The sequence below is a fragment of the Xiphophorus maculatus genome, chromosome 6, assembly GCF_002775205.1.
Source record: "Xiphophorus maculatus strain JP 163 A chromosome 6, X_maculatus-5.0-male, whole genome shotgun sequence".
Taxonomy (NCBI): Eukaryota; Metazoa; Chordata; class Actinopteri; order Cyprinodontiformes; family Poeciliidae; genus Xiphophorus; species Xiphophorus maculatus.
Window position 1 is genome coordinate 5,017,594 of NC_036448.1, and position 70,062 is coordinate 5,087,655.

Genomic DNA, 70,062 nt, shown 5'->3' on the forward strand with positions numbered 1-70,062 from the left:
CCCAAAAGGGAATTTGAGTAAATGTCCACAAACAGTCATGTGACAAATTAAAGCACATTTATTGGTTCCTCATAATTTCCCCCTCCTTACGTAAATTCCTATGGCGCAACGTAATGCAGTGGTGTCCAAACGTTTTGCAAAATTGCGAGGGGCCAGAACATATAAAGAACATTTTTATTGTGAGTTACTGCTCAGTAAAAGATAAAACATGCAATATTTTTAACTTAAGTAGAAAATAACAAATTACTGTAAGTCTGAAAAAGGGGTTTGCTAGTCTTCTCCTAGCAACAAGAACATTCTGTAAAATTGGTCAATAAAAATCACAAATTTCATTTCCAATTAAAAAAAAAATTGTCAATGAATTTTTTTTCACAAAAAAACAGGGGCACCCTTCTGAACGCCCCCGGCTAAATCTCTTTCTGCAATGTCAAGTTTAATCACAAAGCGCGCAACGACTCTTTGAAAGAAAAGACAGACGACTTCGTAAGTTGACAAAACTCTTTTCAGTTTATTGTCTCTCAGCAAGATAAAGGCCAGGATCTCACATTGCTTAGCTTTTTCCTCGAGGAGTTTCCTCTGTCCTCCAGTGGAGTAATCATTTCTCAAGAGGATCCGTCATCAACCTCCTCCCCACCAATCAGCACGAGAAACACATCTCTATACAAAGTTGTCCTTTACCTTGGAAAAAAACCCCAAACAATAAAAATGTGCCGAGTTTAACATGGATTCCTTTCCTCTTAAGCTATGTAGGCTGCGTGTTAAGAAAACAAAACAAAAAAAAGGAACATTCATAGCTAGAGCAACGCCACAATTCAAGTAATGGAGGCAGGATACTTCCGGACCTCTGGCAGTTCACACAGACATCGGAGGCCGCGCAATCCTGAAAAAAAATAAACAACATCTTTTAAATTTAAAAAAAAAAAACACCGGTGGTCAGGGGGGTAGAGTGCTTTTTTTTTTTTTTTGGTGGCAAATGTCAACCTCTCGCCAACTAGCGACACTGTTAACCACCTCCGTCATTCTCGTCACACGTTGCAACAATAGAAATACTGTTGGATTGCACTTTCTTCAAGCTTTCATCTTGTGGCGCGTTTATAGAAAAAATATATATAGAATACAAAAAGCTTATACTTCTTTGAGTAACAGAATATAACATACAGTACTTCAGATTATGTTTCGATCAGCACGTCAGCAGGTGTACATACGTCGCCCTACCCTGGCCAAAATGCAGTTACCACACTAAAACAGGGATGTCGTTTTTGCTCACTATTAAGTGCTTTGGTCAATGGGTAATAACATTGAGGATGCCTTTACAATGGTTTTCTACAGTATGTTAATGCTACATAATTATCCATTGTATATGAATTGTTTCATATAAAAAAAGGGGGCAAGTAGTTAAGATGCACCATGACTTCTTTTTTTTTAACATATTCACATGTGGCATGTTATTTTAACCCACTTAACTGATACCGACCTCGTGTCTTTTTTTTTTTTTTTTTTCCCCCCCACTCACAAATGCACTTTATAGTCGCAGCCCCAATACATCTGACATATTGGTTAAATCTGAAGAGCTGAATCGATTTCCAACGTCGGAAATGGACATCTCCAGCAACTGGAAGGGCACAGCGCAGCCCGACGCCAGTGGACAAACTTTCGCTCGCGGACGTCACCCCACCACCCCACAGCCCGAAAGAAAGGGTGGCCCCGGGGAGGGCCTTTGAACAAACGACGCTGAAACGCTGAAGTAGAAAATCAGTTTGAAACAGTCAAGTTGACATTCAAGTTCCGGTCCCACTTCAAATCTGCAAGATCCCACTCGCGAAAGCTGTCGGAATCACCGGTAGTGCAAATCTTCTGCACGATGCACCGTTTTAACGCAGTCCTTCTCACAGGGTACGCGACGGAAAGTCCCTTGCCGCTCGATCACATCTCCGGGGCTGCGGGCGGGAGTCCCGGCGGCACGTGTTTTGGAGTCTGTAACAGTTTGTGCTCGTCGGAGTGCTGGGAAGCGGGGTCCGCCGCCTTGGCGTGCACGGGGTGCAGCAGCCGGACGTCCAGGGCGTCGTTGTGCTGCGCTAGGGAGTGGAGGTGGTAGTGCAGGACGAGGTCTTTGAGCGAGCAGTGGGCGTCGTAGGGCTCGGCGAAGCCGTAGCCGTGGGAAGTGCTGTATATCATGCAGTGCTTCACCTCTTCGCTCACGCTGCGGAAAAAAAGAAAGCATCACTGAGCATCACTACAACATGGCTGATTTCTACAGGTGAGATTATATGGCGCATACAAAGTACTTTGGGTCTAGTTTCTAGTGCAGACATATCATTACACTTTGAAAAAAGAATAAGATAAAACTAACCTACACATAACTTTTCAACAAGATTGTGTTACGTAAATAATTCTGTAATATTGACAAAAAGGTACAAGTTCCATAGGCAGATTATTTCACCTTCACAAAGGAAAAAAACGTCTTGGTGAAATAATCTGCCCGTGTAGCTAGTACTTTTTCAACATTAAGAAATTATTAGTTTAAAACAAGCTCCTATATTTTTTTTACTGAAAAGTTAAATGCAAGTTACTTTTATTATTTCAAGTGTACTAAGATATTTTTACTGGAAACTACACCAAAAATGTTGTGTTTTTGCAGTGGTATGTGTTTGAGGTGGAGCTTATGAATAAAAGACCTCTGAAAAATGCTATTTTCTCTGTGTTCACAACTCAAATTAACAGCTTTCTTAATCTCAAACTAAGTTTTCCATTAAGTGTCAGACCAGGTATTTTGAACTGCGCATCACAAAAGAAAACCTGACACAGGCCTTTCGATTAGCGACGATAGCTTAGTAGCAGCTGCGAACTTTAGGGTTGTTAGCTGCTAGCTGCTAGCCAGTTCTTACAAATCATTTAAATTTTGTCAGAGTTTTCAACAGAATACCCAGAATGCCTGACTGACAGTCAACGGTGGAGGTTTCATCAACGCCTTTTGTAGCCAAGTGTCAAAACCAGCTAGCACGCTGCTAGCCAACTCTGTCGATACAAAAACGCAGCTAAACCACGACTTTCTTACTTCAAAAGAAGTTTCAACTGAATGAACAGGGTGCCAATCTTAAAGCAGACATCTGTTTACCTGAGTTCATTTACAGTTTAGACTTAGACTTTACCAGACGAAGGTTCATGCTAACAGCACCTGCTAACAACAACTGGATAATGCCTTACTAGACAGACTACATTTTCACAAGAACTACTAAGGGGTCGTAGCATTGTGATATCTCATGACATTAAATCTCATTCCACCCATAGTGAGGATCATATCAAAAGTAGCCTCAGCTACTGAATACTCACACAACAGAGCAGGCGTAGCATCCCTGCTTGCTGCTCTCTCGGATCAGGAACGTTCCGGAAACTTTGCCTTGAAGCATCTCCTCCGCCTGCGTTCGACTCAGTTCCCCAACGAACCAACTCGCCTCGTCTTGATGTGGTAGGTTCTTCTCATCTCCCTTCAATACGTATGTGCTGGAAGACCAAGAGGCGTACTATATATATATATGTTTAAAAGTGAAGCACAACGTTTCCTTTCTGGCTGTAAGAGCCTTTGTTAAAACTTACTCATCAAGGCTGTCGTTGTGTATCCCAAGCCAATCATTTATGCGTTTCTGCCGTACTCCTTTGTGATTAAGCCAGCTGGAAGAAGATAGGATATTTTTTTTTCCAATTCAATCTACAATGTCAGCAAAACTCAAACTGGTTTGTCTTAAGGGCTTTCATGGGTCACCAGGAATAAAGTACTCACTTGAGATACAAGTCTCGGATGTTGCGAAGCTGGATGAGGTCCGGCCGCAAGTTGTTGATCTTCCTGTCCGTCTCTCTGTAGTCCTCTACCTGCGTCCTCAAGTCGTCCTCCAGGTGCAGCTTGCTGTCGTAGATCTCTCCAAGTCGGCACTTCAGCTTTTCATAATTGATCAGAAAGCTACGAAGGGAGGAAGGAATCAAATGTCAGAGATCCGACTAAGATGAACATGAGGGAGCGGCATTTAAATTTTGGATTTTTTTTTTTTGAAAGCCGCATCATGTTTTAAGTACCTCTCCAAATCATTGTCGGCTCCCTCCGATAGACTGTTCCTCTCGAACTCCTCTCCGTATCGCTCCTGCTCGCGACACTGCTCCTCGAAGATCAGCATTGCCTCGTTGAAGGCCTCTATTGCCGTGCGCTTCATCTGGATCTCCTGAAAGGTAGGAAGAAGGATTTATGAGATTTAAAAAAATACAAACATCAAAAACCCATTTCTAATGTACCGCAGAGTATTAGAGCCACGTTAGGAACATTTTTAAAAATAATAATTACCAGAATAAAGTCAAAATGATACGAGAACAAAGTCGAAACACAATGAGAATAAAACATTTGTAGAATTTTAAAGTGGTAATTTTATGACTTCATTTTCACAACACTATAACTTTATTCTTGTGTGACTTTTCTCTTGTAATACTGACTTTGTTCTTGTAATATGACTTTATTCTGGTAGTTTTATGACTTTGCTCTCGAATTATTTCAACTTGGTTCCTGTATGACTTTTTTCCGTTAACATTGGCTTTATTCTCTACATATTATTTTAATCAAATTTTATCTTGACTTGAATCTCGTATGGCTTTATTCTTGAAATACGACTTAATTCATCTTTGTTCTTGCACGACTTTACTTGACTATGCTCACAATACTGACTTTATTCTCATAATATCATGACTTTATCCTTGTAATGTTATTCTTAAATTCTCCGTTTGCTCTTTGCATGGCCCTAACACTCTGTGGTCCTGACAAAAGATCCCGACTTATAAAAACCAGCCTGTTACCTGCGAGGTCTTGGTGAAGGCTTCATAAAGACGGTCGAACTCTTTTGACTTCTCTTGGTACTGATTGTGGACCTCTTTGAGCTTTCTCCCCGCAACGTCAACGCTGTCTTCTTTCACCTGAAGTCCAAAACAGCAGTCGATCAAAAGACGTACGACTTACACTCACCTAAGTTTTTTTCAAACGTCCGCATGGTAGGACGTATTAACGGTGGCAGACCTCGCTGACCTGTTGGAAACGGGACACGGGATGCATGAGCATCAGGTCCAGCATGGCGTTGTACTCCACCAGCGAGTGGTGCTGGTAGTACCAGATGAGCTCCACCACCGACGTGAACGTGAAGGGGTCCGAGAAGCCGTACTTCCCGTCACGGTGGTAGATCTTGATTAGCTTGTTGTGTCCGTCTTTCCTGCAACGGTGGAAAAAAATAAATGAATAAAAATTTGGAAGGCAGAGAGTTCGACTGGAGAGTCACGGTCAGATTGGACAGATGTCTCTCCATCCTTTTCTCCCCTTTTCTTTAACGTACCGTAAAGTCAAAGTGAAATCTCCCTGCAGCTTCGTGGACGCGTCCCGCACCAGGAAGGAGCCGTCAGGTGTGTCGCGAAGCTTCTCGTTCACCTCGTCCCTGTGGATAAATCGGTAGACGTGGGTCTTACTTTCCAACAAACCAGATTCAATAAATCTGGATAAATGAAAAAAAAAAAAAATATATATATATATATATATATATATATATATAGAAATTTTTCATCTTGAAAAAGTTGCGTTACCTTGTTATATCTCCCCAGTACCATTCGGCGTCCTGAAGCGAACACACAGGTGGAGAAAGGCAGTTGTTGTTGTTCATCGTTGGCTTTGTGGACCGGGGAGGAAGAGCTACACACACACACAGAAAAAAAGGTTACATTTTATATGTATGGTGAAAGGAATTACCATCGGATTAACTCCTCCCGTTCACACCAGCACACACACCCGCTTCTTTAAAACACCCTCATATGATGAAACTGGCTAGGATCTGAGGACAAGCCCAGGCATGTTTCCAACAGATGTCAGGAGGCCAAATCATTAGGAAGACTCTGAGTGGGGGTCATTATCTCCTCAGAAGTGGTGGTGATAAACCGTGAATTTTTAATTGCACCAAACGTCGGAACAGTAATTACTACTAGACTAAAATTGCTTCTTTTTTTTTTTTTTCTTGGAAGCTGACTTCAACTGTCCCGACAGGTGTAGAAAACCTCTCGATTATAATTCAGACCACCCCGCCTATCTGTTAAGTTTACAGAGTATACATTTTTAAGGTATATAAAAGGGAGAGGGGAGGGGGGGGGATCTAAGAGTAAGCATTTCTTTAAAATAAACACATTACGTGTATAAAAGTAGGGCGCACCGCATCAAGAGGAGTTGAAGGGCGGTATATTTCACGGCCGGACAAAAGTGCCTTTCATGAGGCGGTCGGGGGGCAGTCGCGCAGCATCCGCTCACCTCTTTTTCTGACCTTAAAATAAGCAAAAGGCAGGTGCAGGAGGCACAAATGCGGTGAGACTCTAAAAGTCTGAAAAATGTTCATCTGCGCAACCACCTCGTCCGTCTTAGTCTCTTTGCCAAGCCCATGCCAGAACGCTAAGTCCCCCGACTGCCAAAATCAACATCCCCGCTAACGGATCAGAGAGGGCAATGCAATGTTTCATAATTAAGTATTAAGTATGACCCAAACTAAGCTTTTTCTTTTTTTTTCTTCCCCTGGTAGTTTTCCTCAAGTCCTGACCCACGCCCCTTCCTCCACACACACACATATACACAGGCGCCTTTACAGACATAATCAGTATATATATTATGTCAAAAAAGATGAACTGCAAAACGTAATGATTGGGTTAATGTTGGATAGCATGTACATAAAATTCAAGAATTATTATTATTTTTTTTTATCCACAAGTTTTGCAAATCTACCTGTTCCAACTTCGACTTTGCAGCGAATTTGAACTGCCGTGACTTATAACGTTGAATTCACTTGTGTGCATTTCACTGAATAGGAATGCACAAATAAAACATACAAAAAAATTAAATTAAATTAAACAACATCTTTATCATCTATTTTTTGTGGTTGTTGAGGTCTTCTGCCCTCCACCCCCTGGCTACACGCCGCCCTGGGTGGTGAGACATGTCGCCCACATCAAAAGCCGCCTCATTAGCTTGCGGCTAAAAATGATGCGAACCTTTTGACAATTACAACAAACGTGGACTTGTAATGTTTGTGATGGCCTGCAATATTTCTCTTTTAATCACAGCCATCGTCACTGTCATAAAAGTGTAATGGCGCATTAGTAGTCATATGGTTAAAAATAATAAAATAATAATAATAAAACAAAGCGGACCTGTTCGTCACGAGACCCATCAGTCTGCGCTTCTCGCCTGCAGCCTACTTTCAGGGGAGCAGGCGGACGAATTAAGCACGGCTGGCTGCGGAGGAGGACAAAGCACTCCTTTCATGGAGTCGCTCATTAACGCACCCTGAGTCCGCTTCTTTTCCTCACATTTATTTATCCCCCCCCCCCCCATTTCTTTTGTTTTCTTTTTCTGACTAATGCCGAAGCAAAACCGTCCGCAGCCTCGTGAATCAGCTCCGTCACCGCGAGCCCGGCGAGCGCGCGCCGAAACAAAAGAAAAGGAGAGCTCTGCGCGCGATCCTCCGAAGAGGGTATTACGTAATTGCCAAGTGAATTGCGCTATGCGTGCCCGGGCAACGCCGCTGGGGGAGCGCAGCGGCACCCGGGAGACGGTCATTAAACCCGCCTGCATGTGCAGCATTTAATCATCTCTATTACAGATATGACAGGAGACGATGCCTCGCGAAAAGGAGAAGGACGGGAAGAGAGGGACGGCTTTTTTTTTTTCTTTCTTTTTTTATTTTTTTTTTAGGGAAGCCGCAGCGGAGCCAAGACAATGGCTGCCTGTAGTTTAACCCTGACTTACCTGGTGGTGCTTGATCCATTTCGATATAGAATAAACCTTCGGGAGGATAAACCATTCCTGTTTTACGGCAGTAGTCCCAGTTGCACTTGTTTTCTTTACGCTTGCTTTCAAAAAATATTTACAAAAAAAGACAACAACTTTTTTTTTTTGCGATGAAAGATCTAATTTAGGCTGCTGCTCCGGTGCAGACGCAGCGTCCCGCATAGATCGAGACGAATAGAAACCTCCTTCGATTCCAAGTTGGAAAACATCCCAGATTCCAGATGTGTTGTGTCAGCATAGCCTGTCAAGAAGCTAAAAGATTCTCTCTCTTTCTTTCTTTAGAAGAGATTGTCTGGCTTTCAGTCCTCCTCGCTGAGTGGCGCAGCTCCTCTTTGGTTCATCTCGGAAGTGCAGCGGCTTTAAAGGGCTGCTCAGACATCATCTTGGCGCAGACCAACCCGACGAAGGGAGGCGGTAAGAAAGGCGGCGTTTCAGTACCGACCTCTGCCGCTTAAATCACACCTACACCGCATTAAATGACACGCTCATCAAACAGAAACGCCAGACAACAATCCCGATGTCTCCTAGTGCGACGCAGCTGCGTATGTTCGGACTTTTTTAAATACGGGTGCCCCCTAAATCATAATGGTACCGCCCAGACCGTTTCATTCAGCTCCCTTCAGCCTGGCTGAAACAGCTGGAAAAAAAAAAAAAATCCTTGCAGGGCATGAATGGAAAAGGCAAAACTGCTTGAAAATCGTCAAACGAAGACAGTTTCTGTCCCAGACAACCAGGACATGCGGTGTTTCACAGCTCACGAAGCAGATTGCAATTAAAAATGTATCACAGTTGTAACTACCACTGGTGTTGGGGCCAACGGGGCACCATAAGGCAGACAAAAAAGTTGTCAATTGCTTCCTTACCACAGGCCTACCACTTGTTTGCATATCTAGCCGATAGGATTGGGTGCTATTGAAAGGTGAATAAATAAAGATGGTGTTATCAAAATGTCTAAAACATTTGTTGAAACAAAGGATTTGGCTAATGCTAGTTTCTTATGTGAAACAGTAAATTTTAAACGTAGCTAGCTATAGCTTGCTACACCGCAAACTACTGACATTAACATTGTTATCTATAACAACTGTCCCAGCTTGCAGGTAAAAATGAATTATGCAAAAAATATAGTCTTCTCATAATGTCTAAGATTTTTTTGGTAAGAGCAGTTTGTTAGGTGACAGTGTGAATGTAGCTACGTTTAACATTCACGTAGCTAGCGTCAGATGATTTCTAGCTAGCTAGCTATAGCTTGCGATGCGCCACACACACTGACATCAACGTTGTTATAATGCATAATTTTATCAGCTATTATTGATTCATTCTGTAGAAGAGACTCAGTGAACTCTGATTTAATCATTGTATGTAGTTTATTATGGCATTATGTGTAGGAATGATGAGACTTGGGGTCTGGTTCTTGACTCTACCCAACGTCTGTCCCCTGCAGCATAAGCCAGGTGTCAAAGAAACAACCTGGCAGGTTTTCTTTTTTTTAGTGTTAGCCTTCGGTTGTTTGGTTTCCACGCAGCACTGGGCCTTTTGTCTGTGAAGCAACAGACCTCTCGTGTTGGCAACGGAGTATTATATTCTTGTTGAGCTTGTCGAACACGTTCTGCAGCAAAAATGGCATCTTGGCTGTCACCGCTCCTAATTACTGCTATAAGCTGTGGCACGCTATGAGGTCATCCGGTTGAAGAAGTCATAGCAGGTGTGTTAACAATGACAAAAAAAAAATAAAAATAAACATAATAACCGCTGTCAATGTTGGGGACTGAAGGAACCGATTATTTTGTGATGAGACATTTTGGACTTTCTTGCTTCATGTGCTAAAAATGGTCCATTACTGTCCTGTTGGTGCCGGATGAATACGTGCATTGTGCGGCTCTGCCCGCGACACAGAATGACACTGTGCTGTAAAATTAAACAGCCGAGGCCTCTTCCTCCAGCTGACATTAGAGGCTGCACAGAGAGAGAGTGGAACTGGGCCTGTTTGGTCAGAGGGTCTGTCTCGGTGGGTGTCCGGGCTTTTACAGCCAAATGTCTTCTGACCCCAGTCCAGAGACTTGTTGGAGACGGTTGCGTGGAGGCCGTCCTTCCCTCTTTTTAGCCCCATCAGAGTCCGGCCAGCTCATAGCCTAAATGGCATCACCGCGGTTATGTCTTTAACCTGAATACAGGGATTTCTATGCCATTGGAGGAGAAGTTGGGTACTTGTTGATTACGCTCCTGAAGTTTTTTTTTGTGTGTGTGTGTGTGTTTTTTTGTCATACTGTTTCACAAAAAAGAAGAAGTTTGTTCTCAAAAACGTGATTATGAGATGGAAAAGTAAGCAATGAAACTTCTCTTCTTGAGTGGTTGAGCTGAATAAATTCAAAGTAACATTAAATCTCAAGCCGCCAGGGAGTTTTTCCAGGGTTTTGGACGGAGACACGGCTTCCTTGCTGTGGTCATGTGGTCAACCGGAGAAGCAGCTGATAGCTGCCACCATTCCAGTCTGTGGAGTTTTTATGGATCTGATTCCCAGACAAAGGCCCTGTCCGCACAGAAACAAGATTAGCTGTATCCGCAAGGGAGAAATTTCAAAAGGAGGGTTTCATGTTTTATGCATCTTCTTCTTTTTTTTTTTCTTTTTTTTTAAACAATAATGTTGTGGTTCCATTTGTTTCCGTAACCCACCTGCGTCTTACTCTCACAAAAAGCATGTGAGAATAAGACGCAAAAACTACCGGTTTTGTTCGGTAGTTCTTGCGTGGTTCTGTGGCACCGCTACAGCACCACCGACTGGCCCGGCGTGCTTACTGCAGCGTTCTCTGTGATGCCACGTCCTGTTGGGTGGATGCACATATTTTCTTAATGAAAATGCATAGTTTTCATTTTCATGTTAAAAATCCCCAACGTTTTCTAAATGCAGTGTGCATGCCTGGCCTGCAGAAGGCGGTGAGACTTTGCAAATTTTCTGATCCAGAGTCGTATTTGCGTAACTAAGTAGTCATTTAAGGTGTTCTCCGATGGCATAAATGTTCCGCAACGACCAGATTTTGCTTTCACATGCCAAATAACCTGACACGGTGAAGAAGCTCAGACAGAACACAGATGTCCTCCATTGTTGTTGTTGTTGTTGTTGTTGTTGTTGCTGCTCTGGGCGGAAACTGAGCCTGACATCATTTCCAAATGTTTTTGGTTTGCATTTGCACGGACTCGCGTTGCGTTTCTTTCCGGGTCTTCTTGTTAAACCTTTGCGTCTTCGTCTGGCCAAAACGCAGTTGCGGTGTAAACGGGAAGCCAATATGGAAAAAAAACCCCAAACATTTAGCATTTTGTCGTCCTGGCGTTTCCGTGTCAACAGGACCTACGTCGGATGCTGCTTTGGCACTCCCTTCAAAGTTTTTAATTTAAAGAAAAATGTGTGTATTTTGCAGTTTAATACAAATGTTATTTGTCTTTAATTTGTATACATTGCAAAAACACAATCCTCTTAGGTATTTTTGGTAGTTCGAGTGCAAATATCTTAGTACACTTGAAATAAGACAAAACTAGTAAGTTTTCAGTAAATGTGTTTATTTTAAGTCAGTGATTCCTTAATATTGATGACAAACAACTAGCTATAAGTGTCAGGATCTGTGTTTTTCTGTGTTTATTTAGAGTTTTCTGTGTCCTTAGTCTCTTCATTGTCCTGTCCTCCCCTTGATTGTTCCCAGGTGTGTCTCGTTCTGTCATTACCCTCCCATGTATTTAACTCCACCTGTGTTCCTTGTTCCTCGTCGAATGTGTGCTCTGTCTTCCGAGTTTCTGTTTTTGTTAGCGGTTGCTACCGGCGTCGAGCCCTGGCTTCAGCTCGGCCGTGCGGCCCATTCCTAGAGCGTGTTTGCCCATCATTAAAGACATCATTTTCATCTTACCTGGGTCTACAGCGTCTGCCTCACCAACCCTCACCACACCACATGACAATAAGTGAAATAATGTGCAAGTGGAAAAAGACACATTTTTTCCCATAACTTAGGAAGTGGGGAAAAAGGCCTTATGGTTTAACATTTGCAAGACATAAGACATTTTGTTTTGCAAAATCTTACCAAAAATACTTGCATGTTTTTTTTAAATATATTTTTTGTACATACAAAGCTGTTTGAACTTATTGCAAACCATCTTTATATCCAATTCATTCTAGAGTAAATATTTCACTGCTATATAAATGCTGAGACATACCTTTCAAAAGCAGAGAAATGTGTTGTTTAATCCAAGGCAGCGAGAACAAGAACAACATTCTTCCTTGCCAAGACATTTAATGCTTCACGAGAACTCAGTTGAAAAAGCTGCTAGGAAGTCTTTATAGCTCTCTCCTACTGCAGCACACTTTCATATTTCTCTGACACCACTCAAGACAAAACATAAATAAAAATAAAAGGTTTGGCCCAGAATATGCATATGAATAAGCTGCAAGAAAAAAAAAGATGTTATTTGATTGTTGCAACCCTGGGAGAGAGAAGACATTTTTAATTTTCTACAATAAATTTTGTCGACTGATATGTGGGAAGACTCAGTTGAAAAATATCTGCATTAAGTTGTCACCAAAACCAAATTAATTTTAAGTCCAAAGGCTATGACTAAACCTGTGCATTGTGTTCAGATTTATTCTAGTTTGAATACCAAACTGCGTCAAAAACTGTGATGTTTGGTAAGAGATACGACCGGGAGACGTCCATTTTTCAAACAACAGCCAGGTCAAACTTTACTGAACCGCTTCCGTTTGATAAAACTGGAAATGGCGAAATTATTCTGTAAAATAATGTTAACGTGAGTGGGGTGTGTCGAATTCCACCGTGAGGGAGGCTGGTGGCGCCTATCTCCATCAGGCAGGAGACTGCCATCACAGGGCAACAAAAGAATGCATGCACGCTCAAAATATTCAGTTTTAACCTAAATTTATTTGTATTTGTTCAGACATCCAGTTTCTGGGTGAATCTCTCCAACCAGCTTTTTGGTGGGCTAAACATGAACAGCTTGACCTCATTTATGGGGGGTTGAAAAAGGCCAAAACCTACTTCATATAATCCACATGTATTGAAAAAACAGATTCACGTAGGCGTGTACACAAATGTGAAATAACTTCTAACATTAGATGTTGGAGGAATAACTTTACAGCGGCAGCTCCGTGATTTTTTTCCGGTGTTTATGTGTGGCGTCGGGCGAATGTCCTCGCATGTGTCCGTCTCTGTTTATAGGTAATATATGATGTCCAAGTGTTGTTCTTGGGCCTTCCATGTCTTCATACTTGAGCTTGAAAGCATGTCACGGCATGTCACTTGGCTGAAACCCAACCCTGCCCCCCACCTACTGTCTTCTTCTTCACGGCCTCCCACTGCCTGCTACCCCCCGCCGTCAGCTGAGCTCAGAATGTGCCCCTTCAGCTTCTAGGCCTGAACTATGGCACACGTTGCCACCGTCGCCTGGAAACAGACCTGCAGTACAGCTCAGGATAGTGCGGTGAACATTTGCTGCTGGTGTGTTAGCTGCGTTTCCGTTACAAACGCGAGGAAAACTTTTGTCGATACTCCACCGACGTCAAAAATAGACAACAAAAAAAGCGCAATTGCGCAGTTTCCGTTAAATGACATTAAAATTACATGCGAATAGGCTTGTTCATGCAATGAATCATTAAAAATCATGTAAACAGTTACTGTTAGTGTTCGGCATCCATCAGCCATCGGAGGTCTCGTTGGCATCTTATTCAGTCGTTGGAGTGGCTACGTATGCGGCGTTTTGGGGAAATTGGAGTGTGTAATTTTACAGAAGAGATTCAACACGTTTGAATGGCACACAGCTTTTTATGAACTGTGTGATTCTGTGAGAGCTCTGTTAGAGCCAGCCGCACATTGGCCGTAAAAAACCAAACTATCCTCCCCCTACTACTTCTTGTTGTTTTCTTTGGCCTTTCTGCCAGTAGTAACATCCTGCTGTTGATCGCGAGACTCGTGTGGCGCGAAAAAAGCGTTTACGATGCAGTTCTGCGAAATACATCTATTTTTATACGGCCGAAAAACCACCACATCCTACCGCAAAAACCTTTGATCAAAAAACATTTTTCAAAATTGTTGTGTTTTCGTTAAGCAAATTCATTTTCCTACTTTCAAATTGCGCACATTTAAGATTAGTGGCAGCTGTTATTTATTTTTTGTCTTTCTGATGTTCCTTCTCATTATCTCTTTGAGTAGCTTGAGGACAGGGCTGACTTGTTTGTTAAATCTCAAGTCTCTGCACCCCCAATCCCGGCAGCCCTGATGGGATCATTGGAAGCTAATCGGAAGATTAACAGGATCGGCTGATACTGCAAGGATGCCTGCTGCCGGTTAGCTGATGTGACTCATCTTGATATCCTCAGCCGCTTTGTCACCAGATTGCGAGGACACCGTGTGCGAGTTTGAAAGCAGCAGGCAGATGTTTCTCACTGTTAAACGCAGAAGGAAACTCCTTTTGACACAAACTTTCACCCTGGAATCGGCGTGGAGCGACCGACAAAAGAGCCAGTAATTCTTGTGAATTAATTGCAGTTTGGACGTTTTGCTGGTCGCCAAGTTCAGGAGAGGAAGTTTAAAAACGGAAGCGCCGGGGAGACGTGATGCGTGTGGTGTTGAGGAGATTATTAGGTCAGTGTGGTTTAGTGTGTGGTATGTGAACTCTAGGGTGAAAATATGAAACAAGTGTTAATCCCCTTATTCAAGAGTGTTAAATGCGTACGTGATAAACCCCGGGCCGTCAATCTCTTCGCCAAAATAAGCCATAAAAACTGAATCAATTGCACAAGACAATGGCACGCTAAAGTAATGCTTGCTTTTTTTTTGTGGGTAATTATCATCAGATGTTCAAGTTTGATCCGATTGCCGTACGTTGGGAAAACCCTTTGCAGACACATCATAACAGCGACTTGTTTAGCTTACCAGTGTCTGTGTCACTGTCTTGCATTGTAGCCTTGAGCAAACTGCGCGTCCCTAAAGTCCTTTGTACCATAGTGTGCTGCCATTCATGGCCAATAAAGGGATACATAATGGTCCTGGCAGTGCGCTCGACATTCACCATGGTGAAACTGTGGGGTTTCCCTAATCGGCAGCCAGAACCAGCACACAAAGCATGCAGCGGTCCTGCCAGAGGCAACTCAACTGCGGGCAGAGCGCAGGGCGGCTTTGGTCTGGACCCCGGGACCCTGCCATTGTGGAAATGTAAGTAGGGACAGTGTCTGAACGGCTTGACTTGGAACAGAAAATCCTTGGAAAAACCAAAACTATGAGCTTCAAATAGCTGGGCCCTGGGAAACATAGCTTGTTCTTTTAAGGAGGTCAAAGAGAAGCCAGAAAAGAGGGGAGAGGGAAAAAAAAGAAGAAGTACAAACCAATGTTTGACGGAGGGAATGTCAAATTGGAGGCTACTGTTACTATAGGCATCAGCAAAACTGACATACCGTTTTATTTATTTATTTTTCCCCAAGAACTTTGGTGTCTGACTGCGTCTCGTTTGTATAAGCGTGGCCTGCTTCTCCTTCCCCCCTCGTCGTCTGAATTAGCACCCGGTGGTCATACCCACCACTCATCGTCTGCCACTCTATTTTGCCTGAGCTTAATCTCACTAACAGAGGTGACAACTGAGGTACTCGTGGCATGCCGCCGCGTAAAGTCTACCAGCTGAGTGTCCGAGGTATGCAGAGGACGATGATCCATTTGGTTTCATCAGCCTGTTTCTCCGGAGCCTCCCCGCCCCTGTGCAAGTTCCAAATAAAGGTTTGAGTATGTGCAGCGCAAGCAGAAGAGATCTGCAAGTTTCTTCTTCTGCTACGAGTATCACTGGTTTAAGATAAAAGCAGATTGCAGATCTTGTATAACACAGAGGAAATACAAATGTTTTGAAGTTGTGGATTTTTAAAAAATACATCCATTTGCGTAAATCTTTTAATAAGTGATGCAGACGGTGCTAGAATGACGAAGCCAAGGTGTATTCATTTCTCATTATTAGATTTGACACAAGCGGATAGTTTGTCTTTGCCGACGGCGTAAACTTAGATTTTCCGAGACACAATAGCTGCATTTTTCCTTTGCAAATGTGCGCAGCACTTTGTCGATATTCTGCTAATGTCGAAAAAACCCCACAATTTTGCAATAGCGATAAGAAACGCAATTAAAATCACACACAACTAAGATTGTTATTAAAAATCATCAACCTCCAAGCACTTCCGGTTGTCCTTTTCTTTGTCTTTGCTTCCAGTTGTTGATCACGTGACTAGTGTGATGCCAGAAAATGTGCATGTATGTGCAATTGATGCGTTGAGCAATGTCAAGTTCTCCATGATCTCCTGCGTCCGTTCTTGGCAACATCTCAAGAACACTGAGAAACCGATCATGAGCATTCAACAAAAGATGATGATCTCGGTGTCTTGAGAAAATGATTGTCTCCTTGTTATAAATGGGAGAAAAATCTAATTGTCTCGAGGAAACGGTCATTGTTATTTTTGTGATAACGTCATAGATATCTCGTTATATCGAGAAAAAGAAGTCATGCGAGTACAACCTCTCTCGGCTTTCGTACCGACTCACGTAAAACGGGGCAATGTAGTCGGATTTACATAAGACTACATACACTACATAAGAAAAAGTGTCTTTTTATGGGGCGTGTTTAAATATCTGGTTTTAGTTTAGAAAACAATTTGAATTCTCTGTGAACTTTTTAAAACAATGACCTTAGGTGTTCTGGACGGAGTCCGACCGCTCTGTCACAGAACGGCTAAGTCACGCAGCAGTCAGCCCCACCTGCATGCTGAACCAGGATGCGCCGCGGCGCTATAAACGGACAAGTCACGGGTGTCGGCGGGCCGAGGATCCATGGCTCGGAGCCTCACTGGAGTCGAGAGAGAAAACCCTCTCTTTCTCCATAACACACGCAAACAAACGCAGCCGCACAATCGCCGGCTTTCATCCAGAGTAAAACTGAAAAGCCGAGAACTCTCTCAAGCTCCTGGGTAGTTTCGCCCCCCCAACACCCAACTCCCCCTCCTATGAAAGGACACTACTCTACTCTGCTACACAGCCATCACATTAGCACTATAACTCTATTAGGCACAGCTCCAGGACACACCAAGCAACCCGTAGTCCACAAAGGCATCATTGTCAGTAGGGACGGCGGCCATTGTCGTCCATGATGCAGGATTTATCCCCCTCCTCCCATATTGGGGACCTTCAACTCTGACCTCAGCTGCCATCTCACATGCTCTGGGCCCAGGAGCTTGTGAGGCCTTCACAGTCTTAAAAAAAAGAAGAAAAAAAAAATCTCCTTCACAATGCCTCAAGCTTACTTAAGTGGTTTCTGTCAGCTGCGCCAGTGTTGGGGTTTTTCAAGTTAGCGTCAGCATGGGCAGGGAGAGTAGGGGGTGACAGCGAGAGGACGGAGTTGCGGTCGGACTGCTTGACCCATAGAAGAGGTCACTTGCATGGCATGAGAGGAAAGGAGCTGTCTAAATGGCTCCTTTCTCTCCCCTTGTCTCTCTTCGGGTCCAGGGCCGGGCCAGGAGAATCTGGATAGTTATTTATGAGTGTGTGGGAGAGCAAGTGGAGTTGCACTAAAAAAAAAAAACCACCACCTCTCTTTGTTGCAGGGCCCTGGGCTGAGGTTCAAATCACTGGCTCTGTCATGTATGCATGCAAATGCAAGCGCTCATGCACTTTTATGAACTCCGTTCCAGAACACGGGACAGGACGTTGTTGGGAGGCAGATCTGGGGAATAGCTATCAGCGGTTCAATCGAAGTCCTGGAGGCTTTTAAAACTTGAGAGAAACTAATATTGTTGCCAAGTTTTGTTTTTTCCCCCCACAGACAATGTTTAAATGACTTTTCTTTTTCATGTTAAGGTGGTCCGAATACAGTGCCTTGCTTGAATAGTCGGGCCCTTTGTAGTTTTTACAGCCTCAGGCCGGATTTTATGACGGACCAACACAAAGTAGCGCATAATAGCGAAGTCGAAGGACAAGTACACACAGTTTTCAGCGTTTTTACAAATAACGTGGAGGAGCTGTAGAGATTTATAGCTAATATGGGAGAACCTGTCTTTAGTTGTGGATTACACAAATGAAACCCAGTAGAGGTCCTGCTCTAAATGTGCCACAAACCATGTAGAGGACACAACATGAGGAAGGTGTCCATTACATTTTGTAGATGTGTTTTTAAGTTTTTCTTTATGATTCTATATGACTTTATTTCACTATTTTATGATCAACTGAAGACTTTGCCCTGAGCTTCACCTTCCATAGGTTTACAATACTAAGCAGAACTTACAACAGATGTCTTTAGATTAAAATATATTCATGTGTTTGAAGATTGAAAAAAAATGTGGGGGAAAAAATGCACATCTGGGAGTATTTTTTTTACTACCCTGTACTTTCCCCTTTTACATGAGTCATTTTATTGTGAAAATGTTGCTACTCTAACTTGAGTAAACCTTCTGGATTCTTTACCCACTGTGAGTAACTTGACTGAATGAAGAACAAGCTTGTTGTAGCCAAAATTTCTCCAGACACAGACACACACAGACCTGCGTTAAATTTGTTACATTTTTATAAATTTGTTACTGAAAGAAATTGATTTGGAAAAATGTTACTTTTGTCTGTTTTCATAATTATGTTTTTTATTTTAATTAGTTTCATTTTGGTCCTTAAAATACCAAAATTTCCACATAGCCTTGTATTTTGGTCCGGCTGATTATGTTTTTTGTTTTTTTTTTAAATAAAATGTAATGTACCTGAGTCGCCTTTTTACCAAATACTTTTTTACTCTTACTTGAGTTGGAAGGCTACTTTTACTTTTACTTGAATAACATATGTTGAAGTAGCGCTACTCTTACTCGAGTAAAAGACTTGCAATTCTATTTGTATGAAGGATTAAGATAAGATAAGAGAATTTATCCCATAGGAGAAATATATCTAGGAAGCAGGGACAAAACTGTCCCTGCTTGACTCAGGAGGGTTGAAAACACATGTACGGAGCTGAATTGGAGCAATGAATTTTGTAAAACAAGCAAAAAATCTATTGGAACTGAAACAAAAAGATTTGAAACTGAAGAAAAATAACACCCCCCTCAAAAAAAAAAAAAAAAGAAAACTACTTCTCAGATTCAATTGTTTAAAAAAAAAAAAAAAAAAAAAAAGTTCGTTTTTTTTTTTTCTTCTATTGAACAAACTTTATGGCCTCAATTTAGCTCCATACATACGCACACCGCATTTTTCAACTTTTTATTTGTGAAAACGTTGAGTCCCATGTGACAACTTCGTGTTTGTCTAGCACACAAAATCTCAGTGAAGTTGCGTCTACCTGACGACATTTGAAAAAGACATCAGGCAACAAGGATGATTAAAGACTTCCTTGCTTGTTCGGAAACCTCACTGAGATAGTTAGCGCTTACATCGCCGCTACAACTCAGCTGCACCCTGATACATGTTCCTCCCCAGTTAAGAAATTTCTCAAAGCACCAAGACGATTGGCTCGGGTCACATAATCCTCATGAGCTTGATGTCCCAGAGAATAAATTAGCTTGGCCTTCTCAGAACTGCAGAAAGTTACAGAGAACAGCGCTGCAGCGCCCTGCCAATGTAACACACACCACATTTTCTTTCTTTCTTTCTTTTTTTCCCTGACAAATTTAAATTAAGCTTGAATTTCATGCTGAAGTCAAATGGTCATGATGTCATGGTTTTGAGGACAGAATGACTCGGTTTGTCTGTTGACTGAGAAGGCCTATTCTTGCATGTTTGGGTGGGAGTGCAGCATATAATTGCAGAGCGGGTTAGCATGAGGGGAGGGAGGCAGGGGGAGAGAAGGGAGAGAGTTAGCACGCAACATGAGTTCTGGCCCACAGTTGCTAGTGTGGGTGCCAAGCTCGTCCAGAGGACTGCTCTCTATCTGTGTGTGTGTGTGTGTGTGTGTGTGTGTGTGTGTGTGAGGCTGGTTCTGCTGCGCCTTGAGGCCAGCCCTGTTCCAAGACACATCTTTCATTTGCACACGCTGAATAGCTTAGGGGGAGCCCAAGGCAGTTTGGACAGGGAATGATCTGGCTTACTGGACTTTTTTTTTTTTTGCTTGGGTACTAGCAGGGTTGGTTGAGAGTTCAGTTCCTTTTTTTTTTGGGCGGCGGAGGGGGGAGTAGGGTAGTCTCACTTTTTTGGAGAAAACCAGCATCGCATTGTTTTCGTTGTCAAGTAAGTTGTTAGGGAGCAACCGAACCGCTGTACACGTGTTCCAGCCATCCGAGGATTACACTGATCCAAAAATCTGACAGTAAGGGGAAGAGAATGGAAAGCTTTGTCGGCCTTTTCACATCCTCTTGGTGGGAGGTAGAAAGCCAGGACCTCTAGACGTAGGCTCGCTCTGGTGGGTGTTAATGGGTGGGAGAGAGAAGGGGGTGGGGGAGAGTGTGAGAGCTCTCAACTGCCAACCAGATGGACAAACCCCATCCTGTGTATTTAGGGAGATCATATGGGATAACCTCGCGAAGAACAGATTGACATTTTGCTGACAAAACAAACCGACTCTCCCTCCACCCCCCTTTGGCCAACCCTCCGGTTTCGGCACGCAAGAACACGCCACTGCCACCTCATTGCTCCGCATGCAAACTCCCAGGAACAACCACGTTGGCCACAGCAGGTCTTAGAGAAGTTATTTTAACATGTGCCGCACACTCAAGACAAGAGCCATAACAGTAAAGGGGATGACAGGACGGGGGAAGCTAGGATTACGCGACTACTGCACAAACAGCAGCAGCATCAGTGACCCGACACAGTAAATGACACAGCCTTGAGCCGCGAGGAGGAACAAATAAACCAATTTTCTGCGTCATGCGTCGGGATTTAATCCAGTCTTTCCAGGGTCATAGTTTGGGATGCGCCTCCCTTCAGGGTTAAAAATATATACCCTGTCATCTGTGGGCGGCTCTAGAGAGGGACCGGTGTCCCTGTAGAACTGGCCCTGGTCATCGCCCCTGTACTGAAGAGATGAGGTTATGTTAATGTCCTATGATGATGTGCACTGTTCATTTGGACTGGTTTCATATTTTTCATCATCACAATTTCACTTTAACAATGAATTAAAAGTTAAGGTGTCACATTTTTAGCTTTGGCTAATTAGACGTAGGATTACAGTTGCTGTGGCGTGTTTATAAAAAGTGCGGTATTGTGTAAAATCGACTTTTTTGAGGTTTACATAATGTTATGTTACTTTTTTCATCTAAACATATCTGGGTTGTTGCTTTGATTTGTTCATTCATGTTTGAGAAATCCTTTAATCTCCCGTGGCAACCATTCAGATGCGCAAAACATCTGGCTGGACTTAGCTCCGCCTTCGAGGCCCAGCTCCTCCTCAGACCTGCAGTTTCCAAGGTTTCACCTCACAGAGCCCTTCCCCACCTGTCCTCCACTCAGCTCCTTCAGACTAGCCAGCCGCAATTAGCAAAGACCTGGTGGATCTGCGCATCAGCTGAGCTCATCATACGAGCTACTTCTCAGGGAAACACTGGTAAAAACATGTTAAAGGGTTAATATGTTGTGATGACTTCCCGAAGGCAGAGTTTCAGAAAGAGAAATAGTTTCTTAAAGAGACAGAGGCACAATTTAAAAGTGTTAAATCACAAAGTCAAATTTCTTTTAAGTCATATGCACAACATTTTATAACTGACATAGTTTCTTGATTGTGCAATAAAATGGCACTGTACCTGTAAAACACTTAATACTGCCCCTTTAGGAACGCACAATATAAAGCTGCTTTAATCTACTTGTAATAGTCTAGACAGGTGATTAGGTAGTTTACCATGTTGACGAAAAAAAGAAAGAAAGATGCAGAAGTTCATCAGACTGCACAATGCGCATGCGGCCCCGCCCTGCTCCGCTCCTATCAATCACACATCCCAGAAGATTCCCATTTGACCCACCCTGCGGTTACAACAAGTGGCAAGACGGAGCTGGAAGACGTTAAGCGAAAGCTAAAAACGGGAGAAGTAACACTGCTTACGTGCTAAAATTATAGACTATAAACGAAAGCAGTAAAAACTTCATTAAAATAATATGTCAGGTTTACTTCGGGCTCGGCCTACAATTAAAGTTAATCAGTCGGGTTGGATCGAGTTTGGACGCCATGTCTGCAGGCTCAGGCTCGGTCGGGTTGCTCTTTGGCTCATATATTAAACAATGAATTATTGCTCTTGTTCTTTTGTTGTTGTTTGTTTGTTTGTCTGTTTCATTTTTTGTTTGGTGCACCCAAGAAAAAAAAAAACAACTTTCCCCACTGGTACCCTTGATCTAGAGCCGCCACTGCTATCCTCTGTTTGACTTTAATTGACTTGACCTGGGGATGGAGTTTGGGTACTGAAAGAAAAATAAAAATCCCATGCCACGACTTAATTACATTGTTGCAACCGTTTAAATGTCATCCTAATTCAATAAAGGAACACTGTGCTGATAAATCAAATGTAAGCAGATTGTGCTACGTGATGTTATTCATTCTCCTTTTGCTCGAGTTAGGATGGTTTACCGAAGATGGGATCACATTGGGACATGAAAGGAAAGAAAATTATGTAGCTAAATGAACAATAAGAAGAATGCAGTACTCTATTACATTTTTTTTGTATCTTTCCAGTGCGGGTCATATGTGTCCCAGGTGATTTATGGGTTATGATAAGAACCCCTCCACAAACCAAACTTTTTCACAATATAAATACAGCTCTTACGCACGCTGCCTGTTCCAAAAATACTGATTAAGATGTTGGTGTATCGTGTAAGTTAGATGAATGTGGTCCTCCCCCTTTAACAGTGGGTGCTGATTTTGTTCGTAATCTCGGCACACAAGATTCTGGTGGGCAGATGACCGGCCGGTAAAAGTGCTGACTTGCACAGGCTGACTTTGTCAGGGTGACACAAGCAAAGAATGTGTTTCTTGTGACTTGAGTTGTTTTTTTTTCTTCTCTCCCTCCTTTTTGCAAAATGAACCTCTAATTCGTTTCGTGCCGGCATGACTAAGATAAAAGACAGAATTGGCAAAGAAATCGGTTCATCTTTTATGACGTACACGGGAAGGTAGACCGAGATTTACGATCGTTTTAGTGTCATGATGTTAACTGTACGGAAAATCAAAAATACATAGTTGTGGAGGGATAATAAAATTGTAAACTGTATTTGCAATGCTGTATATGCTACATTGCAAAACATATTTGCTTATCTGCCTTCATACAGACGTGAACTTGAGTTATATCCCATTTCTTAATAGATAGAATCAATATCCTCAATCTTTGTGGATGTAACAACTTTAACTATCGACTTTCACAAAAGGGTGTAATTTTTTGAACTATGTTACCATTCTTCTAGAGTTAAATAATGAGGTCAGACACTGGTGTTGGACCTGAAGTCCTCCACTCGCATTTATCCCACATTTTGTTCTGTTGGGTTGAGGTCTGGACTCTGTTCAGGCCTGTCAAGTTCTTTCCCACCAAACTCTATCAGTCATGTTATGAGTCAGCGAGTTTGTCACATGTCCATAAAGACCTTGTACACAGCTATGTTTGAACCTCTTAGCTGTCATGATGACACACGGTATCCTAACGAACCCATTGACCTACATCTACGTGTTTTGAGAGCGACAGTTAAGGAGTTAAGAGGAAGGGACTGTCCCAAAACTGTTGCCACTAATTTGGGAACGTGAAATTGTCCCAAATGTCTAGGTTTGCTGAAACATTAGTTCTCCCTTTTATTGGAACCTTTTATTTGACTCAGTTAAGTCAGACCAGACTCAAATCCAGACTCCTCCATCTTCTGGCCTCTATATTCTGGCAGTGGCAAGCTTTACACCACTGCATCCAACACTTATATGGCATTTTATGATAGATGTATGGATGGACCGGAACACGTACGGCCATCGATGCCCATTCCATGAAGTTCTCTACACACTATTCTGGCAAAAAAACAGCCCATTGTTCTACACTACTGACTTCGTACAGAGTGTCTGGATTCTCGACTACTGAGAAACAATTGCTTGCTGGAGGCGTGGACTATGTTGAAGTCTTACATTTTTCACAATAGCTAACGTTTGCTCGTGACATATGCAATGCACCAGTTTGACGCCATCGAGCTTACTGTAAATTGCCTGCGGTGTAAACAGCCAACTCCCACTGCGAAGACAGAAGTGCAGATCTGAACAAGATGGTTGTTAATGTTAATTCGATATTTGGAAGCGTGTCCAACACGGACTGAACGGATTTGTTCACTTCCTCTGCGGCCATTTCTAAAGCTACAGGCAGACTGTGATTCTAAAACAGCTCAGAAAATCGACGTCAAAACTTCTTCTGTTTGCTAATTGGTCCGGTTGAACGTTAGCGGAGGGAATCCAAGTCAAAGAAAAAAAAAGCCCAGACTGTGCGAGACTAAAATTGAACAAAATTGCGTTGTAAGGCAGTGGCCAGGATACTACACACTGATCTTTAGCTAATCTGAAAGACACATAAAGTTCGGCGGCCTGTAGCTATTGAAAGACCTCGGTGCTCTATGCATCCGCTTTTTATATTTCACACTGCCTACCACTTCATGGCTGAGTTACTATCATTCCCAATCATTTCCACTTTGTGATAATACGACCTAGACTTGACTGTGGAGTATACAGCAAAGATCTCACTGACGAATGTCTTTGTGTTACCGGTTATGGAGACTGGCGATGAGGTACGCCACAGTTTTAATGCATCCAACCATTCCGACTGTTCAAAGTTGTTTTAATTAGCTGCTGGAGAAAGAGGTGGAGTGACAGGAGCCTTTTCTGGCTCTACGGAACATAGTAGGTCAGCGCTGTCCGTTTCCAACCTTTAGCTGACGAAGGAACCTTTAGCAGGTTGAAGAAAATGTTAAGAAAACATCAAATTTTGGATGCTTGGATTTTTTGTTCCTGGCACTAAAAGGACAGAATGTCCAACAAATAGTCACCAGAATGTCTTTTGACTTTGACTGTATCCCTGTAAAAAGTGGGGGGAAAAAAAAGTTTGCTTTATGAGCTGCACTTTTTTTTTTTTCAGTCCCAGCAGTCTTGTGATTGCTTTATGTTCACAGTTCATTTCTATATATGTTTCCATGCTCAGATCTTCAACTAACAGTGTTAGCATTCGTGCTTTAGCATAAAAACATGACATTTAAGAGTAATCTACTGTGAAACACGACGTCCGTGATGCAGTATGTTGCGGTGGTGCAAAAAGAAAATTGTCTGCTCTGCTCTTTTAAATTTGTGGCAAGATAGAATAAGAGGCAGGCTGCATAGAAGATTATAATTATCTAACTGGGTGAAACAATGGATCAAACTCACAGTTAAAAACAAACCGTGTGGGAAATAAAAAGGCTACAGCTGCAAGGGAAAATCCTTTTTAAGAGATATTTTTGGTCACTGGACAAAACATATTGTGTGTGACAATATGTCAGACATCTCAGTTTCACTCTGTTGGTTGCCCGCAATGAATAAGTCGGTCTGCATTTACTGTCTAAATTCCTATTCAGAACTCCAGTGACTCAATTAAAGTCATCTAGTGGTCAAATAAAATACTTAATTTTTAAAAATTGCTCTATAATAGCAGCCAACTGGCATCTTAAGTTAGCCTTATTTTTACGGTGCTACACTGTATGGCTTATTAATACAATATTAATGTTTGAATATGGTAATTGGTTTTCCAACACGAAACAAAATGGCAAAGAATTCATTAACTAGATGTTCAAAACTAGTAAAGACTAACCCCAAAAGGTTGAGTCACTTTTGAGTGTTGTGCTACTTGGTGTTATGCTTTTATTTGATATCACCAAAAAAATTGAAAAAAAAAAAACATAAAAAAATGGAAAGTTGAAGTTGTAACGCGAGAAAATGCGAAAAAGTTCAAAAGGGTATGAAAACTTTCACAATATGTTGTCTTCTTTGATCGTCACTAGAAACCTTTGAGGAATTTAACTGGATCTGGAGACCACCATGTTGGTGCAAAAACATCTGCTAACTAATGCATCTTTTTAGCATAACTGCATAGGTAGCTGGTCAAGTTACATTTCTAATGAAATTTGGTAGCATAGCAGGCAGCTCGAGTGTACTCTTTCAGTCGGCCAACTGTTTTCCAGATTCCTCTAAAATCCCATTTAGCGCAGATAAAAACGACCTCCATTAATGGAGCCGATCCTGTTTATTCATCTAGTGGAGTTAGAGCAAGCCGCTTGAAACTCTTAAGACCTCTTAAGCCCATATGACCACTTTGACAATTACACTCGTCACAGAGCGCCGGCTTTTATCAACAGTGCAAACGTCAAGAGGTAATCGGGTCACAAACAGGCCCGTACTCTGGGCGCCAGCCAGCGCATCCCGGTGGGATGTTGAGGAGAAAGCGGAAGCGACCGGGCGAACGCTGTGACGGGCGACGGAGCAAGCCGGGAGGCGAGCCCGGTTGCGACAAAAGGAATCCCTAACATCACGAGGCCTGTTTATGTTGCATGTCTGGGCCTTCTCCCTTTGATTACGCTCGTCGTGTGCAAATTTATGTTACCCGCAGAGATTCTTCCTTGTGCTATTTTGGCGGAGTCTGTAGCTCGCGGGCTGCGTCTTGCCTACTCTCTATCCAGCACGCGCGCCTCGCTCTTCCTTTCTGTGTCTTTCCCTCCCGACCGCCGTGGCCACATTGCCACTCTCAGTTTTCCATGGCCTCACATTCCTGTGTGCTCTGCAAACTAAAGTAAATGAACACAATCCGGAAATAGTGTTCCAGCCAGCGATGGTGGGAAGGAAAATCCCTTGGCTTGGTGCTTGCAGGAGGGTGGGAGAAACAGTGATAGAAGCCATTCATATTTCGCTCAAAGTGTATCCCTATTTTTTAGTTCTAAATCCTTGCACTGGATTTCTTCTGTAAAGCCTTATGTCTGAAAGAAAACCCTTTAAAACTTGATTAGCAAAAGGTTCCATGTTTAGAAAGTTTGTAACTACATGGCCTGGCATGTAGTTGTCATGCCAGGCCACTAGATGGCGCTGTGATGTTAGCATGTCATCGAAGCACATGGGCTTTTGACTTTAGTTTCCACCTCACTGTACATGGCAACACGTCTCCCCATGGAGGCTTTGCATATGTAGGATACTCTTTATCAGAAATTGTGCTAAACTGAACAGGTCGAGTAGGATGGTGTATTAGAAGAAAGGAGTACATTTCTGCCAAAAAATCTCTGACATTTTCTAGAAAAACAAGGAAATTTCTGAGTTCAAAAAGTCCAAAAATTGCAAAAAGAAAAGAACAACAACTCTGAAATACAAAAACAGGAAATTTGAGTTTCAGAAGTCAAAAAATTCCAAAAGTTTTTTGCTCAAAAATTTCTGAGATGAATCTCAAAATTTGAGTTAGTTTTTTTTTTTTTTTTTTGCAACTTTTCAACTATTCAAACTCCAAAACGTCTTAGTTTTTTGTCTTTAATTTTCTGAGATTGGTCTCAACATTTCTGTATAGGTTTTAAATTATTTTCTAAAAAAAATTCATCTCAAAATTTCTGACTTTTATGGTGTAAATGTACTCCTCCTTATTTTTTTCATGGTTAGCATTGGGGGTTTTTTGCGCCGCAGGGGGAGTTACAGATAAGTTACAGATAAGACCTGGTTCCAAAAGGTTTTGATGTGAGAGACTCTGGTCACTGGAGTCGTGTAAACAAGCGGCTGGATTGCGACGCAAGCGTTAAGGTTTAACTCAACAGTGGCTCCATGTAAACGGGGCCCTTAAGCTTAGAAACTGCACAAACAAAGCAGTCAATACTAGACGCTTAACAACTTGATGGCAGAGGTTAGCTTATCTTTAGCCTAAGCAGCCAAAGATCAGCACTGAACAGGGAAAATGTCTCATAGGAAGCCGGTGTTATGGAAAAATTAAACTCGAGGAGCTGGAGCGACACTGTCTGGACGGGGCCTGGAGCTTCGGCAGATAGAGGAGGGCGAAGACAGGAGGCTCACCGGCAGGTTAAAAGCGGGGTCAGCTCTATGTTATCAGGGCTTTAGCTGGATACCTCTCCACGGTCGCCAGTCACAATCAGGGTGCAGCGAGCGCAAGGAGAGGTCTGGCAGACAGACATCCTCAGGAAACGTTCATGTGCAACGGCCTCTCCGCCAAGGTGGTAAAAATGTTCCACCGTCATTCGTCAGAGGATGTGGCTGAGGGTAGGGGGAGTGGGGTCAACGGCGACATTACAGTTATGGGCAGAAACATTAAATTTACTTTGGCAGAAACGTCTCCGAAGGTCGACTTGCAGATTACTAAATGAGCTAATTCTGGTTGCCCGTTAAACAACCAGCTCGTTGTTTTTTTTTTTGTTGTTGTTCTTTGCAAGGGAAGGATAGTCTGCGTGAGTAAGACTCAGAGAACAGTGTGTAACATGATATGTGGAGCTGCGCAACCGCTAGATCAGTAAAATTGGAATCCAGAGTGACTGTAATTTGGGAGAGAGCTGGTTAACCACTCCTTATAATGGATGGTGTTTCTGTTTAGCCTAAGGCGTTGGAGCTGAGGTCATATGCAAACAAGGCAGGTCAGGTTCTCGATCTGGTTCACAGCAGAATACTCCAACACTGAAGTCTGCTCCTCAGACTATATATATATATATATATTGTTTTTATTATGATGTTTCTGTTTTGTGTTTTCCTGAATGCTAACAGCAAAACTAGATGCTGTGAGAAAGTCAGTTTTTGAAAAAAAAAAACAAGGCATGCACGAGTTTGGTTGAAAAGAAATGTCAGAAGAAGGTTACTAAACCCATTTGGCCAAAATAGTAATAATTTTCTTTTGACGGTCTTTTGACCAAGAAGGTCGAAAGACCATCCAAACCAGCCTGGCCCTACATGAAAAAGTAAATTCTTAATCTTGAATTAACTGTAATTCTCAACATTTTTGTTTTGGACGGCTGAGTTTGATTTTTCTGACAGACCCTGCAGGATCAAGAAATCACATAAACCTGTCTATCAGTGTGAAGTAGGGAATAAACCCTGAAAACACGATGTCTTCATCTGAAGGGATTCAAGAATGTCTCACAAACAAAGGTTTTGACATCTACCTGTCTGATCCTTTTCTGTTGTTCTGTACCCATGAGTTCAGAACAACTGAAGGCCTTTAGAAACATCTGAATTTACGTAGGACCTTCCCAGTGATACTGACATCTCAGAGCGCTTTAAGCTACACCCACATTCATGTCCCATTCACGCTCACCAATATGCAGATCAGTAAGCAACTTGGGATTGATTGCCTTGCCCACATGACGATGTGCCAGGGGCACGTTGATATGTGACATATGGAAGCTGGAATCATACCTACAATCTTCCGATTGTAAGAAAACTACTCTAACACTGAACCCCAGTCATCCCAAGACCTTGTTATCTCGGGAAAGACCTTCCTACAGAGATCAGTGTCTGGCCCTCCTACAGACAAACCACTGATGTGAGAATGAACCAGCTTCTCATTTCTTACAGTCTGAATATGACGCAAGTAACAAGAGACAAGTGACAAACGTCTCAGATCAAAATGCAAGTGAAACATTTTAGATTCTAAGATAGGTGGTTATTACTTTTCTAATATTGCATGAAAGTTTAGCAAGAAAATCATATTACAAGTAGGGAATCTGAAAAACCTAGGTGCGATGCTACTTCGCGTGCTGTTGGCTGGCATTAGCAAAACGAACAATACAGGAGCTCCATTCATTTTCCTTGACCCTGATTGACTGTACCCTTAAGAGCAGAGATAAGGAAGACTGTATTAGCTTCTGTGGTAATCCCAAGATGGCTTCATATTGATGCATATTAAAGGTATCATTGGTGTGTTAACTGTTAAATAGACAGAAGTGTATTTTTAGGGAAAGTCTCAGGTATTAACCCTGGAGTCCACTGTACCACGGAAGTTGAAGAACCAATCAAGTAATATTTAGGTTAAAATGTATGCTTTATAAACAAAGTATATTTGCCAATATATTCCATGTCTACAACATTTCATATGTGCAACATGCATACTGGATACTAAACTTGAGGTTGGTTGGTGACCTCTGACCTGGAAGTCCAAGTTTACCAGGCATTCTTGTATTTCCGACTGGGAAAGTTCTGAATGCAAACAAAATGCACCTTGATTAGACTTTCATGGACAAACAATTAAATCAATATATAACACTGTTTAAATATTACATGTGTAGTGATATAAAGCTGTATAACAAGATCAATATCGGAGGGTTAACAGCTTTTCTTCAAACAAGAAAACCAGTTTGTTTAATGTTAGCCGTTTTACAGGCCAAGTAGTTAGCTCAAGCTACTGCTAGCCATGTCCGACATGCTCAACTGGTCGTTCTAAAACTTGCTCTGGTCCTTTCTCCAACCCATATTCATATTCCTGATAAAATTATTATGCAAGCAAGAACATTTTTGGAGTATTCCAAAACGCATAGTAGCGTAGTAGGACTGTAACCATCTCTAAAAAGCAACAGTAAGCTAACATAGAAATCTAATAAATGTGGTCTACGGGCAAACTGATGCGGGGTTTCAAGTTATTTTATTGTTTCTGTTCAGGGAAACAAACAATTTGCCTATAGGACATGCACATGTAAATTTCCTGGTGATGATTTTAGCTTTAGTTCGACCCGTGTGTCCATTGTCACCGTCTTTACATTTTGTGAATGTTCCTTTGAAGGATTACATCATCCTTTTTTTTTTTTGCTCCTTTTCTTCTCCTGGTGATTCTCAGTGCTGAGCCTTTTCTGCCCAGAGACAATTGGTTAATTCACCGGTGCATAACACCGCCACCTCCCGATCCACAGTTCCCATCGCGGACTGCGAGGCTGCTGTGTTTTTATTGGTGCGTTTGGGTTGTCATGGCATCTGACATCACATACCGCCATGATCGGATTACAGCGACGCTGCCAGCGAACTTCCACCACACAAACTATGTCATTTTCACAGCTCGTTAGGCAAATTTGTATTTTTATTCGCGGATGGAAAGTTCAGAGCACATGCGGGATTTTTAGATGTTGACGGCAAAACCCAAACTGGCTGGGTTAAACGCTGGTAAAAAAAAAAAGAATAACAAAAAAAAAAAATGGGATTGGCAGGGTTGGTCTGCCATCTAGTGGTGGAAATACAGAAGGAAAACCAGATCTTTCCTTTGGAGTGTAATTAATGTCGACTTTCAGGTGCTGTAAACTGACATTTTGCATGCTAATGTGATAGTTAGCCAGTTGGAAAGAGTTTCATATGTTCTAAATATTCTCAGCCCACACAAACGAGAGACCAAAATGCTAAAAAAAAGAGAAGAAAAGTCAGAAACACAGATGGCAAAGAGAGCTAAAATTAAAATAGCACAACTGAGATTGTCATTATACTATTATTATGCCGTCATAAGATAATGTTGTGTAGCGGCAGTCAGTGTTATGTTTCAGTGACCAGATCTGCTTCAAGACAGTCAAATTAGTTTTTGTATGAAACCAATTAAGATCCTCAACTTATTCTTCTCCTTTAATGTTTTTATTTATTTCTTGCTTGTAGAAAGAAGTTTTGGAACTTCCAAGCAGTTCCTGACATGATTTAAAATCTAGCAAAAATTCACGAATAAAACCAAAAACTAAATATTCAAACAAGAAAACAGTAAAATTCACATGCATGCAATTTCTCACCTCTCCAGAGCTGAATGGTTTGGTGAAATGGTTGGATTGTGTGATGCTGAAGATCAAACAAGCAGTCGGACCCAGACCTTTGGTAAAATTCTTTGGAATCTGCCATCTGCCCTCTTAAAGCCAACCAATTGAATATATGATAATGGAGGACATTCTTGGCATGGAGGTACTGAAATTATGTTTTGAATTTCAGGTTTTTTGGGGGGGTTTTTTTGGAGCCTGTTTGTGACGCTCGTTGGGCTTCAGGGTGACCTCATCGTCCCCAGAGTCCAGGTAGGACTAATCATTTATTCGCCTATCACTAGCTGCGTTTTCATTAACCACAAAATTGCGCAAATTAAAAATTAAAAAATAAATAGAAATACAGCAATTAAAAACCAAACAATGGGGGGGGGGGGCTCGTTAACGATTAAAGGTTTTTTGGGCCTTTTTAAAATTGATGCAAAACCGCCACGGAAACTTTCTTCGCGCCACGCCACTCACGTGATCAACTGCAGAGAGTCACTACTGGCAAGAACGACGAAGGAGGACGAGGAAGGACTAGGAGGATGAAGGTTTGTGTTTGGGTTTTTTTTCGGACACAGCGTGGTATAGTTCATAAAAATGTGTGTCATTTGAAAGTATTGAATCTCCCATTTCCCCCAAAATCTTGTCGGTCCAACCCCTGAATAAGCCACCTGACTGTAATGGTAATGGCTGCCATGATTTTTAACGACTTGTCAAGTGAACAAGCTTATTCCCGTGATTTTAATAAAATTTTGTAATTACTGGAAACACTGCAGTTGTGAAATAGTTCCCGCCCCAACATTAGCAGGTTATCCACATATTTGCGCACATTTGCATAGGAAAGGCAGCAACTGTTGCTCCTGAATTCAGAGAGAAATTTTTTTAAAAAATGTCCTAATGATTTGTCTTGGAAAAACTAACAAATCTGATAAAGTTGCAGAAATGAAGTAAATAATCTTTTTCTGGCTAACAAAGGGTAAAATAATAAAAACCCACCAGCACCCCTGCGGTATTATATTAATGCTAGAGGGTTTAACGTACTGTAAATCCACAGCTTCCCTCCCTGCTGGGACAGCACATTAGAACCTGTAGTCGTGAACTCACCTCAGGCAACATTTACCTGACACACCAGCAGGAAAGCCATGTCGCCTTTCAGCCACCAGGAAGCACTCTGCGTCTATCACAGCAAGCGGTCTTACAACCATAAAGTGTAGAGCTTATGTTTTCAGTATGAAAACTCAGTATGCTGTCCTTTTGTCCCCCCAAAACAGAAGAGATCAAATGGGAATTTCTCCCCTTATAATTTAAAAATGATCAAGTTGATCAATTTCCTTCTCTAATTAACCCAGTAAATCAGGTCAGTTGTGTTTACGTGAATGGGGCTCACGTGGTTTGGTAGCCTTGACTAAAAATACTAGAGCTTTACTGTGTCCCTGAATTTATTCCCACTTAAAACTAAAAAGGTGAAATAAAACTGAATGCAGTCAGAGAAAACAGTGGTCACTCACACTTTCTCGGGATTATCTTACAATAAGTACAACGCAAAGTACTTGCTACTGCTTTTCTGCGTAGAACCACGTTTATCAAGAGAACAGCTTTTGTTTCGTTTATTAAACTTGGCTAAATGTTGGAATCATTTTTAAAGAAAGTGACCCGTGGTTGTTCCAATGACTGAGAATGAATTTGTTCAAACGAGCCCAAAATGACTTGAAAACTAGATGCCTTTCTCTTAATACTTCAAACATGGAAAATCCCTTTTAAGTTTTGGATCTACTACAAATGACATTCGCTTCCAACAAAAATCAAGCAAAAAAAAAAAAAAGAAGAAAGGAAGGACTCCTTTACGTGCTTGATTTTAGTTTTATATTTACTTCCTTGTCCTGCGCGAACTTTTGAGTCGACGATTTTGGCCCACGTGTCAAAAAGTTTTTACACCCCTTGTAGATTGTTTCATACGTTGCAGTCACTCATTCATCAACATTCATAAGATGCTCATTTTTTCAGGGTTGTCCTCTATTTTGTTATTATTTTTATGTATTTCTGTCTTGCAATACATAACACAGCTTGATTTTACACAAACTGTTTTGATGAAGGGACGTCCTGCTACTCGCATCCTGTAATCCTTTGCTGCCGCGACCTCTGACCCCTGGGTGGTTTCTTGCGTAAGACGGAAAGCACACAGGAACACACCCTGGCCTCTTGCTAGGTAAGCTCATTAGCAACTATTGCTGGACGCTCATGCTAGCAGCGGGACCCAGAAATAGACCTCTCTGTTGACAACTAGATCAGGACCGCCATGGCCACGTTCCGGGCTTCGTTTTTTTTCTTTACCCGTCGTTCAGCGGCTTCAGGTTGTGAGACTTTTGCATTGACATGTAGTTGTAGGAAATAACATTTACGGATCAGCATCTTCAGCTGCAGTGAGGTCATCCGCACGAGAGATCACAACCAACACAGAGGAAACAACCAAACGTTTCCTCGTCTTTAAAATTTCATGACTGCTGCCACAGAAATGTCAACTCCCACGGCGCCGCGCCGCAGGCCTTCCTTGAACTTACCTTCTTCCTCCAACCGACTTTTAAATCTGCAAAATATTTTTAGCTGATTACATCTTCGCTGTTGTGTTGCGCTGCTGCACATGCCACATAGAGTCGAGGAAAAAAAAAAAAAAAAGGTCTGTCCTCTACCACTCCCTTTTCCTTCTGGGCTAAAGTGAGAGGATGCAATAATTATGGCTGTCAGTTTTTGTCCTGCTGTGGTTGAATTGCTGTTGCTGTTTTGCTGCACAGAGTCCAAACAGCAGAAATACTTTTAAGAGGATTTTAAAGATTTTTCTTAGGTTAGGTTGTGTGAAGGTACTATCAGGAGTAGTTCCCTTTCCTGTTCACTGTTGTAGAAAGATTTTAAAGGGTCAGTGTTATGTGTCTTCAAAGCACAAAGTGCCATTTTACAGCTCAGTTGAGCAACTGTTATCTTCAGTTGTTATGAAAATGCTACATATATCAAATATGCCTTAAAAGAAATTTGACTTTGTGATTTAATGCGCTGAAATTGGGCCTCTGTCTCTTTGAGAAACTATTGCTCTTTCTGAAACGCCACCTTCAGGAAGTCATCACAACATGTCTATTAATCCTTTAACGTTTCCAGCAGCGTTTCACTGAGAAGTAGCTCCTATAATGAGCTCAGCAGATGCTCAGCTCCGGCAGGTGTTTGCTGATTGCTGCTGGCTAGTCTGAAGGAGCTGAGTGTGTGAGTCTCAGAGGTGGGGTGCTCTGTGAGGCGGAAACTCAGAGGCTTGGAAACTGCAGCTGAAGTTGAAAATCCAAGTCATCTTGAATTTTTAATAGTTCCGCAAGTAAATGTAACTAGTTACTACCTAACTCTGACCATCTGTCAAAGTAAATAAAGCTGAAGCACAACTGGACCCTTCAACATGAAAATGTCCCAAAACATCCTAGTAAATGTGTCAAAGACAGAATCAGAATTAAGAAACAAAACATCTTGGGCCTAGTCAAAGCCCAGAGCCTGTATGGGCTGCCCTCAATTGGGCTTCATGTAAAAGAAACCCGTGGGACAATCTTTCTTCAGACCGATGTCAGAGACTTTTAGTTGGCACAAGGACTGTCTCGCTAAATTTGTTAAAGCTGCAATATGTAACTTTCATAAAGAATATGTTTTTTTTTTACATATTTGTTGAAACTGTCACTAAGTTGTGACAGTTTGATACAAGACGGGTAATCTTCTCCTAGTGCGAACTAGAACTGTGAATGCTCATTCTAGTTAGCATGAGCATAACTAGCATGCTGATGGCGGATAAACAGTTTTCCCGTAATCATAAGTTCTTTCTCCCCCATTAGCACATTTAGCAGCACGTTCACAGGAAAGATTGGCAGCACTAAGCCCCTCCTCCTGGCTCTGATTGGTTGTTTTTGTTCGGGCATTTCATCAGACGGCAGCAACAGCTCCGGGAGGAGGTGGAGGAGATTGATCTTCTCACAGATTATCTGTCTCATAACAAATTGTCACGACATGGTGACTGTCTGAACAAATACACACACATATTCTTTATAAAAGTTACATACTGCAGCTTTAAAGTGCCATTTTTTCCTTGCCATGCATTTTTGTTTCTCTATTTTATTTTAGAAGTTAAACAAAGTTAATACATTGCGATTAAATCCTTGTCTTTGCCAGAGATGCATTCCTTCAGTAGACATTTAAATGTCCACTACAAGCTGAGATCTTTTCTTTCTTTTCTTTTTTTTTTTTTCACACAGTGTGCATGCAGCTGAGTGTGCGCTCAAGGCAAGGAAAGACAGCGCCAACTAACCGAGGCATTAGAGGACAGCGGCCTGCCATGTGACCGTGCTTTCAGGGATTGGCTCACTGCAGATGTGACATCATAGAGCTTCCTCCTCCTTCTCCTACTCTTCCTCTGCCTCTCTCTGCCCATCTAGCTCTCTGTACCGCTCTCTCTTCCTCCTCAGCATCCCACCGCCCCTCACCCCCCTCCTAACCCCTTCACAGAGATGGCGTGTGTCGATGCTGCTCAGGCGTCCGGGGCCTAGTGCACTCAGGGAGGACACTCCCCTCCCCTCCGTTCCTCCTGCTGTCCCCCGCATTCGGAGTGTTTGTTCCCTCGGTCTGTCTTCTTGCTCGTGGTCCTCCAAGTGTGTCGCCGTTTGTTGTCGTGCCTCCCTTGTGCGAGCCCGGCCCTCTCGAGGGTGGAAGAAATCAACATCGTGCTTCACAGCGGTGGAGGGAGGTGGGATGAGCTGTGCACAATTAGCCATGCCCTGCCCAGGCTCCTTTTTGACCGCCTAGATCTTTCTTCTTCTTCTGTCCACGTGTGCACCCCAGAGGGCGACGTAGGATGAAAATCTGCGACTATGATGCAAGGTAAACGTTCCGCGCATCGCTTCTTTCTCTCACAGTTCTCGCCACGTCCCCCTCTTGCCCTCTCGTGTCCCGCTGGGTCATTAAAGCTAGTGAATCCGTTGGTGTGATCTGTCATGCTGCGCCGAGTGAAGGAGGTATGTGCATGACCGGTTTAGCACCATGGCTGCAGCAGTGCGTGAGTGTGACATTGTGTGTGTGTGTGTGCGTGTGTGTGACAGGTCTACGGAGAGGGCAGCAGTGTGATGTAGGTTTAGCGCGTTTCCTTTTGCACTGCTGTTTTTGTATGTTTTAAGACAGTACGTCCACCTTGTAGAAAACCGATAAACAGGATGCTCCGGTTTCAGACTGTCTGGTTTCCGTGCCAACATCAGTTGATAGATGGATATGATCCGGTTTGCCATATGCAGAGAGTTTTGCCATGCATTCCAGCCGCCTGGTGATGGAAGGTGGCTAATATTAGCAAAAGGCCTGCAGTCATCCTGCTATGATGATGTGCTCACTTGTCATGTGGGAATCCGCACTCAACACAGACGTCTGCAAATTCATTGCTGTTCCATAGTCCCGGAAGGGTATTGAACTATTTCCGCAATTTTTCAAGTTACAACTGCAGACTTAACGCTGCAGTATGTAAAAGTTTTATTAAAGAAACGTTTTTTACACGTCATTTAGCTTTCACCATGTCTTGACAGAATAATATCAGACAGATAATCTGTGAAAAGATCAATCTCCTCCACATTCTCCCTGAGCTACAACAGCCGTCAGAAGAAATGGACAGCTCCCGACCAAAACCAACCAATCAGAGCCAGGAGGAGGGCCTTTGCGCTGTCAGTCATTTTTGTGAATGCGCTGCTAAATGTGCTAAAGCCGGAGAAACAGGAAAAGATCATACAGGAAAAGAGTTTATCCGCCATCGTCTGTGGAAATGCTAACTAGCGTTAGCATTCACGACAGGCTTTGCTAATGGGGAGAAGCTGTATCATAGCATTACTGAAATAAACTTGGAGCTTATCTGGTTTTATTTGTCATTAAAGGACTACCTAAATCATAATTGTTTCCAACCTGTGCCAGAAGCACAGTGGATGCCAAAGTTATGGCCTCTGATTATGTTTTTCCTCTAAGAAACAGTAGTGGGTTTGGTAGCTGCTCAGTTTTCTTCTATCCTGGGCTGTGGTTGGAAATTATTCTGTTCTGGGAATCAAGTTGAACTTTTGTAGAGATATGTATCCACTGCTGGTGAAACAAAGAAGTATCTTTAATACTATGTTATCTGAAAGATGAGTAAGTGATGGACATCTCTGAAAGGTCTGACGATATTTTCATGCGGAACACTAGCACTGAAGTGCTAGGCTAACGCTAGGATGTTTGCTCTCGGCTTTGATAGGACTCTTTGATCGTATATTTCAGAGCAGCTCCATGAAATCATGTGCGAATAAAACTTACAAAACTCCTGTAAGAACGTAGCACTTTGCTTTGAACTTTGTAAATGTTTAAGACGAGTGTTTCAGCTGCTGTGAGTCTCTATATTTTCTACAATACACGGCTCGTCTGAGCAGAATGCAAAGAGCAATCAGATGGCAGACAGGAAACTTATGCCGTCAATACAGTCTCTCATTTGCAGCGGTAAGGGGTGATAAAAAGCACCCAGTTTCCTTATAGCAGCCAAACAATGTGAACAGCCTGTGTAGGAAGTACACAGAAGAATAGTTGACTATATACATAAAAAAAGTTTGCAGAAATTGTGGCAGCAACACTTGCTGGTTGATGCTCTGCTGCCTCCAGTACGTCCAGACTCAAATGAAGGTCATATCGGTTAACAATGCAGAAAAGATTAACTAAAATGCCCCTTTTTTTAAAAATGAAAACAAATCCTCCATGACGACAAGAATGCGAGTGAGTCAGAGGTTTGCCCTCTTTTATCCTAGACAGAGAGTAGTGCAAACTGCTTTAACACGTCAAGTTTCAACTTACTTTTTGTTTTGGCTGTGTCTGCAAAAAGCAAAAGCAGCATTAATTGAAAGGTTAATGTAGGAAATGTTGCCGTTTGCATTTAGCATAAAGTCATTTGTTGGACAAAATAGTCAGTGTTTAGTCTATGCTGTGCAGTTCAAAGCGAACCTAAAGCATTACGCTTCATCGTTCCCAGAACTTCCGTCTATAAAAGAAAAGCCAATAAAACGAAATCAGATATGAACAATTTTACTATAAAATTAAGCGTCAGATCTAAAATCTACTGAGACAAGACGATGCAAAAAAAACCAACAAAAAAGCAAAGTATGTCTCATTCAAACTGGCATAAAGGAGACCTTTACTCAAGTGTATTTATAGATTCTTAATGTTTAATGAGCTTCTCCTCAGGCGAGCCTCATAAATGGGTTACCAAAACAAATCTTGCTGGAATACAAAGAGTGATCTGCATAGCTGTGTATTCAGCTACTCCCATCGTTGTATTGAACAACAGTGCTGAGAAACCAATCTTGTAAAGTGGTTGTGTGTTTACTGTTGAGGTAAGGTTCACGGGGTGAGATGTTTCTGGCACTAATCTGATAAACAAAATGTCACACCACACCATGTCGTTCCGTATCACACCGCACCATACCATCCCCTGCCGCACCACACTACATTACACCACACAATGTCATACCATACCACACCGTGCCGTACCATGCCATGCCGCACCACACACATACCATGCCATAACGCAGTGGTTCCCAAAGATTTTCTGGGCCCCCCTATGAATTACAATAAAAATCCCCCCCCAAAACAAATCAACTGGGCACACACATCGTTCAACCATAAACCTACAGTACACACATATTTTGTTTTCAAACTCCACTGAAGTTTATTTCACACTTCAGGTTGGAACAAAACACACTACAAACCATCTTTACAGGGAAACACTTCTGTGTAACTTTTTTTATTCCATTCATCCATACCGCTTCCCGTGCCCCCCTGCAATGGCACGGCGCCCCCCCCAGGGGGCACGCCCCACACTTTGGGAACCACTGCCATAACGTAACATACTGTACTGTCCTGTACCATGTCATACCACATCACACACACCCCGCCATGTAACACCAGGCCATATCAGGACATACCATACTTTATTTATGAGACTTTAAAATAACGCTTGGCTGACCAAAGCGCTGTGCAACATAGACATAATCCAATAACCACAACATAATTAAAAAAAAACCCCACAAAATAAAAGCAATAAGTCATTCAATGTCCATCACCCACTGATTCAAAAGCCAATAATTAAAAGTGAGTTTTCTTGCCTCGTTTGCAGAGGCAGTTCATTCCAGAGCAACTGTGAAGGAACGATTTCCCCCCCCAAGTTTCAGCTAAATTTTTTCCCGTCTCCATGTGTTTTCTGAAAGGGCCAATTAAATAAAGGTAGCAGAAATCAGCCCTCCTCTGTTACGCCTCTGATGCACCAAGTGAGAGACATGATTTAAATTTGAAGCATTTACTCAACCAACACCAGGCTTGCTGCAATAAATTCATCCGCCATGTGAAGTACGGGGAGACTTCACATGCAGATTTTATGCATAGTGTTGACGTCGATGTCACATGACTCCTGCGGTCACATCCTGCATTGCCGGCCCTTTATTTTCTTAAGCATGGAGTTATGTGATTTATGAATGGTCAGATGGAGCTCAGAGGCGGCTCATTTTTGAAGGATCGTGACTGAAACGTTTGGCTAAAGAGGCTACGGAAATCCGGATCTGCATCATTGCTCCTCTGTCATTCCTTGAGCACCTCTAGTGAACCCTTACTTGACCTCGGCGTCAGTTGTCTTTCTGTTTTATGTAGGAAATAAGGGGGTGGAATTGGACCATTACCATTTCAGTCTGTGCTGCGGCTTTCTCCACATAGCAAAGAGTCGATATCTTCATTTAAACAGACATATAGCCAACTGTGCATTTCCTCTTTTGTTTTCTGGAAAATGACATTCCTCCAAGGCTTGCTACACTGTTAATCCTGTTTATTTGCTGTCGAGTAGCTTTTATTGACAAGGCAATTGACTGAATATAAGGCACTCAAGCTGTAAATAATATTTCTGATGATGTTCCTCTCCATTTCCTGCTTCAGGACTGAAAAAACGAACCAGGAAAGCCCTGGGCTTACGGAAGAAAGACAAGGACACGGATGCAACGTGAGTTCGCTCTGATGCCTCCATACTTGTGCTGCAGGGCCACTCTCTAAATACAGCTTAGTAACTCAGACAACGAAGCAAAAATGACAAACTGAGGAACTTTTTAGACAACATCCAACATCCTTAATTGGAAGCGTTTGCTAGATTTCAATATGCTAATACACAATACAACAAAATATTTCAGAGTAGATATTTTTGCAAAGTGAGGAACATTTTGTAATTTGTCAAAAGTCAGGCGTTATTTACAAAGCATTCATTTTAGCAGGTTTGAATGTTTTTCTCCAGTGCAACTTGTCTGTCCTATTTTAAACAGGAGCTCACCTGACAAAGAGGGAAGCGAAAGCGGAAAGAAAGGAAAAGTACGTACAAAGAATGCTTCCTATGTTTGTGGCCATAAACTAAAAAAAATATGAAAAAGTCAGATTCTTAAATCTTTTATTCGTAAAACAAAGATTAAGCCAAAATGGAAGAAGTAGTATGAAAAAAATAAGCATATCGTTTATTATTGAATGTCTCCATTGATTTACTTTCAAACCTGATGCCGGCTCAACATGTCTGTCTCCGTCTCATCTGTGTGAAGAAGTTGGTTGCAGATGCGTTGTGCGATGTTGCCAACCTGCTTCACCTGTTTTCCTATTCGCCTCGAGAGTAGTTTTTAAATAACCAACATTGCTTTTCTTTCAGAAAAAGGCCAATGGAGCTCCTAACGGCTTCTACGGGGAAATCGACTGGGACAGATATGTAAGTCTCCGCAGTGCACTCCTCGTTTGTCTACCCAGAATCCTCTGCTGTTTGCGCGTTCCGAAGCCGACACTCTGTAGCTCTGGGAATGAAATGGTGCCGGCGTTTCGTGTTGCGTGAGTCGGGCTTTTAAACGCGCTGTTTGAAGAGCGTTACGAGCTGAATGCTTTGGAGCTCGGCCAGCGAGCCGAACGTCTCCGGCAAGACGTCCGTGAAGCCTAACCTTCGTTTGCAACAGCGCCTCACTCTGCCTCTACCGCTCCGCTCTCTCTCTCTCTCTCGCAGGCCTCACCTGACGTCGACGAGGAGGGTTTCAGCCTGCGGCCCGGTGAGGGAGAGGATGATATCCTTTCAGCGAGACGAGGAAGCGGCGCTCTCGGAACATGTCGCTTGCGACGCTATTGACTTGTTTAGTGGAGTGACTCTTCAGCTGAGTGCCTTTTAAAACAAACGAGACTAATCGATGGTCGTTCCCGCCCCGCCACCCCCGCATGTTTGTCTCTGCAGTTGCTAAAGAGGCAAAGGAGCATTAAGGCAGGCGAACGCTGTGATCATTCTGCAACTCTTTACTCACTCCTTCAACGTACTCCGTTCTACTTCACCCACTCAGCTGTTGCAACATTCAGCTTTTTCAGCACATTTCAGGAAGCTTTTAAATCATCTAGAATCCTTGAAGGCTAACTAATTCACCTCGAGTGTAGTTTATATTACAGTATACATCTACTTACACGATGTTGAGAGAATAGCAAGTGCTTTTTAAACATCTTTTATTATTTTTATTTTTAAAAAATCCCTGTTTTCATGATGTTTTTGACCAGAATATCAATTTCGTGGCAGAGGTTGTTGACACCAGGTCTGCCGCTCAGTTGCCTCACCAAGGACAGATTTTAACACGTTAAAAAATTTGAATGCCATTCAGCACATTTTTCTAGATTCAAAGGCAGAACCTTTGTATTTGCGTGTTTCTGGTACGGCCATTAATCTGACGCACACGTGAGATCCAGAAACGACAGCGATGGATGAGGAAGTTGCTTCTTTTGGCCCACTGGGGGTTAAAATTGGCTTCAAAAAACAAGCTGATGGGAAGCTGGGAAAGACTGTTGTTGCAACTTATTTTTTTTATAGCTTGACTTTCTGAGAGTAGGAAAATTGAACCTTTACGTCTATGTCAAAATCTTATAGGACAGACACAGTACGAGGAAAACTCTTCCATGCTAACTTTGAACATCTCAAACCGTACTTTTTATTACTTCTTTTACTCAAAAAAATTTTTTCGGGAGGTTTTCAGGAAAAATGTTTAAAGGTTTTCGGCCTGTACAGATTTCTGCTTCACTTCAGCCTTTTCGGCTAATTCAAGCTCATCCCTTCATCTCATATGATCAATGGGCACACACACGGTCCGGTCCTTTGAGACTTTGTCATGCAGGACGATTTAGTCGTCCCTGTTTTCACTAAGGGTGTTTCCACACCTGACAGACCAGATGGCTCGGTTCGATCTGGGACCAAAATTGCAACATTTGCCCCGTTTTCAGCTGGTGCTGTTTGCTTTCACACATGCACTGTGTCAAATGATCCAAACCAGAGGCTGGTGCTGGCCTGTGGTGGCGCTGCACCAAGAAATACCAAATGAAGAGAGATGAAGATGAAGAAGACGACATGAGCGCAACTTTCTTTGTCCCAAAATGTAAGCGAAAGGGGGATAGTCTTTTTAGTGGTTGTAGGATTTCATTTCTCCCATTAGCGCTATCTCCCGTTTGTTTTGGTTGTATTTACCCAGAATTCCCTGTGCCTCCTCCGGTCTGCTTGTAATTCACATCTGCACTCAAACCACAGCAGCATTACCTTCAACTGAACCGAACCGAGACCTACATTTTTAGGCGGACCAGAGTTCGCCTTTTTTTGGTCAGAGTCAGATTTCGATTGCGCATTCACACCTCACCAAACAAACCGGACTTTCTAGGCTAACAAACAGACAGTGAGAGCAGTTTCAGGTCGAATTCATCACACTTTGCCCTTGACAAGCGTTCACCGGCTTCCAAAGAAAAGCACTTCTTCTCCTCCAGCGACTCGGACGACGATGAGGACAGCAAGAAAAAGTTCAAAATCCGGATCAAGCCGCTGGTGGCGGACAGCGGCCGGTGCGTCCCCCCATCGATGGACGAGCTGAAAGCCTCCGTGGGAGGACTGGCACTCTCTCCTTCCCTGGTGAGTTGACACTGACAGAGTTCTGCTTTATGACGTCAGTTTCAGGGTCTTACTGTGTTCATCCTTTCTGTCAACTCACTGCTTTCCTTTGTAGAGGAGAAGTCCGGTAAGCTCCTTCTGTTTTTTTTTTCTCTTCAAATGCCTCACCATCATAAAGGACTGTGGTGGAATGTCATTGTCTCTCTGTTTTTGCATGTAGATTCTGTTTTAACAGGCCCCTTTTTAGCACTCAAACCCACAAATTGTTTTTTGTTTTGTTTTTGTTCATTCTTTCTGTTTACTTAAACTTTACTTCCACCTTTCTGGCAAAGCACACATTTGTTCCATAATGCAAAGTAAGATAAGAACACACACTAAGCTGTGAACTGGTCTCAGTACAGCTTCTGCATGCCAAGTGGGCCGTCGCGGCGTGATTCGACGTTGACCAAAGCGTTGCATTATGGAAGCTTTGCGGTTGAAGTAAAGAAGATGTGTTGTGTCCAGTTTTAGTTGTTGTCCCGTTGACTGATTTGTCACTCACTCTCTGACCCAGGTCTGTTCTCTCTTCCTTTTTGCTGGTCTCAGAGACGCAGTCCGGTGAGTTTCTCTGGCTCCACCTGCTGGTTGGAGGCCTGAAAGACAACCTCCTTTTAAGTTGTGAAAGTGCACAGATTGCACAAATGGACGAGTATTTTCACTGATCATTTAGAACAAGAAGCCTTCAAAAAGTTAACAATGTAGTTTATAAAGCGGATGTTTTCAAATTCAGATAGAGTATAAGAAATACAATAATATTCAATGCATGTCTGAGTGATTCTACATTACTGTAGAAATAATTTTTGATATTTCTTTAATAGATTTATCAGAATGCACCGTAGATGATTCGTATTGCTAACATCTGTTCTCTGCTTTTCCACTTTTCAGGGGATGATGAAAAGAAACCTATCATGTGAGTTCATTAACTTGCGTCATTATTTTATTGTTATGTATTATCACGTTTATTATTTATTTATTTACCAAATTAGGCAATTTTTTGACCTTTACTGCCTTGCAAAAATGTATAACTGACTGGAAAAAGTTTGAAAACAGAATCTTCAATGCCATTTATCAGTATTTTGCGAGAGAGGGCAACACAAGGAGGCATATAATTGGGAAGCTAAGAAAAGCGATTCTCGTTTTTCTAAATTTAAAATGTTTCTTGGATTTCAACTCAACCTCTTTCACTCCGAGATCTGATAGAGCCAAAACAGCTCAACCTCAGTAACAACAGATAAAGAACATCTGTTAGGACAATCTCTCAGCAATTTTAAGTGGAAAAAATATATACTCTTTTGTAAGGCAGTGTGTATTATTACACTTCATATTGGTCACTCTGTTAATCTTATCAATTTCTTATTTAGTTGGTTAAATGGTTTTCGTTGCCATAGGTGAAGAGATTGCCCGACCCCGACGCTCTACCCCAACACCAAGTTATGCATCTGAGATGCCAAGGTCTGTGATTCTGTAAACAGCTCACAAGTGAATATGTTCATCAAAGCCCTGGTATTTCTAGATAATATTCCTACATGAGCTTCAAAAGTCTGGACAAGTCTTGAGTTGATTTTTTAAAAATTGTTTTCCATATCTGGAGAGGTTTGGAAATTTAGTCGGGAAAATCTTTTGAGTTTCCAGATACCATTTGTTGCATTTTAAATGATAAAAACATGAATTTTTGAACAAGGAAGGGCTTTTTCCATTGATTTGATTCATGAAAGTCTCATGAAACGTTCTGGAATTTACCAGGTGCAACCTGGCTGTATAATGAGGTGACTTGTGACAAGACGCTCACCCAGAACTTTCATGTAATCTTTATGGATCTTTTCTAGAACTTTAGCTGTTTCTGAAACTTTCATGAACTATTTCTAAAAGTTACCATCGTCTTGTAGTTCTATTAAGAATTCATGCAATTTCTTTCATTTAACTTGCCTTGAAATTTTTCGGTCCTTTCCCAGCATCTTGTTGTAACTTACCAGCCATTTGTGAGATCTCACCATGTACCACGAATCTATCTAGCTATCTAGATAACTAGCTGTCATTTAGCCGTCTAGATAACTAGCTTTCTATATAGCTATCATGTTAGCCAGCTATGTAGCTATCTATTAAGCAAGCACCATTCTGGATATCTACCTAGCTTTCAGGTTATGTAGCTGTCTAGATATCTATATAGCTATTAAGTTAGCTAGCTATTCCATTTAGATAGCTAGCTATGTAGGACACATTTTAAATGATAAAAAAGCTAGCTAGCTTAGTTAGCTAGCTGAATGCAATTTCAAAGAAAGTACCAGATAATTTCAGAGAAAGTTCCATGGAAGTACTTAAAAGTACATAATCTCATAAATTTTATTGCTGAGAACATACTGTAGCTCAGCAATATTCAGTCAAGAAGAACACATATGTTGATGTAAAGTCCAAACTGACCCAGAACTGGAACTATGTTGGCTCAGATGAACGCTGGCACTGTTTTAGATTAATGTGTTTTCTCTTGCAGCGCCACTGCGCCGCAGAACGTTCCTGCTTTGTTCAGGCTTCCTTCAGACAGCAGATATGCCAGATATGATGGTCTGTCTTCCACTAATTAGTCATAACTTCCTGTATGTTGTGTTTCCTGCTCAACTCTGTCTTCTTATTTGTTGCGGCACTGTCAGTAATCCGTAGCGATGCATGGGGAGAACCCAGACCGTGTTCAGAATCCCAGCTGAGCCGAAGTTTTCCAACAGGAGGTGAGTAGGCAGAGCTTTGTTGTGCCAGTAAATTCAACTGATCTAATGTGTGTGTGTGTGTTTGGTGATGCTGAACTGTCTCTGTTGCAGCTCCTCCACCGCTTCCTCCGAAAAACTTCCCCTCCAGAGGTCGCTACGGCTTTCCATCAGACCTGGCAGGTAAATTTCCTTCTGAATTCATCAGTGGAAGTCGGTCTCGCGCTGTGATTTAACGGCTACTGTTCCAACTCCTTCTTACAGCTGATCTGCCCAACGGCAGGGCGGCACGCAGCTCCGCCCCCATCTACCTGAACGTCCTGTCACCGGCCTCATACCGGGAGTCACCGGGCCCCGACCTGGACGACGTGTTCGGCCCCGCCGACAGCTCCAGAACGAGGGAGGATGCGCCGTCTCCCAGATGGGTCACGTTCACGGACGATCGACCTCCACCCCCCGACGAGCCGGCTCCCCCGCCACCGCCGGACTCTCCTCCCCCGGACACGCCCACCTCCACGCCTTCCACGCCTGGCCTCTCACCGGGACCGCCCCCGAACGAGCCCCCTCCTTCTCCGCCATTCTTTTCCCCCGGCTCCTCCCCTCCTTTCACTCCGCTAGACTCGCCCCCCTCCATCGTTCTCGGCCCTCCACCCCCAGATGAGCCAGCTCCCCCCTTACCTCCCGACTTCTCCCCTTCCGAGTCTCCTCCTGCTTTCCTCGAAGAGGAAGGAGTCGACGAGGAGGTTCTGCAGTTCGCAGGATACGCCTGCGCCCCTGCTCCCATCAGCCCCGTCCCCCCTCTGCCGGCAGAGCGGAGGTCCCCGCGGGCGGCGGTCACGTCTCCTTTAGTCTACGGGACTCTGGGAGGAAAGAGGACTCCAGAGGGAGCGTACCAGAGAGATGAAGTACCAGAAGTGACAGGCTCTCCCAGAGAGCTGACACCCAGCTTCAGGGGAACGCCGCCTCCTCTTCCTCCATCTGCGTACCGATCCATCATGTCTTCCCCTGGGCCCTTCTCTGGCAGCAGTGAGTGTTCTGCTCTCTTTGTAAATATGAAGCCCACCTTCAGGTGAATTTAAAGGGGCAGTGTTGTGTAAAGTTGACTTTGTTAACCCTTACACCATTGTTTAATGTTGGTCTCTCATCAAAATGATACCTGGACTGTTGCTTTGACTCTTTCATGCATGTTTGAGAAATCCTTTAACCTCCTGTGGCAACCATTCAGACATGCCTAAACGCTTGAGCTAACCGAGCACTGCCTTTTCCACGAAGCTCCTCCTTGGAGATCCCGACTCACAAAGCAGCCCCCCTCTCCCCCCACAGCTCCTTCAGACTAGCCAGCAGCAATTAGTAAATCAGCAAACACCTAGTAGAACTCATTATATGTCTTTACTATACTCACTATACGTCCATTAGATGTCTTTCTGTTTAGGCTTTAGTCCATCAAACTGCTGGAACTCCCGCTTTTGTTCTGGTCAACCAATGATGACGATCAGTAAATACAGTATGTTTAAGTATTAGCAACGTCAGTGTACTTGGTGTTGATTCACACAGATTTTCCATTTTGGCTTCAGATTGTATAAAGGGACATTATTATGTGTTTTCCAGTCACATAGTGCTACTTTATAGCACTATAAAGTCATAGTAATATTTACAAGGTCATATTTCTTTAAAGTCATATTTGACTTTAAAGAAATATGACCCTGTAAATTAACACCTTGAAATTGTGTCTCTGTCCCTTTAAAAACTTCTGCTATTTCTGAAGCTCCGCCTTCAGGACGTCATCACAACATGGCTCCTCTATTAAACCTTTAACAACATTTTTACCAGCATTGCACTAAGAAGTAGCTCCTATAATGAGCTCAGTAGATGCAATTAGCAAACATCTACCAGATGTTTGCTAATTGCTGCTGGCTAGTCTGAAGGAGTTGAGTGGGGGCGTTGTGGTTGAGGGCAGCTCTGTGAGGGTGGAAACTTGGAAGCTGCAGCTCAGAGGAGAAAGCTGAGCCTTGAAGGCGGGGCTAGGTCCACCCTGGCGTTTTCCACAGCTGAATGGTTGCCATGGGAGATTAGAGGATTTCTCAAACATGCATTAAAGAATCAAAGCAACACGTCAGGTATGTTTTTGATGATGGAATAGCATTATTATTAATGACAATTTTAATTAACCTTTAATTAACCAGGATAAAACTCCTTGAGATCAAAGATCTCTTAAAAGTGTCCTGGCGGCAAGACGCAGTTAGTTACAGTAAACATGGTTCAATATCAATAACAATAGCATCATTGAAATAAAAACTACTTTCTTTGTGTGTTTTTCTTATGAGTTTGGATTTCTGTAGATTTCGAAGTTTGTAAACCTCGGATCACTTGATCTTTGACTCTGCCATGAAATAAAGTGTCACCCAGACTCTGGTGCCCCCTGCAGGCCCCTCATCTCCAGCCCGCCCCACCACGCCTCATTCCCGGGGGAGTCCGGTGCCGCCTCCTCCTCCTCCCCGTCCCTCCTCGCGACCGAAGCTGCCCCCGGGGAAGCCAATCACAGACCTGGTGCGTAGAAAAACTCCCAGCTTCAGTCTGGAATCTCTCAGTTTTCAGGGTCGAGACCGAACGAAGCTCCGTTCTCTTTCCCAGAGTCGGCCTTTCAGCCCCCCGGTTTCGGGAAGCCCTCCGCCTTTTGCCCCCCTGGCCCGCGCCGAGAGCTCCTCCTCCCTGTCCTCCGTCACCTCGCACAGTGCGGCGTCCACCCCCACCTTAGGACGGGACCTCAGCATGCCCACCGCAGGTACGGTGGCTGCCGCGCGCGCTCCTCGCCACGGCTCCACGTCCACACGCCATCTTCCCTCTTGTCGTCGTGTCCTTGCCTCACTGTCTTGTCCGTCTCATGACTCTCTCCTCCTCATGTCTCCGCCCCGCCCAGAGGTCTCGCAGCCTCTGGTTTGGTTTGACCACGGCAGGTTTTATTTAGCTTTTGAAGGTGAGTCGCTCTGCAGAGCAGCAGCAGCAGCACATGAACATGAAGAAAGCTCTTCTTCATGTTCTTGCTGCCCATCCCATCTCCTACTCACCCAGATCCTTGAGTCGTATGGATGTGCAGTTCTGGTCCCAAGTTCACCAACGCTCATCATGAATTTCAAACTAATTTGTGGTTTTTAATCATTTGTTTCAACTGCTCTTTTTTTTTTTTTTAGGGTACCGACTTTTACTTCTAGTAACAATTATTTTAGTTATCGATTCATTTTGACGATTAATCGGATTAAAAAAACGGACATTCTGAAGATTTGTTGTTTAAGCCTTCTTTGTGCAATTTTAGAGATACATTAAAGGAAGAAAATAAACGTTTTATTACCTACGAAGCAACAACACATCCTTCCTTCAGTGAACGCTCAGAGGATGCATCGACATGTGAAAAGCTCAGCCCTTTCTAGCTTGTCTGGGCATTAATACAGTGTAGGACTGTTGATTATTTTTTGGATTAATTGATTAATACTTGAATCAAAAAAAGTGCTTTTTTTTCAACAGAATTCAAACCAAGTGCGGCTAGAGGTATGCCACTCCAGGAGTTTTGGGTAGAACAGAATTACAGATAAAGAAGGCTCTTTTTTGTATCTTAAAGGCAAAATGTACATAATTTTTATATAGTTCTGGCTTAATTACTGCTTTGACTGTGTTGTTCTTTCAGCAAATGGCCTTTTTTTTGAGTCCGTATAATCCAGTCAACAATTAATCAATTACTAAATTAGTTGACAATTATTTCAACAATTAATTAATTGTTTCAGCCCCGGTGAAACATAAAGCAATTTTGGAGAGTTTCAAAATGTAGAACTGTCTGTTTTGGCTACCAGGTCACATCTGCAGATTAACAATAGTCACCCTGTTGCCAACTGAGTGACTTCATTGCTATCCTTTGTGACTTTTCAGAGAAAAAAAGGTAAATTGTGTCAGCCAAAATTGGAATAGGCAGGTCAGGCTTTTTAAAGATTGGTGATCGGCGTCCCTACTAACGCTGAATATTAGTGTTGAATGGATAAAGTTAAGCCTACACGTATAATTAGAGTGAGGATTACCAAAAACTCAAATATTTAAAAATACTCATACTGTTTGTTAAATACCGTAAAAAAAATTTTTTCGATGTAATATTAAAATCCCAAATGACTCATGATGAGTGTATGTAAACTTCTGAGCAACACTGTGGATAGTTTGGTTTAATCTTCACCTGTTATCTTTTGTTGCTCCCTTTTATAGATTTGTTGCAGCAAACACCGCACTAGAAGATTTCTTACGGCCGTCTTTTGGTTTTATGTCCTGAACAGGCTGCTCTAGAGGGCCCAGCCCGCTCACCATGGGGCCCCAGGACACCCTGCCGGTCGCTGCTGCTTTCACCGAAACCATCAATGCTTATTTCAAAGGCGCTGACCCCAGCAAGTAAACAAAACAAACAAAAAAACAATAGTTCCCTCAGTATGACAGATATTTCCCAGTTCGGTTTGCGTATCTTGGAAGTGTTGCCTTCTCTGTCTGCTGCAGATGTGCGGTGAAGATCACCGGGGAGATGGTCCTCTCCTTCCCTGCAGGTATAACCCGGCACTTCGCTTGCCACCCGACTCAACCCGTCCTCACCTTCGTCATCAGCAGCTACAGCCGCCTGGAGCAAGTCCTGCCCAATCCACAGCTGCTCTGCTGGTGAGCTTCAACGCAGTGAAGTTGCCTTTTTTTTTTTCTGGGCCATGAAATCCAGTTAATGCTACGATTTGGGGCTTCATTTCTGTGCAAAGGTGTTGTGAGCCTTGTAGTTTGATTGCTATTGTTTACTCCTGGGATATTTGTTCCAGATCGGTGGTGCACAGGAGCTGAAATGCTGTTTGTCCGTGTTTGGTTCTGGTTCTGGAGAGGCAGAGCAGAACCAGAACCAGAGTAAGAGCTGAAGACGGACAGAGTCAAAGTCCGGATCTAAAATTAAGAGAATCTGTTGCACAACCTGAGAACTGAACTGAAAAACAAAGAATGGACAATAATGTCATTCAATGGAAATTAGTAGAGGCAGACCTTAAACTCTTTGTTTCAACCGGACAAAACGTATACGCACGCCACACTTTTCAGATTTTTGTTTGTAAAACGAGGTGATGCATTCACAGTAGCTGCATTTCCACTGACCGTTTCATTGTGTATTTTGACACAAAACAAAACCATTTTGAAAAAAAGTCTCGTTTCTCGATAAAACATTTTTGTGCCAGGACAAGTCGTGGAGAAGGAGATGGGTTTCTGTTCGTATCTAAATTGGTTTGTTTCGCAAAGCACTTTTTTCACATCACACAAGTCATTTCAACAATTAATTAATTGTTGAAATGACCGGCAGAAACCACGAAGAAGACGACAGGCTTATGGCGCAGCTGGGTTTTTTAATGACTTACCGCGTGAACAAACGTATTCACACGCGGTTTTAAGCGCGTCTCTTGTTTAATGGAGAAACTGCAATTGCGAAATTATGTTATTGTTTTTTTCTTCGAAATTAGTGCAATGTTGATTGAAGTTTTGCACACATTTGTAATGGAAATGCAGCTAATTAAGCACTACTTTGCGTTGGTTTATCACATAAAGTCCCAGTGAAACACATTGAAACTTGTGGTTAAGCGTTAAAAATGTCGCAGAGCGCCGCAGCCGACCATCTCGGACCTGGACAGGAGGGAATTGTGCACATGAATTATCCTTTTATGATCCTTTCATGCCTGAGCGGAACATTGTTCTTGTCGCTCTGCAGCGACACCGCGCCAGACGGTGTAGACATCAAGGAGTTCTGGGTAAACATGCCAAACCTGATCACCCATCTGAAGAAAGTGGCAGAACAGAAGCCTCAGGCGACATACTACAACGTGGATATGATCAAATACCAAGTACAAAATGCCTCTTTTCTTTTTTAAAAAAAAATCTCTCTAACATTATTCCTCTTATTGAAGACACGAACTGTAGTCCACATATTCCTCTGGGCGTTTTCCCGCCAGGTGTCAGCAGAGGGGATCCAGTCCACTCCTCTGAACATGGCCGTGAGCTGGCGGGGGGATTCCGTCAACACCGACCTTCGAATAGATTACAAATACAACGCGGAGGCCATGGCCGCCCCGGTGCCGCTGCACAACATCCACTTTGTGGTTCCGGTGAACAGAGGCATAGCCCGGCTGCACACCATGATCCCCCCCGCCACATGGTAAAGGTCACCCGCACCTCAGAACCCCTAAACCACACCCAGCCTATGAATTAGGCTCAGGCGATAAGTCAATTTTATTGATTAATTTAATCTTTGGTTTTTGAAGATTTAGATTTTTTTGGAAAATGTTGATTTTTTTTTTTTTTCACTAATAAACTCCTTTGGTTTCCATAATTCAAAGTGACGGCGGCCATCTTCTATCCTGTTTCGACTTTGAATTCTGGTCAGCTCAGGCTAAGATGTTTTCCTGTTTTTAATTGTGAGGTTAAAGTTGTAAAGTTATAAGAATGCAGTTGATACTTTAAGGAGGACAAAGTGGTAATTTTATGGAAGCTCCAGCAAAAAAAGGAATTATCCAAGATTCCTTTCATTAAATTACCTTTTTCTTTCCTGTAATTTTTGCTTTTCTTTCTGTTAAAATTTCATCCATATCCTACTATTGTTATGACTGTATTTTTTAATTGAACAAAAATTCTGGTAGCCTGGCCCTAATAATCATACAACTCATAGAAGAGATGATTGAAATAAACGGCACTTTTTGAAAATATTTTCTGGTATGAAAAAATTGCAGATTTAATTTTTGTGCCATATAGTTCAGCCATTCTATGAGTAATGGGCTTCTGCCATCTTTGCCCCCTAACATTCCTTCTTATTGTCCAGTGTATAGAGAGGAAAATATGCAGGTTAATCCGCAAGTCTATTAAACATAACATGATATTTTTTTTCGTTCTCTCTCTCATTCAGGAATCCAGAGCAGCAAACGATTCAGTGGAAAATCCAAAGCCTGTCTCAAAGATCTGAAAATGGAGGCAAGTGTTGTTGTTGTTTTTTGTTCATTTGTTCTTTGGTTGAAAATCATTTTCTTTCCCTAAACATACAGCAAATTGGAAAAAAGAAAAAAAAAACTGAGGGCACCTGAACCTTTTCTGTAGCATTTCTCACAAAATTCAAATTCATGTCGTTCTTCGGTGAGTTGAGTGGAGGATCACATCGTACAGTAGCTCAAGAAATGTAGAAATGTTACCTGAAATACACAAAGTAAGCATTTTTTTTTACTGCATATTATCAGACTACAAAATTCAAGTCTGTTATGTTTTCTTGTATTGTTTTCTGTCGTGGAAAACATACTATTTCCAAGCACTGTTCAGGTGAAATCACTCAATCAGGTTTATTCATATATTGTGCACAATACAGAGAGCTTGTAGGACAATCAGTAATGAAGCAAGTCTGGATGAAAAGCTCTGTCAGGCAGAGACAACACATGAGTTTTATACAAAGGGATAAGGGATCCTAAGCATGGGAAACAGACTGGTTCCCATGCAGCTGGGAAAAACAACGTCCAACCTTGCGCCTGTAACCCAAACAGCTTTAACTTGGTGGGAATATACTGGAACTTAGAATAAACATATAGCAATACAACTAACAGGTGTGACCTTATTGTAATTTTTCCACATCATTTTCCTAAATCTTACACCTTTGTTTTGTCATTTCTGTCACTTCCTGGTGTAGTTTGGGTTATTGGCTGTAATTGGTTCATTTTCATCCGAGCAATACATGCGATTGGATGAGAACAGTCTGTCATTTCCTGCTGCTGTGGTTCAGTTACATGCGCTTTGGAGTTGGTTTTGCGTATGAAAGATACATGAAATTTCACGCCGCTTTGGCCTCATCGGTGTTCCGTACACGAGGAGCAGAAACGTCGGAGCAAAACGCAAATCTACCAATCGAGTGCGAGTTATAAACGACTAATACCACAAATTATTGTTTGCTCACATTGATACATGCGCTCACACCAGATTCACCGCTCACCCGTATTGGTGGCACAAAGACAGCGCCATAGAAAAGTGAGGAAGCCTCCAGAAAACAATTAAAATCCAAACCCAGAAACCTTAAAGGAATAAACAACATTGCATATTTTGTCCAATGACTGCATTGCTCTATTACGCAAAGTCAGACATGTGCGTATTGTGTAGGAGTAGGGGCTCTATTGGGCCGGTTCCAGATGGAGGAGGGTCCCTGTAAGCCGTCCCAGCTGGCCGTCCAGTTCACCAGCGAGGGAAGCACGCTGTCCGGCTGCGACATCCAGCTCGTCGGGACCGGCTACCGGCTGTCTTTGGTCAAGAAGAGATTCGCTGCAGGTCGGACCAGAGTTTGTTTTCATTTTCCAACCTTTTGCATCAAGATCCTCCCAATCCCTGATCCTCCTGATGTGTTTGTTGTGTCATTTTTATTTTTTTTTAACAGGAAAGTATTTGGCAGATAATTAGCGAAAGCTGTCGGTGAAGAGCACCGAGGAAATGTGGCTTTTTGACTGTGAAGACTACGTATCCATCCCACGTTTAGTGCTCTTGACCGATTCTCCTCAGCGAACCGTCGGCGTGAACGGTGGAGGTCTGCTACAAGAACACAGTTTATGCAACCTAACACAAATCATCCTTTGTGCACCTGGAACGGAGTTAAAGACGAGGAGCCGTCGAGTCTTTGTTGTTTTGGTGTAAAAAAAGAAAAAAACAATTCATAATAATTGTAATTCATTCAGTGATCCAGCCTTATTTATTTAGTTATTTATTCTTTAGTTGGTCATTCCTGTAGATGCACTGCGAGAGGTAATGGGAGTTGATTGTATAAAGTCTAGAGCAATCTGAAAGGTGGAAAACTAGATCTGGTTGACACTGCCACCTCCCATCGGACAGTCAGAGTGAGAGTCCGTATTTTCATCCAATCAGAACCGTCCCCTCTGTTTTCAAGCCGCTTCGAAATGAAAACTACGCTAATTAGCATTCAGAGGCGACTGATGAGGATATGAAATTTGCCGTGCCTTGCAAAAATATTCCTTTTGCTATTTTTCCTGGTCTACATTGTTAAAACCCAAACTTCAACGGCTTTCATTGAGCTTTGACGTAACAGACCAACACGAAGTTGAGCCTGACTGCGAATTGGATGGTTTTCAATTGCTTAGCGAATAAAAATATTAAATAAAATCCACCTCGGCGAGTGAAGACTCCAGGAAATCTGTTTTTTGCTGAAATTGGGTCTGCAACCATCTACCAGCTCTGCACATGTAAAGTCAGACATTTTTGTTGGTTCCTCCTTGTAAAATAATCAAAGCACCCAGATTCAATTGAACATTTTAAACAGGGATCTGCAACTTTTACCATCCAAAGAACAGCTAAATAAAACTGGCTTAGAGCCGCCAATGTTACAAGACCTTTGGAAAAGACGACGTACATTTTTTCATGAATATCTGCTATTGGTAATTGGATAGCTTTTTAATTTTTTTTTTTGAAGACTCATTTTTTTGTTTCAAAACTAAAGAAAAAAAGAACATAGATACATTTTCCTCTGTGGAAATTGGTGCAAAGAAAACATCAATACAAGAATAATACATACACTGCCTGGCCAAAATAAAAGTCGCCACCTGGATTTAACTAAGCAAATAGGTACAAGCCTCCTATTGGATAAGTACTGCATAGGCGATTATCTTTCAGCTGGCAACAAGTTATTTAACCCCAGCTGATGCAATGAGTAACTCCTCATTTCTTAAACAACCATGGCAAAAGACACATCCTGTGGTCGTGGAAAAGACGTTAGTCTGTTTAAGAAGGGTCAAATCATTGGCATGCATCAAGCAGAGAAAACATCTAAGGAGATTGCAGAAACTACTAGAATTGGGTTAAGAACTGTCCAACGCATCATTAAAAACTGGAAGGATGGTGGGGAACCATCGTCTTCCAGGAAGAAATGTGGTCGGAAAAAAATCCTGAATGATCGTGATCGGCGATTACTTAAACGTTTGGTCAAATCAAATCGAAGAAAAACAACAGCAGAACTCAGGAGTATGTTTAATTGTGAACGCAAAAGCATTTCCACACGCACAATGCGAGTGGAAGGGGTTGGGATTGAACAGCTGTGTAACCGTAAGAAAACCTCTAATCAGTAAGGCTAACCAGAAAAAAAGGCTTCAGTTTCCTAGGGAGCATAAAGATTGGACTCTGGAGGAATGGAAGAGGGTCATGTGGTCTGATGAGTCCAGATTTACCCTGTTCCAGAGTGATGGGCGCATCAGGGTAAGAAGAGAGGCAGGTGAAGTGATGCACCCATCAAGCCTAGTGCCTACTGTACAAGCCTGTGGGGGCAGTGCTGTGATCTGGGGTTGCTGCAGTTGGTCAGGTCTAGGTTCAGCAACATTGTGTGCCCAAAGAATGAGGTCAGCTGACTACCTGAATATACTGGATGACCAGGTTATTCCATCAATGGATTTTGTCTTCCCAAATGGAACGGGCATATTCCAAGATGACAATGCCAGGATTCACCGGGCTCACATTGTGAAAGAGTGGTTCAGGGAGCACGAGACATCTTTTTCACACATGGATTGGCCACCACAGAGTCCAGACCTTAACCCCATTGAGAATCTTTGGGATGTGCTGGAGAAGGCTTTGTGCAGTGGTCAGACTCTCCCATCATCAATACAAGATCTTGGTGAAAGATTAATGCAACACTGGATGGAAATAAATCTTGTGACACTGCAGAAGCTTATTGAAACAATGCCACAGCGAATGCGGGATGTAATCAAAGCTAAAGGCGGTCCGACAAAATATTAGAGACTGTGACCATTTTTTGGTGGCGACTTTTTTTTGGCCAGGCAGTGTATAAATGTAAGTCATACTGTCATACTAAATCATACTATTCTGTTTTGGGAATTCAATGTAATTACGCCACAATAAACAACTGCTGCATTTGTTAGCACAGCTACATTTAAAAACATTAGCTGCTTCTTTGTCATTTTTCACCAAAGTTATATTACGTAAGGCCTGTGGCTACCAAGTTTTCCCGTAGTGACGAGCATGCTGGGCTTTGTGTTGATCTATCGTATGAAATCTCAAAACATTACAATGAAGTCTGATGGAATGTGACAAAAAATACATAAAAAAAGTTTATATCGATCAAAACACCAATTACGGTAGTAAGAATGTTTGGGGAGTTTTCTTTTCATAATTCTTGAATTTGGTAAAATAGTTTTTTTTTTCTTCACTGCATCGAACTTCCTGAAAGTGTCAGATTTTTCATCTCCTGGTGCTTTGATTTAGAGGAATAAATAGGAGTAGCGCTGTACTAATACATGCAACAAATTATGGTGGGAGTGTTTGGCGGTTTTACGGGGGATTTCGTTCGGTCATGGAGGCTGCGGCTTCCCCTGGACCAGTCGGAGTAAACGGTTCAAAGTTCAACATGTTTGCCGTGGGATATGTGAGTGCCATATGTGGATGAGGAGGAGTTGCTGAAGACGTCTCCAGAGTTGATGACTGTAGGAAGTTGCCTTTGATGCTGCTAAAAAAACATACGGTCACTTTTTGTTGGCCAAGACCTCGAGGTCGTGAGTAGGGAATTTTTAGGGATGTTCTGGCTGTCGTCGGTCAACAGTAGAACGTCTTTCTAATGGGGACGGCACTATTTAAGTCTCTGTTTTATTATTTCCTTCCTTTTTTCACCATCATAAATACACGATTTATCATTTTCTAATAGCAATATTTTGAAGCCTATGTGTAAAAAGTGTACATATATATATAAATATATATATATATATATATATATATAAAAAGCCGTTTCGGACATTTGTCTGGACATATGGACATGTCTGTGGTTATCCCTTAGTTTGTTGATGTCAGCACTCGGAATACATTTAGTTCACGACACGCTCTTCATCTGGTGTTTTTCATGCAGGTTTGTGTTCAGAAATAATAATTTAGAACAAAAAAAAAGCTACTTGTGGATGTTTCTTAATGGTGCCACATGAAAGTGTTTTTGTCACCCCACCGTTCCCATGGAAGCAATACCAGTTTGTCCATCTTCATCCTGGTCATGATGTGTGTGTGTATTTTCTGTGTAGGTGTGCTTTGGGACGAGACTTCTAGCTTTCTCTTAAGTCTCCACTCAACGTTTCGCTGTCCATGCTCCTTCGAACACTCACTGTCAATAAATCTGGCATGTCATTGATATACCTAGAGGTGTTTTCCATGCGATTTTAATGCTGTTTGTTTTCGGTCGGCGCACAGAATCCAGTTTCACTGCATCTTGTTGCGCAATGTGTTTTGCACATCACAATCACTTTGTTTACTCAACTTGGTCTGGGTTATATATTTGCGATGACGCATCGGGGCCATTGTAGATGGACAAAAAAGGGGAGTAAATTTCTGCTATAAACCTCAGAAATTTTGAGATTAATATCAGAAATCTAGAAGAATAAAAGAAAAATTCTGAGCTCTAAAAGGCAAAGATTTTGCAAGAGTAAACCCATTAAATGTTTTAATTCCTTGAACATTTTAGATTTTTTTTTAAAACTCAGACATTTTCAAGATTTTTTCTAGAAGATTTCTGAGATTGATCTAAAAAAGAATTCGGAGTTTTTTCCAACATATTTACTTTTCAAGCTCAGAAATTTCCACGTTTTCTTTTGTAGTATAGAAAATTTCAGATACCTTTTGGTGAAAATGTACTCCTTTTTTTCCTATCTGCAATGACCCTAATAAACAGTCGTAGCCATCTGATTCTTTATTTTTCTTTTAGTTTTTTACAGTGCCTTGTAAAAGTAATCACACCCATATTTTCCTGTTTTGTGACGTCACAACAAACCTCAGTGTATTTTTTGCAAGAAACCAAAACTAAATGTGTATGTGTAAAGTTACTGAAACATAATGGAGAAAACAATTTTTCAAAAATTGACAGTGAAAAATTTCAAAAGTGTGGCATGTGTTTGTCTCCAGCCTCCCTGCATTAAAATCTTATTTTACATCACTTGACATCACCTTAAATAGGAACTCCGAGGTAGGTTGTTTTATGACCTCCACGGGATGCAAACCATTAATTGACTTATTTATTGAGAATTAATGGGTTATTAGATTAAAATGAGTTCCAATAGATTAGTAATGTCCGCTTAGAGACCTTCTGTTAGTGTTGCGGTTTGGCCGCCATCCAGCAGAGGGCGCCGCTGGTCATCCTTACGTGGAGCCATACTCCCTGAACGGTAAAAAATAAGCTGTAAACGAAGTCTGGTGTGGCGTGAAAAAAAGCACTTTATATGTGTTGAAATATAAACATTCAAGAAGCTCATTGAGTTTTACCTCAATAGCCATTGATAAAATGGAAAGACGAGGAACGTCTGGTACATAAGAAGATGCAGATTTTTAAGAAAATGGCCGCTTATCAATTAATCGTGAATAAACCCATACATTTGATCAACTTTAGATCAACTCATTAGTCAATAACTTCCATCTATATGACCTGCCCATCCTTTAAACTTCTCCAAATCCTTCTCCCTGACCAGTCTCCTGTGTTTCATTGTCTTAATGTTTGTTCTCTGACTTATACCGACATTAAATTAGACATAGCTCAACTGTCTAATAAAAAAAAGAGTCTTCTGATACCACTTAGGTTTTCGTTCGAGGTGTAAAGGAGACTGAATGCAAATCCATTCTTCTCTACTTCGTGCTAGCGGTTCACAAAGTAATCCCTATAAAATACACTGAGTTTTGTAGCTTTACTATGACAAACTGTGAAAGGGTTTAAGAGGGTGTGGATACTGTTACAGGGACTTGCATAACTGTATTTATATAATTTTTCTTTTGCCTTATTAATGAATCAAAACAATGGTTATCATGTGATCCTCTTCCTCAACTTTTCTCTGCCTTTTGGCTGTCATATTTTTAATGTGATAGAGTCAGAATATGCAAACATCTCATGTAAATTTCACACCCAAAGCTTTTAAAGGTAAATATATGAAAAAGTCTATATAATGTAACATCTGTTTTACTTGGTAATAAAGAAGAGAAAACTGAGGAAGGACGTCTTTGTGTTACTTCAGGAGTTTTAAGCAGATGTGTCGAGATGTAAAAAAAAAAAAAACTAATTTAACTGTTACGTATACCCATTGATCAGCTAGCTAAAAGTCATTTCCATCATTTTACAGCATGAAAATTAGGTAAACTGACTTCACAACTCATTTATGATATAATGGCATACACAGGACGTACAACCTTCTACCCGGCGTCTTAAATCGGAAATGATGGCCATAAAGTCTAAACCAAACAGGTTTTATGAGTGTTTTTCCTCACCGCGTGTGGAGCAGTAAAAGCTCTCACTCAAATCAAAGCCAATAATCAGTAAATACAGACCCATGTCCAATACACCATTTCAAAGGGTATTAAAAAGACAGTTTATGATCAAATGTACCTCCTCATGATAAGGATAACCTCTTTAGTGCTTTTCATTCAGGCTGTAGACGACGTCACAACACAGAGACTGCTTTAGGCTGACGAGTTTAAAACTTCTGACTTGGAATAACTTGATTTCAGTGCTGCGTTTGACAAAGTTGTTCTCAACATACTAATTGATAGACTTGAAAAATTAGTAGAATTCTTTATTACTGTCCTAAACGACCACAGAACAATCCATGGCAATCACAAATCTGGGCAAACAAATACATTTTGGGGCTTCCCTGGGCTCCGTTCTCAGACTACTTTTACATACAGGCTTTCCTCTTTGTGAACAACTTAATCATTATACAAGTACTTTGGACAAACATTCATGATGCCTTTTATTCGTGCCTACATGGTAAATCCCAACATTATGGATACATTTGTGACTGAAATATGATGGCATCTGATAGATGAGCTTCCCCTCTAGCACAGCATGGACAGCTCATTTCTTCGGCAGCCTTTTTGACAGCACGTTGTTATCAAGGCCTGGTCCTGGTCCCTGCGATGATAGTCCATCCCTGGAAGCTCTCCTGACTTCACGAAGTCCGGCTCTTCTCCGTTGACTTTCCAGAAGTCTGTCGTGAAACAGAAACGAGTCAGATTTGTACTAAGACATCAACGTTGCTGCAGTTTATCGAGCTAACGAGCACTGACCGTCTGGCAGAAACCCCTTCTCCTTCTCCTCCTCCTCCAGGTGTCTTCTCCACCTGGACCCTCCGCAGGTGAACACCAACGCTCGCACAAGAGCCCGGCCACAAAGCCGCATGGAATTCCTGCTCTCCTGGGCCTGGAGGTTTGCGGCACACAACAGGCAGCAGAGCAGAACGCCGAGTTGGAGTGACGATCTCATGTTGTTCAAATTCACACAACATCCGTCCTCAGCAGCCTCTATTTATACAGCATCCACCGAGTCTCCCCCCCCCTCCATCCCTGGGCGATTCACATGTAAATGCCCCTTGTTATCTTTGGAAATCATCGTGTGCTTTCGCCAAACGGATGTCGCTTTGGTGATTTGGGATATGTGTGGGAATCTAGGCTGCTGTAAAGATGACCGATAAGCTACATTTTCGTAGAGAGAAGATCCCTTTTACATCTGACCCGCTGAGTTTTTACTGCCGGGGATTTAGTTGAGAGTCACTTAATGGATTTCTTGAGATAACATGTGGATCTGATTGCTTTCTACATAGCAACAAAGTGGAATGTATGTGGCTATTGCAAACAGCAATTCTGAGAAAAAAATGCATTTGCAGGTACACTTGTCAAAGGAACAGCTTCAGCCATAAAGAACTTGTTATCTGTCTGTTTGTCTTAGTAAAAGCCGATTCATGTTAAAATTACCAGTATAGTTGGTTTTTTTATGATGCAGTTTCCTGCTGTAATTTACACCAGTTGATGCTGTAATATAATTATATTACTATTATTACTTAGGAATCTATTTTATAGGCTAAGAATTAGACCTGTTTTTTGGTTTTTATAGTGCTGTGAGTTATACTTTAATTGTCCCCCTACACCTGAAATGAACGTACAGTATAATAAAAAAATATTGCATTTTGGTTTTCTACTATCAGACAAGGATCCCACCTCCGTCCTTGTTAAATAATGAATTAGGTGTATCTGAGCAAACTCGAAAGCTAAGTTCAGGTTCACCAGCCACACCCAGGCCTCATGACTGCTAAACCTGCGAGATTAAAAAATGGCTGAGTTTCTTTCTTGCTAACTTTTTTTCAAACTCAGAAATTTCCTTTTTTTTCTTTTGGCGGAAGTTTACGCCTCCTTTTTTTCTACAATTACCCTAATACGTTTTGTCGTAGTAACCCTACTGAAATAAATCCTTGTTTAATTAAGAAAGATGAAATAGCTCCAGGCTCGACTTATTTTTTCTTTAGCGCCTGCGCATTAAGTCCTACACGCTTGCAGGCGGAGTAAAAAGTAGTTCCCATCAACGCCGTCTCGTTTAGGAAAAATCACAATAATTCAGTTACTTTCTAAGATGCACTCTTTAAGATGCATTATCTAAAGTGAATGAAGTATTGAAAGTATTTATACCTAACATAGAGAATCGATTTTAAAGGTCTGCTATCGGACAATAGATATTCCAGTATCAATCCGGACTTTCATCCGTCAAAAAGCGAAGAGGAAGAAAGAGTTCCCTCCATTAACGGATTGCTGCGCGAGACTCAACTTTACTCGTTGGATTATTAGAAAGCTTTATTTCCATAAAAATGAGGGAAATTCTTCATCTTCAAGCTGGTCAATGTGGAAACCAGATTGGTGCGAAAGTAAGTTAACATTCATTTAAAAAAATGATGCCTATATTCATTGGGACACCAACTGAAAAGTTGCATTTAGACGGGCTTCTAAAGTAGCGTTAGTTAGCTTAGCAAAAAAAAAGGTAAAGGTAAGTGCTAGCTAAATGGGAATCTAAAGCCACAGAAAATGAATTAGCATGTCATTAACACATCTTACATTGTTTAACACCGACTTAATAGTTACATTTAGGTCGAGGCCAAAAAACGTTAACTTAGCCGTTAGCTAGAATGCTAGCCGTAGCCGTTGGTTTCCGTTACTTTCCCGCTCAACCCGCCAGTTTAAATGTCATTTTTCCTGTTTCTATGGTTGTAGTTCTGGGAGGTAATAAGTGACGAACATGGCATTGACCCAACCGGGGTGTACCACGGAGACAGCGACCTGCAGCTCGACCGGATCAACGTTTATTACAACGAGGCGTCAGGTTTGTTCACACTTCGCTTCACAGTGCAGTCAGTGGAGGTTCAGTGCTTTAGTACCATTACCTTTACGCAAAGGACCTCATTAGAATTTTCAATGATGCACAATGATGTTGTCCAAGCTACGATGCGCCGCCGTGGCGAAAGAGTAGAGCCCTGGACCAAATATATGTAGGCCTCAGTTCTGGCCGTCACGGGTTCGAGTCCCGCCCGACGACCCCTGCCGCATGTCTTCCCTCTCTTTCGCTTTCCTCACTGACTATTCTCAAATGAAGGCCTCTACACACAATTAAAAAAAGTTACCAGTTGCTAACATTTTTCTTCTCATAACTGCTAAAAAGAAATTAGGAGTGCACATAGATTTCTGACAACTGTTCCTCAAACAGTTTATACTTCACATTTTCCACAAATCATTTTTGATCCATTCATTACAATGTTATCCAGATTTTGTTTGTCAACCGGGTAAGGATGTTACAGTGTTTTTGTATTAGGGCGGTTGTAAACGAATGTTTTACTAAACGAGTAATCTATCGATTATTCTTACGATTAATCGAGTAATCGGATTAAAAAATATTATACAATAAAATACTGGTAAATCTAACATAACAGCGGTATTACTATCAAATTGGTATGTAATAGTAATACTGAAAAATTAGACTGATGTTGGTACATCAGTCCAATTTTTCATATTTGAACTTCCCTAACAGTTATGTTTTTGTAGTTTAGAAAATTAACCTGTAACAATCATAGCTCACTTTCTAAGTTAAACTGAAGAAAAGTTATACAAAAATCCGAAATTATATTCAATTTAATAATAAAGACGCAGGCTCACAAATACGCTTATATTAAAAAAGTGTATACTCCAGCTTTTCGTTTATGTTTTAATCTCCAGTCAATTTAATAGATGAACTACCACCTTGCCCAGCCATTTATAGCTTTTCTGTTCATGCTAGCAATTTGGCTCCTTAGTTCGTCACAGAAACATCTACCAGCTGCAGGGGGTGGAGCCACGATGAGCTCCGCCACTCGTTTGTTGAGACCTGGATGATATGAAATTAATTTTCCGGTTCGTCCATAAAGCTACACTTGTGCTGTAAGCATCAACAGCCCCACGCAGTGTTCGTTCTATCTCCTTACACGTATAAATACACCTGCAGCGCTCTTCCCCGCCGTTTGGTTTGCACCGCCAACAGGCAGCAGCTCCAGGCACCGCGCCAGTCATTTTAAGGATGCTTATTGGTCCCCCGAAAAACGATAAAAGCTCGGACATTGTCATGAATCAATAAAATCCTCCCAGAGCCAACTTGAAAATTGGACGTTATGCTGCTAACACTTAGTTTTCGTCAACAACTCAGGCAGAAGTGAGAGCGCTTCGCAAGGCAAATATTGACCCGGCCGGAACACGGTGCGCTAAATAATAAAACATAATTTAACAAAGTTTCGAGGCAGATAAATTTTCCTCGAGGAATTTTAGTAATCAAGGTACACGAATCACTTGAGGAATCGTTTCAGCCCTATTTTGTATGACTATTACATCCTCTCCCCTCTCTCTACTAGGGGGAAAATATGTCCCTCGTGCTGTGCTGGTCGACTTGGAGCCAGGCACCATGGACTCTGTGAGGTCTGGACCTTTTGGCCAAGTGTTTAGACCTGACAATTTTGTTTTTGGTATGCATTTTTCTGTAAGAATTTAGTTTTGATTAAAAAAAAATTTTGGCTGCCAAACAAAACTGGAGTGTTAATTTAGTATGTCAGGATTTTTCTGACTTAAAAAAAAATAAATTATTTAAATTAAAAACTTTGATCTGTAACAGGTCAGAGCGGTGCTGGAAATAACTGGGCTAAGGGTCACTACACCGAAGGAGCAGAGCTGGTGGACTCGGTCCTGGATGTGGTGAGAAAGGAGGCAGAGGGTTGCGACTGTCTGCAGGGTTTCCAGCTCACCCACTCCCTGGGAGGAGGCACCGGCTCCGGCATGGGCACGCTCCTCATCAGCAAGATCCGAGAGGAGTACCCAGACCGCATCATGAACACGTTCAGCGTGGTGCCGTCACCCAAGGTTTATATCGTCACCTTCCTTAAACCTTAAATAATGGGGCCAAGCGCCCCCCCCCGAAACGGATTTTATTCATATATTTTGCTTTACTTATATTTTTTGCAATAAAGAGGTGGTGATGTTTTATTTATTATTATTATTATTATTATTATTATTATTATTATTATTATTATTATATGTTTTTACTCGTATCATTCTTGGCAAAAAAATGATTTAGGTCATAATTTTAGGGAGGTGATGATGTTCACTTCTGTTCACATATGATGCTCTTCTTCAGAACTGCTTCCTCAATGTGTCCACACATACTTAAGACTTAAATTCGTGTATCTCAAAGTAAGGCCTTAAAATGTCCTAAATTCATCTAAAAAAAAATTTAATACATTGACATGTGGGAATTGAGCTAACTGGTTCCCTTGCTTGCTAGCTTTTTCTTTATGTCCATGCCGGGTAAGTTTATTGCCAGTTGGATGGACAACATTCATCTTTACCATTGACTCTCTTCTGTTGCCAGCCCATAAGGTTCTATGTATGTTGGGTACAAAAAAAAACTAGTTCTAGTACGAGAAGCACTAAGCTAGAAATTTTTTCTGTACATTTCTGTTGTTATACGGGTCTTAAATTTTATTCATAGTCATCTTAAAAAGTCTTATAATTGGGTTGGTGAAACCTTCAGAAATCATTCTTCCAATCTTAAACTACGTTCCATTTTTCTCTCTGTATTCCCCTCCTGGCAGGTGTCGGACACCGTGGTGGAGCCCTATAACGCCACCCTGTCTGTCCACCAGCTGGTGGAGAACACTGATGAGACCTTCTGCATCGACAACGAAGCGCTGTACGACATCTGCTTCCGTACGTTGAAGCTCACCACGCCCACCTACGGCGATCTGAACCACCTGGTGTCGGCCACCATGAGCGGCGTCACCACCTGTCTGCGCTTCCCCGGCCAGCTGAACGCAGACCTGAGGAAGCTGGCCGTCAACATGGTGCCGTTCCCCAGACTGCACTTCTTCATGCCGGGCTTCGCCCCACTGACGAGCCGTGGCAGCCAGCAGTACCGGTGAAGACGCTCAGTCCCCCATTAGATTAGGGTTATTCTCCACTTCTTTAGATACTTCATTCCAACTGAATGTCTTCTCTTTTCCAAGGGCCCTGACAGTCCCTGAACTCACCATGCAGATGTTCGACGCCAAGAACATGATGGCGGCATGCGACCCGCGTCACGGCCGCTACCTGACGGTGGCCGCCATCTTTCGCGGCCGCATGTCCATGAAGGAGGTGGACGAGCAGATGCTGAACGTTCAGAACAAGAACAGCAGCTACTTCGTCGAGTGGATCCCCAACAACGTGAAGACGGCCGTGTGCGACATCCCGCCACGCGGCCTCAAGATGTCTGCCACCTTCATCGGAAACAGCACGGCCATCCAGGAGCTGTTCAAGCGCATCTCGGAGCAGTTCACCGCCATGTTCCGCCGCAAGGCCTTTCTTCACTGGTGAGTTAGGGTTAATCAAACGCTAGTCTGTTTGCCTAGAGAATTCGTTCGGGGAGATGTGAATGTACTATCAAACCAACGTGGACCAATAAAGCAAACTCTGATAAACTGAAAAAACCGTGGTCTCAATTCGGTTGAATGAACTTTGATACAGTTCAAATTCATATGTGAATGCAAGTGTCCCAGAGACCTCTCCAAAAGCAGGAAGCCAAGTTTAACATAGGGCATTCTGGGTAAATGCATCCAAAACAAACGCATTAGCAGAAGAAATGGCACATAGTCAAAGACAGAAGCGAAATCCTACAACCACTAAAATCTGACGCCATTCCATTTACTTTCCATGAAGAAAGAAGTAGCGCTCAGTGTCTTCTTCATAGGTTTTCTTCTAGATTCCTTCAGTAGTTATTTTTCCTTCCTTGATACAAAGAGGGAAACGGGTTTTTCAACAGGTTTGGTCTTCTTGACACAGTGCAGTGTGAAAATGAACCGCACTATCTGAAAATGTAACAAATGTTGCAACTTTGATCCTCAATCTAACGGAGTTTATCAGGTGTATTAGAAGACAGTGGCGTTCTAGTGTAAGGCATAGACGCTAGTGTTGTCTCGTCACAGGTACACCGGCGAGGGCATGGATGAGATGGAGTTCACCGAGGCGGAGAGCAACATGAACGACCTGGTGTCCGAGTACCAGCAGTACCAGGACGCCACGGCCGAGGAGGAGGGCGAGTTTGAAGAGGAGGGAGAAGAAGACATGGCATAAGCAGCTCATGTGGCAGCTTTGCTCCTGGGCTTCATTGTTAGATTTCACCATTTCTTTCTTTGTTCAAAGTGTTAAACCAATGACAATTAAGGTGTGATAAATGTCACCAGTTTTGCTTGTTTTAAAAGTTTTAGAATTGTTTTCAGGCTTTGCAGAAAACATGTTAAATATTACATTAGAATTTTCTTCTGGAACATACATTTATTAACCTGTAATTCTGCTCCGTAGCATTTTGAATGTTTTGGATATTGAAGCTTTTTTCTGTGAGCCGTTTGTTTTTATGTGGTCGCTCATTTTTTGACTGGGACTGTGAGTGTTTTTCTGAATGTTGTAACTCCTCCAGCCTGACCTCCACATTGCCCGCTCACAATGCATTTCTTTAAAGCTGTTTATTTTTCTACATAATCCTGACCAGTTGGTACAGAGCTCCCAGGTCTAGCCACATGGGAGAAGAAAACACAACTATATAATATCTTGTGGTAACAACGTCATTATAAAGAGGTATGGCCAAGCGTGTTTTTTAATTCCCATGTCACCGGATGGGCTCTGTACGTTTGTCTATCTTTGGATTTTGTAATTTTCAGTCTGTGGTGGATTTAGGATGGTTTCTTAAATAGCTTTTCATTAATAACTTGATGGAGTAACTTCATAGAGTTTCAAATAAAGATTTTTACCCTGGTACTAAGCTGTGAATTGGTAATTTTTGTCAGCTGAAGGCATATTCGAGGCGATTTTAATGCTTTCATGTTGAAAATAAAGGAAATAAATCTGGATGTTACAGAGCCAGAGTGTAAAGGGCGACATCTGCTGGCCAAATGGCAGCATTGTATTTAATGGGGGAAACCTTTGAGCCATATGGAATTAAAATTCAGCACATGCGCAGTAACATGATGCAATGATCTGAAACAATAATAAAACTAAACTCATAGAATACTTTCAGATCCATCTAACATACAACAGCTGACGTTGGTGATGGTCTGCAGAACTCTGGATCCCGAGGAGGAAACAAAAGTTCTGGTCCAACTTTCTGCAGCAGAAGCAGAGCAACAGAAAGTTCATGATTTGCATTGAAATGAAATCTAAGCTGAACATTTAGTTGAGATCTGTTCACTTATCTCTGCATAAATGAACCCTTTCATGCATAGTGGTCACCACAGCAGAATGCTGCTGCAAGAGTCCTAACTAAAACAAAAAGAGATCAGCATATCAGTCCAGTTCTAAGATCCCTGCACTGGCTGCCTGTTGCTCAAAGAATAGAATTTAAAATCTCCTTAATAGTTTACAAAGCACTTCGTAATAGAAACCCAGACTACTGTACATTTCTGATCTTAAACCCTGTATACCACTCACACCTTTAAGATGATCAGAATCAAACCTACTTACTATTCCGAGAGTCAGAACTAAACATGGTGAAGCAGCTTTTAGTTTTTATGCTCCAACACTCTGGAATGAGCTTCCTGCTCATTGTAAAACTGCCCCTACCTTCAGTTTATCTAAAACAAGGTTAAAAACCTTCTTAATTCAAGTTGCCTATGCTTACATTTTTTAATTCTATTCGTTCACTATATTTAAAATTTTTTATGTTTACTGTGTTTATTTTTAATCTGCTTGATTTTTTTAAATTTTATTACTATCTTCTTGTATGTTGTTTTTAACTTTCTTGTACAGGCACTTTGAATTGTCTTTGGCTGAAAGGTGCTCTATAAATGAAGTTGCCTTGCCTTACAGTGGACAGCTATCCGAAAGCCATTTTCTTGTGCTTCTTGTGGATTTTTATGTTAACTACTGGCCATCAGCTGCAAATGCAAGAAAGCATTTTGTTAAATCCAAAATGGCCGACAGACCAAAGAGCATGCGACCCTGTCCCTCCTTCTACGACTCTTGCAGGCAAAAAAAATATTGTAACATCAGAAAACCCCTAAAGAACAATACTACTGATGTACTTTTCAAATAACAACTTTGTATGTGGAGAAAATTACAATTGATCACCTAAAATAAAATAAATAATATATATATATATTTTTTTTTTTTACAAATTCTTTTTTCTACTTTTTTTTATGCCTTAAGAAAAGAAAAGAAAAAATTGGGAAAAAATCCCGACACAAAGGATCATCAAAGGTTAACCAAAAATAAAGGAAAACTTGCTTGAGAAAACTTTATTGTATATTTTTTAGTAAGTAATTCATGGATAAATGTGCATTACTCACAGATGGATTAAGAGACGCAGAATGTATGGAGGTTAGTTTTGATTCTCTGCTGAGAATCTGAGAAGCATTCTGCTGGATTAAATCTGTCTTCAGGTCTTTATTTTTTTTGGCGCCGTCATGTGACCTG

General features: G+C 42.0%; 4 protein-coding genes across 11 annotated transcripts; 2 read left to right on the plus strand and 2 right to left on the minus strand.

The window, feature by feature from the left end:
• Window positions 1–484: 484 nt before the first annotated feature.
• Window positions 485–8,020, minus strand: LOC102233436 (phosphatidylinositol 3-kinase regulatory subunit gamma-like). 3 transcript variants are annotated; one of them, XM_023335090.1, is made up of 10 exons: window positions 7,805–8,020; window positions 5,605–5,710; window positions 5,361–5,459; window positions 5,060–5,240; window positions 4,834–4,950; window positions 4,069–4,211; window positions 3,779–3,955; window positions 3,595–3,669; window positions 3,331–3,501; window positions 485–2,200 (listed from the first exon to the last, which is right to left on the minus strand). In XM_023335090.1, exons 1-10 carry the CDS (start codon window positions 7,857–7,859, stop codon window positions 1,924–1,926), a joined length of 1,401 nt encoding a protein of 466 aa, XP_023190858.1. In that variant the 5' UTR covers window positions 7,860–8,020; the 3' UTR covers window positions 485–1,923. The 3 variants fall into 3 exon arrangements, with proteins under 3 accessions (XP_023190858.1, XP_023190857.1, XP_023190859.1); XM_023335089.1 differs by having other exon boundaries at window positions 5,051–5,240; XM_023335091.1 differs by lacking the exon at window positions 7,805–8,020 and adding an exon at window positions 7,207–7,374 and having other exon boundaries at window positions 5,051–5,240.
• Window positions 8,021–8,022: 2 nt separating this feature from the next.
• LOC102233175 (SH3-containing GRB2-like protein 3-interacting protein 1) lies at window positions 8,023–55,874 on the plus strand. Of its 5 annotated transcripts, XM_023335065.1 has the most exons (26): window positions 8,023–8,260; window positions 31,536–31,800; window positions 33,627–33,739; window positions 35,808–36,429; window positions 40,522–40,585; window positions 40,899–40,944; window positions 41,270–41,326; window positions 41,612–41,669; window positions 43,356–43,531; window positions 43,626–43,637; window positions 44,096–44,107; window positions 44,435–44,459; window positions 44,938–45,001; window positions 46,038–46,108; window positions 46,195–46,269; window positions 46,360–46,428; window positions 46,510–47,271; window positions 48,671–48,792; window positions 48,877–49,027; window positions 50,556–50,667; window positions 50,770–50,925; window positions 52,001–52,133; window positions 52,242–52,444; window positions 53,189–53,253; window positions 54,418–54,582; window positions 54,689–55,874. In XM_023335065.1, the coding sequence occupies exons 4-26, from the start codon at window positions 36,420–36,422 to the stop codon at window positions 54,709–54,711; spliced, it is 2,631 nt and encodes an 876-aa protein (XP_023190833.1). In that variant the 5' UTR covers window positions 8,023–8,260; window positions 31,536–31,800; window positions 33,627–33,739; window positions 35,808–36,419; the 3' UTR covers window positions 54,712–55,874. The 5 variants fall into 5 exon arrangements, with proteins under 5 accessions (XP_023190833.1, XP_023190835.1, XP_023190836.1 ...); XM_023335068.1 differs by lacking the exons at window positions 8,023–8,260; window positions 31,536–31,800 and having other exon boundaries at window positions 31,940–33,739; window positions 35,808–36,295; window positions 36,391–36,429; XM_023335066.1 differs by lacking the exons at window positions 8,023–8,260; window positions 31,536–31,800 and adding an exon at window positions 31,940–32,081.
• Window positions 55,875–60,841: 4,967 nt separating this feature from the next.
• Window positions 60,842–61,640, minus strand: LOC102232913 (relaxin-3-like). Its single transcript, XM_005811034.2, has 2 exons — window positions 61,351–61,640; window positions 60,842–61,271 (listed from the first exon to the last, which is right to left on the minus strand). Exons 1-2 carry the CDS (start codon window positions 61,544–61,546, stop codon window positions 61,120–61,122), a joined length of 348 nt encoding a protein of 115 aa, XP_005811091.1. The 5' UTR covers window positions 61,547–61,640; the 3' UTR covers window positions 60,842–61,119.
• A 502-nt stretch (window positions 61,641–62,142) lies between these two features.
• On the plus strand, window positions 62,143–68,405 carry LOC102230583 (tubulin beta-4B chain). 2 transcript variants are annotated; one of them, XM_005811025.2, is made up of 7 exons: window positions 62,143–62,975; window positions 63,319–63,427; window positions 64,980–65,090; window positions 65,237–65,481; window positions 66,213–66,535; window positions 66,624–66,968; window positions 67,581–68,405. In XM_005811025.2, the coding sequence occupies exons 1-7, from the start codon at window positions 62,919–62,921 to the stop codon at window positions 67,726–67,728; spliced, it is 1,338 nt and encodes a 445-aa protein (XP_005811082.1). In that variant the 5' UTR covers window positions 62,143–62,918; the 3' UTR covers window positions 67,729–68,405. The 2 variants fall into 2 exon arrangements, with proteins under 2 accessions (XP_005811082.1, XP_023190860.1); XM_023335092.1 differs by lacking the exons at window positions 62,143–62,975; window positions 63,319–63,427 and having other exon boundaries at window positions 64,973–65,043.
• The last annotated feature ends 1,657 nt before the right edge of the window (window positions 68,406–70,062 follow it).

Excerpts from the sequence above, each read along its gene's own strand:
- LOC102230583 (XM_005811025.2), top strand. The coding sequence starts at position 62,919 with ATGAGGGAAATTCTTCATCTTCAAGCTGGTCAATGTGGAAACCAGATT. Across the intron at positions 62,976-63,318 it reads GAAACCAGATTGGTGCGAAA|TTCTGGGAGGTAATAAGTGA; the intron begins GTAAGTTAACAT and ends CTATGGTTGTAG. Across the intron at positions 63,428-64,979 it reads TTATTACAACGAGGCGTCAG|GGGGAAAATATGTCCCTCGT; the intron begins GTTTGTTCACAC and ends TCTCTCTACTAG.
- LOC102233436 (XM_023335089.1), bottom strand. The coding sequence starts at position 7,859 with ATGGTTTATCCTCCCGAAGGTTTATTCTATATCGAAATGGATCAAGCA. Across the intron at positions 5,460-5,604 it reads TACTGGGGAGATATAACAAG|GGACGAGGTGAACGAGAAGC; the intron begins GTAACGCAACTT and ends ATTTATCCACAG. Across the intron at positions 3,502-3,594 it reads CACAACGACAGCCTTGATGA|CACATACGTATTGAAGGGAG; the intron begins GTAAGTTTTAAC and ends TTGGTCTTCCAG.
- LOC102233175 (XM_023335065.1), top strand. Across the intron at positions 41,670-43,355 it reads GCCCGGTGAGGGAGAGGATG|CGGCTTCCAAAGAAAAGCAC; the intron begins ATATCCTTTCAG and ends ACAAGCGTTCAC. Across the intron at positions 44,460-44,937 it reads GATGAAAAGAAACCTATCAT|GTGAAGAGATTGCCCGACCC; the intron begins GTGAGTTCATTA and ends TCGTTGCCATAG.
- LOC102232913 (XM_005811034.2), bottom strand. The coding sequence starts at position 61,546 with ATGAGATCGTCACTCCAACTCGGCGTTCTGCTCTGCTGCCTGTTGTGT. Across the intron at positions 61,272-61,350 it reads GAAGGGGTTTCTGCCAGACG|ACTTCTGGAAAGTCAACGGA; the intron begins GTCAGTGCTCGT and ends GTTTCACGACAG.